This window comes from Lucilia cuprina, chromosome 3, assembly GCF_022045245.1.
Source record: "Lucilia cuprina isolate Lc7/37 chromosome 3, ASM2204524v1, whole genome shotgun sequence".
Taxonomy (NCBI): domain Eukaryota; kingdom Metazoa; phylum Arthropoda; class Insecta; order Diptera; family Calliphoridae; genus Lucilia; species Lucilia cuprina.
In genome coordinates, this window is record NC_060951.1 from 11343748 (window position 1) to 11414011 (window position 70264).

The window sequence follows — 70264 nt, forward strand, 5'->3', positions numbered from 1 at the left end:
AGTCGTTAACAAATTATCTATTAGACAGAGATATTTTAGAGATATCTTGTCCTAAAAACCTGCCATATTTGAATCACTAAAATAACGCCATAACATCTGAAAGTCTAATCTTTCGACTTTGCTATAATGAGGCATCAAAGTAGTAAAAACAAATTCGAAAACCATTGGAATTACAGTAAAAACTCAGATGTTTGCAGTGCACTGACAATATTTATTGATAATAATGTACAATATATATAAGTATATTTGGATGCTTCCCATGCCAAACCGATTAATTATATTTTCAAACATATTAAAATTAATTATATATTTTTCAATCTAAGTTAAACGCTTTGGCAAGTGAGTCATTTAATAAAAAAAATTAAAATATTAAAAAATTATGCCATAAGCATTTCAATCAAAATTGCAACATCGGTAATTTCAGATAAAGGCAATGCAATATCTTTAACGATGATTCTGGCCATTTTCAAAAATGGTTCGGCCTTAGCGATTGCATCCTTTACATGCGACTCAAACTCCTTAACAATGTGATCCTGAACGAAAACATTTTAAATTAATATTATTAATATGCTTATTTTTATAATTTTAGAAATACTAACCACATCACCACCAAACTTTTTCTGAAATTTTATAAAATTTTGAATTAATTACATTTGAATATTTCTAAATCAATAAATCTTACCATAATATGGTCTATGTCATCGGCAGCATTTTTCTGCAATAATTATTATAGGGGAAAATTAAAAAAATGTATATTTAAACACAAAATTATATATATTTAAAAAAAAAATTAATTAACTCACCACATCATGATCAAAATCATCGAAATCTTTTTTCATATCATGACCAAAAATGTCAAATCCTTTTTTAACATCATGACCGAAATCATCAAAGCCTCTTCTGACGTCATGGGCAAATTTATCAGCCACATGTTCCTGTTGGGTATATTATTGTTAAACTGTTTAATTGTTTTTTTTAACTACAACCTCAACCGAAAAAAGGACTTACAATATCATGAGCTAATTTTTTAAAAATATTTTCACCATTACTTTGATGCAAAGTGGTTGCAACCAAAGCAATAAATAAAAGTTTTACCAAGAATTGCATTTTGTTGTAAGTTTATTACTGAATGCAAAACAATGGTTCCAGTGCTATTATATAGGCCGATTTAATAATGCATTACCCTGCAGTTTGAGGTGGTGTTTCTAAAATCGTGATTTTCCTGGTACATGTTCATTGTTCATTTACTAGAAGGAGTTCTATTCACTCTACAGAAATAATTTATTTTAAATGTGTTCTCACTGGAATATCAAGGATATAAAGTGATGTTAGGATATAAAGTGATGCTGGGTACTTTTAACAGTCGCTATCAATAAACTAATAATATTTAGTATATATATTTGCATTATAAAGCTTATTTTACTTAAATATAAAAATAATTGATGTGTATAAACGATTAAATTAAGTTAGAACTTAAATTTTATGTACATATCTCTTAAATACACTTTTTTTAATTAATTCCACCTGTGTTTCTAATACCTAAGATTAAGTTAAGTTTTTTTCTATTTCTTCCAGAAAATTTAACACAAATCTCGAATTTATCATCTTAAATTCCTATTTGAATATAAACAAACTATAGTTTAGTGACTAAACTAAACTTTAGTCCATTAACTATAAACTAAGTTAAACAATAGATTCGACAATAGACTAGACTACAGTTCGTACTGTAGACTAGACCTAAGTCCAGACTATATGCTAAATTTTATTTAAAAATATAGATTAGATTACAGACTAAGTCGTATGCCACACTTAAGACTACGCTGTAGTACTGAATACAGACTATAGTACAAACTTAAGTTAGGCACGACTATATAACAAAATATGAATGTAGATTAGAAAATATGTTTATCTATATTTAACTATAGTCCAGATTATATTATTATCCTGTCTATAATCTACAATATAGACAAAACTATAATGCTGGCTTAAGACTACATTCCCAAACTATCTATAGATTAGATTATAGTTCAGGACTATCTATAGAGTAGGTTATATTCCCAACTATAGACTTGATTATAGTATAGACTAAAGACTAGGCTAGTCTATTATATTGACTATTGAAGAAACTATAATTCTAACTACAGACCACACGATTGATCTGATTATAGTCCTAGACTGTAGCCATGACTGAGCCATGAGTCTTGACTATTGCATACACTATAGTCCTTAGTATATAGATATAGATAGCACATAGACTGGCTAGAGACCAGACAAAAGTATTGTTTATTGACGAGCCTATACATAATTCAAATTATTTACCACACTTTAGTCTTGACTATTGAATTGACTGTAGTCCTGACTATAGACTATATTCTTGACTATAGAATAGACTGGCTATGGACTAGAGTACAGCCCTTTCTATAGACTAAATTATAGTCCTGAATATAGTTCTAACTAAAGTTTTAACTAAGTGCTGACAATAGACAAGGCTATAGTCCTGAACTATACAGTCCAGATTATAGACTAGACTATAGTCCAGACTGTAGATTTCATTATATTCTAAATATTTGAAAGAATTTTATTGTCTAATTTTTTGAAATTATTGACCTAATTATTGTCATATAATCATTTGGTTTATAACTTTTTTATCAAATGTGAACGGCTATTGTTTTAAATAACTAAGTTAATTAATTAAGTGATAGATTGTTTTTAAATATTTTCCAATTAAAATCACATTTTTACGTTGTTTCTATTATATGACATTTACACCATTTACTTTTTTAATACAAATTATAAACTTTAACTAGTTTTAGTTGGAGCTAACAGAATTCTTCTTTTATCTAGTTTATGTTGGAGCCAACAAAATTGATATATCAACAAACAATATTAACAGTAATAAACAGCTGTTTCCGGTGTGTTTTAAACATTGCATTGTGATCGCCTGTGAAGAAATAAATATTTTTAAATCAACCGCTTGAACATTTTTTTCTTAAACATAGGTAAACGAATGTTGTTGGTATGACATAACATAACAAAAGCACGTGCTTGTCAACAATAACAAAAAATATAAACAAAACAATACAATCAATCACAAAAATGTTGTTAGTGAAAAATAGGCAAAGTTAGCGGTTTCTGAAAACGAAAAACGATTTTCGTTAGCGAGGAACTAGTTTTATCGAAATCCGAAATTAGTAGTTTATAGGGTATTTTAATAAAATGTTAAAATTTTTTAAATTTTTGGCAAAAAGTTGTTAGTGAAAAAACAGGCTTCGATAGTAAATAAATAGTGCTATCAAAATCCGGGGACGTCACTTGCGAAAAATTAGAAGTTTTTAAGGTCTTTCAATAAAAAGTAAAACTAATTGAAATTTTCGCAAAAAGTTGTTAGTGAAAAAAGTCAGGCAGTTTCTGAAAACGAACAACAGGTTTCAATAGTAAACACCTAGTATTATTGAAATCCAAAGAATGTCACTTGCGAAAAATTAGGGTCTTTCAATACAAAGTGAAAATTTTCGAAAAATTAGATGTATACAATGAGGAAGTAACTTTGTGTAACATATGTTTTTATTTATATCTAATATATTCACAATACTTAAATATTGAGATAAGCCAATATTAAATTAAGATCCCGATTTGTTTCTTTATTCATTTGTGATTAAATTTAATTAAAAATTGAATTGCTGACAGTTTCTCGAATACGTCCAAATTATTGCATTCGTTTGTTTACCTTTTTGTTTGATAAATATTATTCACGTGCTAATACAGCGGTTGATTTACACGCACATGTAAATAATGAAAAAATGTTTATTGATGCGGTGGATAAAAGTTCACGACGATGAAAATGTCGTTAAGAAATAAGCATAAGCGTGAACAAAACAAACTTTGTCATATCCTTTTTACAGAGTTGCACAAAATGTAGCATTTTTGTTTGCATTTAGTAAAATGTAGCATTTTTGTTTGCATTTAGTAAGTGATGCTAACTTAGTGATTTTAATAGAATTTCGATAGTTTTGGAATTCACAAGAAATTTAACTTATTGTTTCTAACATTGAACACGTCGTTTTAATTGAATTAGAACTCTGATACTTTTTTATTGAAGTAAAATAATAATTACATACAAGATGTAGTAATTCTGAATTACACATTTAAGTACATACATATATCAAAATATCGTTTTTATCTAAAAAAATTTTAAAGTTCATATTACTTTTTATTTTTCATATTTTATTAGCTCGAAGTCGAAGTTTTTGCTTGCTGCATTGGCTGAAGCGGTGGTACTGTCTAAAGCAGTGGCTATGGTACTACATTGGCCACTGTTAGAGCCAAACTGGTTGCGGCCACGGCTGAGCCAACGGCTGTTGAGGCGAATATTGTTGAGCCGATTGTTGTTGATGCCACTCGAACGAAAATGTAACAAAAGATTTAAATACTTTACTTAGCTCTTCTCCGTCTACCGCCCTCTATTCCACCACTATCGTCGCCGGCACCACGTCCACCAGTACCCCGTCCACCAGCACCACGTCCTATACCCTAGTTTTTTTAAAGTTAAAAGTGGTATGATTGGACCTATCATATACCTTTGAAAAAAGTATTCTTATTTTTTTTGGCGATTTTGAAAGTTTGTTAGGGGGATAGTAAATATACCCTAGTTTTTTTTTAAATTTAGGGTGGTATTTTTTTAAAACTTACGGACGGTCCTGTCGATATCCGAATGCTTATTTTATGCTCAACAATAAATTCATGTTTATTTTTTGAAAAAAAGTATTCCCATTTTTGGCAATTTTTAAACATTTATTAGGGGGATAGTTCATATACCATAGTTTTTTCTTTCAGAAAATTTCATTAACAGAATTCTTCAAATCCTTTCGTTTTTAAACGTTTTTATACCCTACACCACTTTAGTGGGCAGTGTATATTGTACCACCTTATAGTATATCAATCGGCACAGAATCATTTTATGTGTCGATTTATTTCACCTAGCCCCAATACAACTGAACCCTCAGAATAGGGCATAATTATGTTTAATATACTCGTATCTTGACAAAAAGCTGCAAAAGAAAGTTCTATACTAGCCTTGATGATCCTCATGAACTATATAACTATAGGTCCTCATATGACCGTAGCCCCTATAAAAAGTCCCCTTCAAAATATAATACCCTACACCATGAGTATATTTTTAAAATTTTTACTTTTTATAAACAAACTTTTATGTTGAATATTATTCCAAAATATTTAAGCAATTTATTGATAAAAAACCAAAATTTCTAAATGAGACTTTATATAAGTCAAATATGGGCCGATCCTCCGTAAATTTGGGAAAAGGATATATTTTTAAATAACAGTTAGTTTTGTTGAGTTTTATTGCGATACAAATGGTTACAAGTCAATTTTAGACGTTTAAGACATTTTTTGAAGGGGGATTTGTATGGGGGCTAGGGTCAAATAAGGGCCAATCCTTACGAAAATGCAGTGCAGTATCATTTACATTTATATAAAACTTATTTGTACCAATTTTTAGAGAGATAATAGAATATTTGACGTAATTATGGCATAAAAAGTTCAAATCGGGAGGTACGGTTGTATGGGGGCTAGGTGAAATAATGGACCGATTTCAACCATTTTCAATAGGCTTCGTCCCTGTGCCAAAAAACATGCTTGGTCTAAATTTCATCAAATTATCTTGAAAATTGCGGCCTGTACCATGCGCACAAGGTTTACATGCACAGCCAGCCAGCTGGACAGACGGACGGACGGACATGTCTTAATCGAGTCAAAAAATGATTCTGAATCGATCGGTATACTTTAAGGTGGGTATTGGACCAATATTTTTGTATGTTACAAACTTCAGCACAAACGTATAATACCCTCCCCACTATTGTGGTGTAGGATATAATAAAAACTCAACAAAAAAATCACAAAATTCAAAAAAACACTTATTTAACGTTTTTGAAGATAAAAAAATCACGAAGTTGACATTAGTGGTCAAATATAAATATAAAAAGTACTTTTTATGCAACTCTGTAAAATAAACTCAGATTTTGTTTTCTTCACGGAGGTTGTTTTACACGCTCTTAATAAAATTGCTTATTAAAAATAGGCAAACAAAAATAAATTACGCGTTAAATTATTTAAAATAATATAGATAAATTGAAGTAACATCTCAAATTTTCATTAATAAATAACTAACTTAAAATTTCAAGGAAAAAAATGAAGTAGATATAAAAAGTCCTAACAAGGTGAAATTTTTCTCTATGCCAAAAGTAGCACAAGCAACAACAATTAAAATAAATAAAAAACGGGAAAGAAAACTACCACTAAAACAAGAAAGAAAAAATTGCGCGAAAAAAACGTACGAGACACAACATAAACACGACGAATATGAACATACCGCATAGTAGCTAAGGCAGACATGTCTAGTGCGAGGTGAATCCTAAAAGTTTGTATTTTCAATAAAGGAAAATAAAATCCAGACCATTGACTAGAAATCAACATTAAAAAAAGAAAATAATAAAAAATAAGTGTTACAAACAACAGGCGGTTTCAGTAATACGCACATCGTTAACGTAAAGTTTTATTTTTCCCCATGTAACAAAGTGGGTCTTGTTTGAAAGGTGAAATGTTGCATTTTATGTTGATATAAATAAATATTTATACAAAACATCCTACACTAACTACCGGGTACACATTTTTGCATAATAAACTATATTTTAGTCAATGTTTGGATTTGAAAAAAGAAAAGACACTAAAAGGAATCCTTAATGTAAACCATGGTAAGTGGTCTGTCTGTAATAAATTGTTTTCAGTTTTCTGATTTTGTTTTATTTTTGATAGTTTTCGCTATCTTTTTATTTTTATTTGTATTTACAATTTGTTCACTTTTTCTTCTGTTGTAATTTACATGTGTAACGAGGTCAAGTACAATTTTAGATTTCATTTGCCCAACAACAAATTAATTTTCTACTTCTGTTTTTGTAATATTTTTTTTATTATGTTTAGTCTTTTTCTGTTATTGTTTATTATTTCTTTTGTTTTCTCTTAAGCATTTTATTGTCATTCGTTAAGGTGTTTGTGTTAGTGTTGCTTTTTTATTTGTTTACCGTAATTAACAGCGATTCGTAAATATTGTCAATGATTCTTTTTTTCTAGGACAGTTAGAATAGGAAAAACTATAACTCCCATGGACTATAGAATAGAATATAATCCTGACTATAGTATAGACCAGAATATCAACTAATATATAGTTCAGAGTATGGACTAGGTAACAGTGCAGGTTATCGACTAGATTATAACCAAACAGTAGTAAGAATGTAAACAAGGCTATAGTCAGACTATTGACTAGATTAAAATCAACTAGTCTATTCCATACTATAGACTAGACTGTAATTCAGAATATAATCTGAACTAGATTAATGTTGGAAGTTTTTCCTTTTAAGAAAGAACATCCTATAGAGTATGAAATGGAAAGTTATTCTAGATTTTAAGCTAACCAGAAAGATAAGTCAATAATATTATTCGTATGGACTACTATGAGACTTAGTTTGTAAAGAACAACTATTTTTTACAGATAACGACTACAATGTGCCCACCATACTTTCCATACGGATTTGTTTTAAATATTAAATAATTGTAAAATTAATTTTTATAATTTTATTAAAATAATCTGTAAATAAATAAAAATACTCTGCTAGTTAAAGATTTCGAAATAATATATAATTCGAATAGAAATTTAGTTATTATATGTACATTTGTTTACAGATATTTATAAAATCTCTTATCAATAAAAAAAATTCAATTACTATATTGCAATTATTTATTTTTGTTTATATTTTTCAGACACTGCCAAAAATCTTTTCTTTGGCATCGAAAAATTTCAATAATTTTGATACTTTGTCATTTGAGACTGGCACAACTACAATTACAAATTCATTATCGCATCAAGAACAACAGCAACCAGAACAAATCCCACAACAACAACAACCACAAGGCTTAAGCTCACTAAATAATCAACACTCAATAATGTCTTCATTACCTCTCATACAGACAACAACAACTTTGGAAAATGCTACAATGTTTAATGCTAATAATACAAATTTAAATTTATCCCCCCAACAGTCGATTTCTGAAAATTCCGAATCACAATTATTGGTAGAATGTGTTATGCCTGGTATATATTTGACCAAAGATTTTATATCATGGAAAGAAGAACAATTACGCTCCCATGGATTCACTCACATAATCATAATTGATAAACATATACAGGAATTATATTATCCAAATCAACAACCCGATATTTTTAAACTCTGTTCAATGAACAACGACAAAACACAAAGTCTTACAAATGGACCGAGGCGACATGATGATAGTTCCTCTTTAAATGCATTTGACTATTATTGTCCACCAACAGCCAGTGCAGCAAATCATTTAAGTTTTGGGAAAGAATTTAAAGTGATTGATTTAAATTTTGGCGAAAAATCATATTTAACAACGGTGTTGCCAAATTGCTATAGAGCGGTAAAGTTTATCAATAAAGCTTTACAGGCTAATGGCACGATTTTGGTAATAGACTGTAATGGTGGCGAACAGAAATGTCTAACAATTATTGTTGCATATTTGATGTATAAACATAATATTAGTTTTAGGTAAGTTATAAAGATAAGTTTAGATGGATGGATATATATATAGATAGATAGATAGATAGATAGATAGATAGATAGATAGATAGATAGATAGATAGATAGATAGATAGATAGATAGATAGATAGATAGATAGATAGATAGATAGATAGATAGATAGATAGATAGATAGATAGATAGATAGATAGATAGATAGATAGATAGATAGATAGATAGATAGATAGATAGATAGATAGATAGATAGATAGATAGATAGATAGATAGATAGATAAATAGATAGACATTCACCGTGTCGATAAAATTTAGAAGAGCAAAAACATATTCCAAACTAAAATTTTTGAACGAGCGCTTTTTTAATTCTTTAAAAACTTATCTCAATATTTTTTTATAATTACACAATTTTTCAACACATCTAATCCTTTTCTCTTTCACAGTAATGCCTTTGCCCGCCTTAAAGAGTTTTATAAGAAAGCTGATTTGGATCGTTTCTATATTAGTCAACTCTACGAATACGAACCTATTTTACAAGTGCAACGTGCACAGTCACGTGGTCACAGTTGTTCTAGAGAACTACATGCTGCCATTTTAAAGCGTAAGAAAACCCATGATGATGACAGTGATGCAACATCAGATAACAGCACCACATGTACGACATCTTCTTCAACCTGCTATAATACAACCACCAGCTCATATACTAACGTAACAACTACAACAGAATTGTTAGATAATTGTAATCCTTTAAATCGTTTCGATAGCACACAAATGGAAAGACATGAAATAAAGTCATCAAATCATCATAATTCTCAAATGACACAAACCAATCGTAATCTACATACATTTACTCGTTTTATGAGTGGAACAACATTATCGTCGACAACAACAGGTGGTTGGTATAATTGGGATGATTATGCTATGGAATAGATAAATGAAAAAAAAAAAACTATTTACTTACATGTAGGTTATTAACTTACAACTACTACAACAAATTTCCATAATTTCAATAATAATGGAAATGAAATACATTTTTTATAGATATTTTTCCTTGTTATAAGAAGACGATTTACTGACATATACATACATGTATGTATGTGTGTTTATATTTTGAAATTATATCATTGCAAATAAATGATATATTTGCAAACTCTGCATAATATGTATGTTTTGTTGTAATAATTTTAAATAACACTTTTTACACTATGGATAATAATTATAAGACAAAATCAAATAGGGAAATATTTTCTAATTTGTATTTATTTTGAAATATTCTTATAATTATTTCACACATTGTTGATAAAATAAATAACTACATATGTGTGTATATACATATGTAGATAGTCTGGTAAATAATGGAAGAACTGAATTTGTTATGCTTTTAAAGAGAACATTTCATTAAAAAACAAATGATTGATTCAATATCTAAATGAAATTAATTTATTGAATGTAAATCGTATATATAATTAATATAAACTATAAACTTTTATATTTGCCTTTAAATTGGCATCATATTGCAAAAAAAAGACTTTAAATAAAAAAAAAACACATAAAATTGTAATGTAAAAAAATGTAATATTAATTCTAAAATTTTAAACATGTTAGTTTTTAGTATAAAGAACCTTAGTTTGTTGTTTAATTTTCTTTTTATACTTTGCTTGTAATGTAGTAATTTAATTATTTTTTTTTAATTGATACAATCTTTTTTTATTAAAACAAAATTAAGTTTCCCATTCATTGATTTAACATTTTTTTCTTCATCACTTTAAACTCTTTATTCTATCGTATATAAGTTGTTTTTAAAGAAATGTATCAAAATTAAAGTGTGATTCATTAAACAAAAAAAAAAAAAAACTTAAATTTAAATATAGTTAACTTTACAATATTATATTTAACTATAATATTCGAATACAAATGGAATACATACATAATTATATACATTATACATACATAAATACATACATATATGTAAAAATAAATTAAACTACATACATTTTCTATATGTTCAATATAAAAATATATTTGTTTGTTGTTTTAAAAATTAGGCGGGTTTTAGAAATTCTAAGGGCCCCATAAAGTATATATATTCTGGATCTTTATAGATAGCGGAGTCGATTTAGCCTTGTCCGTCTGTCCGTATGTATGTTTGTTAAAATCAGTTTTTAGAGGATCCCAGATATCGGCGAGATCCGAATCTTCAATAATTCTGTTAGACATGCTTTCGGGAAGATCGCGATTTAAAATCAGCAAAATCGGTCCATAAGTAACGGAGATATGAACAAAAATCCCAGACAACCTCTGAAAATTTCATCAAAAATTGAGTTTTTTTTTTATTCATGCTCAAACAGAAATTGCAAAAAACAAAAACAAAATACACAATAATACGGTAAATTTTTGTTATTGTACTCTTGTTTATAAAAAAAAGGCAGAGCGTGAGCAGCAGAGCAAGAGTAGCAGAGCGAGAACAGCACTAGTGTGTTGTTATTGGCTAGAAACATGAAATTAAGTATGTAGAGTCCGGATTAGGTGAGAACACATAAAAGGGGACTTTTAAGTACTTTTTCGTTCTACAAAAGGTACTTTTTGAAATTTCTATAATAATGAAACTAGAAACATGAAATATCAGTGTCCCTTGGTTCGATTTCCACCCGCTGCTTTTGGTTTTTTCATTTCATGTGTACTCATTCGACCTTCGCTTACAATGTCAGTAGAGTTGTACGGCCTAGGCCATCGCTGTGTAAATGTAAGTTGGAATTGAATACAGACATTGGATTATTCGCATCTACATTGTCTTTGGTCTTAGATGGTATTTGCATCTTACTTTGTTATTGTTATATACCAATCGTGTAAACACGAAAAATATAAATCAAACAACTTGTATTGTCTTTTTTTGTCATACGTATGGAATTTTATTTTACTTTTTCATTAGACTTGTCGTACGAGATATAATCATATTCAAACTGGCGCTAATCATAGTACTGATTTGTTCTAACGAATAGCTTCAGACAATGATCATCTAATTGAGATACAGTAGCCATAACGGCAAGCATTTCGTGAGGCACATCTATAATCTCATTTTCTAGAAAACTAACGTGACCAAGCTGCTATCAAATCCATGATTAGTGTATATACTACATCTAAACTAGTCCAAGAATGCCGGGCATCCTTAAACAGGATGGCAAGTAAATTTGCGGAATACGGCTAAAAGCTTGCAAGACCATAACAGATTGAAAATTCTATGAAATTTCTCAGACAAGATGGCGAAATGAACCAACTTGTATCAATACCAGGAAGATATGACCAAATTTGGACAGTAAACGCACGTCATATCTTTACGGGGCATATCTTATTTTGAAACCATGCAAGAAGACTTGGGAATTCCCCACAACGAATTCTGTAAAAGTTGTCGAGACAAAGAGGACGAAGAATCTATTGAACATCTTCTCTGTCAATGCCCTGCGCTAGCAGACACTAGATCCGTATATCTGGGAAAACGACTATTTGATGATTTGTCAGAACTATCCAGTTTAGGACTGGATAACATAAATGCCTTCATCAGACCACCAAGCCATTATTAAGGCACTCACCAGTCCACAAGGACAGACCTCTCAATCTTCTCCTCCACTTCAATTTCTCTTCTATGACTTAATCCTAAACTAATTTATACTAACCCCTACTCTCTTTTATATTTTACTACCTTTACAGGTATCACAAAGGGACCAACAGGACCCAAGTGTGCGTCTTTGCAGCCTGAATATCTAACCTAACGTGACCAGGAACATAGCGTTGTTCAACCCTTTTCAGGTTGGGCTCTTTGATAATTATTCTGTTTGAGCAGACCAAATTCAATCGCATAAAAAACGGCCATTTCGATAGCAGCTCATTTAGCCGTAATTGAGGAAAGAATCTTTTCTGTATACGAAACTGTCTCAACGCGTTTAAAAAATATTTCCGATGACTAGAGAGTTTTTCCTAAACTCAGGCCTAAATTAGCCACGCTTGCATATGAAATACCAACCCAGGCGATCCAAGACTTGCTGAACTTTGAAATCAGTGCGAGAGATGGCTGGATACTTCTTTTTTGGGGTTTAGTTAGGATGACGGTGCATTAAGCACTCATATTACCAGGTTATCACACGTTAGTCCAGAGAAAACCCCACCAAACGACCTAGGTATATCTTTATATAGGAAGTTGGAGCATCCGGACTTAATCTCATCAAAAGTATTGTTGGTCTCCACCAGAAATAAGTTTTAGAGTTTTAATAGTCTCCACCAGTATATATTTGAGTTTACATGGTCTTCACCAGTTAAAAATATAAACTCACTCGAAAGCACGCGTTTAATGAAGACAACGCATAACAGTTATACGAAGTAGTGCATTAAATTAGTGCAGAGTGAGAAGTAATTCTGTCGAAAGCCCAGCAACAAGCACAAGCCTGACCGTCCTTAAGAAATAAAAACGATGACGCGAGAGTTGTTCCCCAACTCAGACCTGAATTACAACTTCGCTAGATACCTCGAAGAACTGCGATCTGAGTTTGGATGTAAGTTGTGGTCTGCAGTTCGATCTCTCTCTCCCCAAATCGACAAATACAGATAACATGGTCATGGTCGCGATTATGTTTGCAGACATCACCATTTGCGATCTGAGTTTGGATGTAAGTTGTGGTCTACAATTCGATCTCTCTCTCCCCAAATCGACGAATACAGATAACATGGTCGCGATTATGTTTGCAGACATCGCCATTTTCGACACTGAAGGGTGCTCGTGTGCATTGAGCACTTAGAGACAGACAAGGCGAAATGTAACTTTACAACTTTTTAGTCGCGTATCTTTGCTGAAGTTAAAATGGGGAGTTGAGTACTAACATGAGAAAAGGGAGAGCGCCCCCTTTTAAAAGGAAAGACTATTATATCACCGGCCTTTCCTTGACATTGTTTTTGTGAAATTCATATGACCGCCTCAGCATTAAACGCCACTGGCATTGCACCAACGCCAGGCCGTGAGACATACGACCCGCACCTTCACTAGGAGTGAATTTGAAACATTATGCGGACAACTTTACTATTATGGCAACATGGTCACAACATTGATTTATTTTGCATTTTGGTGAATGGCTATCTCAACAAAATTCACCAGTTCTTCACTTCGCGTAACTTTTTACCACCTTGCCCAATGAAGTAAATTTAACCCTTGGCGTCGTGGCCAATGGAGTCCAAATTCCAAATTATCAGCGAAGTAGAAATAAGGTCCTTAAAGCCGCTAGCCGGCAGAATATGGGGTAGGAATAAATAACCTTATCAAACGATTGGCAATCAGTGGTTGCTTTGATTTTGTGTGTGAAAGAAAGAGATGGTTGATATTTCTCTCACACACAAAAATCAAAAGTTTCCCAAAAAAAAGTTTCCTAGTGTGAACCAGGTCTCAGTGACACCAAGTGGAGAAACATTCAAAGTGCTGCCTTATGAACTTTAACGGGCAACAAACACAATAATCGGGGATACATAAATGAGATGCATGACGAATAATTGCATCTTAAAAACGGTGAATTTTTAATTTAAATTTTTTTTCCGAAAATTCCCTTACTCAGTCTCCAGTAATCCAAGCGAAATGAGGGAATAAAATAGGAACTATGGGCATAAAATCGGCCTTGCATTTGATTTATGTGAGTTTCAAAACTTTTAAAGAAATTTTAAATTGGAAATATGGAACCATTAAGTATGTTCAATATACAATTTTTAAGGTTAATTTATGAGTTTATTTATTAAATTACAAAACTTAAATGATCTATTGATTTTTAATTAAATTGTACATTCGAATGTTATGTTTTTTTCATTTAAAATACTGAGTTATTTTAGTAGTAAAAGTTATGTATTAAAGTAAAATAAGTATTTTTGTTCTTATTGAATTTTAGCTGGTATTTCGACACAAACGATATCTTCATCATTTTGATCCTTCAATTCCCATTTAACCATAACATTAACTTTAGGATATGCTTTCAAAACGGGTAAGGTGGCGGTATATTCATAGGTTTCATCCTTTTCCAAAGGACATTTAAGACCGCTATCAACACAGGCATCGGGATTTTGCAAATGGAATGGCATTTCTACACCCAATACTTTGCCATGTACAACGGTCTTAACCGCTGTAACGTCTTCAGCTGTAAATAGAAATGAAACATTATTTTGTTGACGTATTTCTTAATTGTTTTAATAATTGTGTTAATTATTTATCTTCTTACCCAAAGAGAAATCAATTGTTATAGAGACGGATGAGTTACGCTTTAAAATGCATTCATTTTTGGTAGTATCACAATCGGAAACAACAATTTTTGTAAATTTTCCTATTTTGGAACCTAATAAAAATTAAAAGAAATTATTAAGTCATTTTTTATTATAGCAATAAAAGTAATATTTAGAATATAAATTGTTAATTATTCGTCTACTTGTCAATTTTGCAGGTTGTATGGTAATTAGTTTCATGTACTTAAAAATGTAATATAGTTTAACGTAAACCCATTGTCGTCACAACGACGATATTAACTTTAAGGGCCAATCTTTAGATAAAGGATTAGGAATTAAATTAATCCCAAAAGTTGTTTATGCCCAGCAGTTCGACAAAGAGTCAATGCATATGAAAGTAAGTAATTTCCACTAATAGTTAACCACCTGGATGATCGTAATTCGTTTGTTTCGGGTCATTCGTCACGAATGTACCCTTTGTAATCGAGAAGGAAGACAGTCGTCACTTTAGTGTCCCCTTTGTAAGCAGTCGTCTCTTTACTGTGCTCAAGTATCCTAGAGATTATACTCTTAAAAGTTGTTTTTTTATTGGAGAAATGATTATTACTTTCTACTAATATGCCACCATTAGTAGAAATTTTGGTTCCATTAATATCTTACCACCTGGCTGACTCCAATTCGTATGTTTTTGGTCTTTCGTCACAAATAAACTCTTTGTAAACGAGATTGAAGACAGTCGTCATTTTAGTGTCCCCTTTGTAAGCGAGAGCGGAGGCAATCGTCACTTTACTGTCTCTTTGTAGAGTGTAGTGTGACGATTGACTTCCTCGTACGACAAGCCTATGTTATAATGGTTGGTCACCTGGGTAGTCAGGTGGGTAGGGCCCATCACATGTGGTAAGTTAAGTGGTCAGTTCGGGACTGTCCCGTCGAACTGCTGGGTGAGTAATTAATTAGTTAATTTTGTTTGCTAGTTTAAGCGCCCAACAGAGGCGGTTTAAACTTTTTTTGGGTTTTAATTAGGATGGCGGCGCATTAAGCACTCATATTGCCAGGTTATCACACGTTTGTCCAGAGAAAACCCTACCAAACGACCTATACCTTCATATAGGAAGTTGGAGCACCGGACTTAATTTCATCAAAAGTATTAATGGTGTCCACCAGAAAAAAGTTTTAGAGTTTTAATGGTCTCCATCAGGTTATATCGTGAGTATTTTATGTTCTCCACCAGTTAAAAACATAAGCTCACTCTGAGGTAAAACGAATGCACATGTTTAGACGATCCCATCCGTGCTCTTCTACACAAACTTTTGACAGATCATATTACTTGTGTGATCGTGTAAAGCCGGCTTTAATGAAGAAGACAACAGAACAGTTATACGAAGTAGTGCATTAAATTAGTGCGGGGTGAGGAGTAATTCTGTTGAAAGGCCAGCAACAAGCACAAGCCTGATCATCCTTAAGAAATAAAAACGATGACGCGAGAGTTGTTCCCCGACTCAGACCTAAATTACAAATCTGCGAAGTTTAATCTTGTACTCAAAAACATTAAAGCCAGAATCAATTTATCTTAAGATTAACTAATCTGATTATTAATTGGAATTTGATTGCCCACTCAAAAACCAGCTCTAAACGTAAAAATATCTTATCGACTTGTAAGAAAAATACTTTTATTTTATAAATATTATGAATACGTGATAAATAGTAAATGTAATGTTTTTGTTTTTTGTTAGTACTTATTATTTCATGTTCGACAAAGAACAATTATTTATGTGGAATTCATTTAAACGATATTTCTATGTTTAATGTATAAAATTTTGACCTTAAAAAACTCTTATATACTGATAATATTTTATTTTGCAAAAACATTTTAAAAAATTTATTAGCAATATAAATAAATATATTAAAAACTTTTTATGGAAGAAAGCACTGTCATCATAAGAGAGGTTCAACATCCGCTATTGCTAGTTCAACAATTTATTCCAAAAGCTCATATGGGAATTCTAAACTTTTCTAGGTATACGAATAGGAGTTGCCAGACCTCGTATTGCTAGTCCTTAAATATTCATATGATGTCACACCATATTCCTAGATAATCGAATTTTAAAGTCGTGGGCGTGGCACCCCTCCAACTTACTATTTTAAAAATGAAAAGTTACCTATTGTTTCTTCCAGATATAGAAAAACATATAATGAAAATGTTGAAATGTCAAACGGTTTGAATTATAAATTTATGCGAGAGAATCTTATACGTCGACTTGGAATAGTAAAACTGTAGGAAGGACCACAAGAATATATATGGTAGACCAAAGAAATTGACAGTTTGTATTTGTGCAATGTTGATCACCTCTTGTTTCACATTTTTGAAAAAAAGTTTTATTAGTGTTTATAGATGAATTTTGACCTTCAAGTCATTTTCTGAAGGGAGTTTGTATGGGGACTAGGGTCAATGTCATTAAAAGTTCTATAAAACTAAGTTTTGCCGACTTTTGTTGACATAATAGAACATTTATCTTAATTATGAACCGAAAGGCTTTATTCGGGGGTACGGTTGTATGGGGGCTAGGCGAAATAATGAACCGATTTTATCCATTTTAAATAGGCTTCATCCAAATAAGGAGTTTGTGCCAAATTTCATCAAATTATCTTTAAAATAGCGACCTGTACCTTGCGCACAAGGTTTACATGGTCAGCCAAACGGACGGAAGGACATAGCTTAATCGACTAATCGAAAACGATTCTAAGCCGATTGGTATAATTAAAGACTATTCGTCCTATTAGTTTTGTGTGTTACAAACATAAGCACAAACCCAATATACCCTCCCGACTAAAGTGGTGTAGAGTATAAAAAGTGCCAGATGAATAAAGATAAGTACTTATAAATTTACTTTTAAAGATTTTCATTACCTTACAATCTTTTAGATTTTCCGTTTCTTACAAACTATGTCTGATTATATGTTTCTAGGTTCAATATTGCATAAAAACCACAAAGTACCAGTTGAAGAGAAGTACCAAAAATCTTTTCCTACAAATATCCATTCACTGAGGATCCTGAATTTTATGTTTCTAAGTTCAATATTATAGATAATTCAAAAATTATCAAAAGTCTCAATTTATAGGTTGGCATTTAGTCTGGGCTTTACATGCTTAATTTTATGTTTCTAGATTCAATATTGTAGAAAAAATCACTCTTACAAATCACTACCTTTATAAGTACTTATAAATAAGGAGTTAAAAATGTTGTTTTGTTTTAAAATGTTCACATAGAATAAGGACCGGGTTTCGCTATCCTACATAAAATAGCACTGCTTACTTATTTTATTGAGTGTCCAATAATGGTTTTCACGGAAAAGCTTTCTGTGGGTGCGGGTGTGTGAAGAACTCAAAATATATGGTGGTAGGTCCAGTTATGTGGTGAACCTCGTAAAATTTTGTGTAACGATTTCGGTTCATACAAATCTTGTTTTTTGGTGAGTTTCATCGCTATACTCGTAATTTAAAGCTAATTACACATTTTTTGAAGGAGACTTTATATGGCGGATAGGGTCAATTTTAGACCGATATTCATAAAATTTTGTAGAGAAATTTTTACTTGTACAAAACTTGTTTAAGTCGAATTTCGTCACTGTACTTTTATTTTTAAGTCAACAATTAGTGTAAAAATAATTTTTTAAAGGGGACTTTTATGGAGGTAGGATTAATTATGGCGTGATCCTCGTAAAATTTGGTAGATAGATTTAACTTTATATAAAACATGTTTATGTGGAATTTCAAAGCTATACTGGTATTTCTAAACCAGTTATGGCTGTTAAAACTGATTTTGGGTGGAGGCACTTGCATGAGAAAACGTGGACTGAAATTGCATACTGTACAAACAATCTCTTCAATTGGGTTTATTAAAAGGGACTTAAATACTATAGATCAGCTAAGCGCAGAAAGAGAAACTGTTATTGTAGTGGTGAGAAAATGCAAAAAAAAAAAACACTTAGAAAAAATATTTACTAATTACGCTTGTTATGATCAAGTTTCATAACAAGTAAAATGGTAAATTTTACAGATAAAACATATCCAAAGAAAAGAAAAATGTTAATTTCTTCACAAAGATTTGAAAAGTTTTTGGAGTGTATGAGTTTTTTGCAAGTTACTCTCTTGTTTGAAAATGATGTTGTTGTTTTTACATATTTTGTTTACAAATTCTTTATTTTTTACGCTCTTGTAATGAGTTTTATTTACGATCGGGATATGTACGTGTGAATTGCCGAAAATCTTCGTAATTAGAACAATATGAACGCGCAACGCTGCTATAGATATCTATCGATATATAAATTACAATATACAATAGCGAGCACAAAAAATGTAACGCGTGACGATATGATCTTCGATTTCGTCTGTTTCGAAATAACGGTAAAGAATCCATCTCTTCTTTTTGCTATTTTTTTCTCTTGACTCAGAGCTTTATGTGACGACGTGAGCAAATAAAATTTATTTGGCTGCGATACCATAAATTTCCTACTACATAGATGGCCTAGACAAAGACAATATATTCATCTAATAGTCACATATGTCGAAAAATCCATTTTTAGGTGATGCAAGAAGCGAGATTTTCGCAATGAAATCATTGATTATATGTCAAGTATTTACAGTACCACCTGACCAATGCCTAATACATTTCTCAAACTCAAAGCGGTACATTTTATTGACTCTACTAATCTGGGATTTCTTTGTGAATCATTTTCCAAGCAAATTACACTTTGTCAAACCTTCTGCGCACAATTTGAACTCCAACAGAGTCACTTATATTCGCAACTAGCAACGTCCACTGACATCTTTCGTGAGGCGATTTTGAACAATTTGATCATGGTTTTTAAAAGTGGTAGTTTTCCCTAGATGACCACTATCTGTTACCTTTACACGATTTTTCTCAGGTGAAATCGTAACACAGATCTATTTACCCCAAATTTTTCATTCAAAAATAAAATATTTCACTTTGCGTAATAGAAATTGAAACAAAATGTCGCTTATTCGGAAGCTCTAAGTTAAGAGAATAAACAGCAAAAAGAAGAGATGGATTGATTACCGTTGTTCCAAATCAGACAAAATCAAAGATCATATGAAAATATAAATATGCAATTATTAAGAGCAGTTTATAGTCTTATTTAAAGATTACGATTTAATAAATATCTAAACAAAATACTCTATATAATAAAAATATTTTCCGGCAAATGCTATATCATCGAAACTAATGACTTTCACAGTTGATCAACATTTTAGGATAGTTAAGCTAGTTTGATTTCTCCAGTATTTATACCCTACACCTACACTTTGGGTTTGTGCTGATGTTTGTAACGCACAATAATATTGGTCCTATACCCACCTTAAAGTATACTAAACGGCTCAGAATCATTTTCTGAGTAGATTTAGCTATGTCCGTCTGTCCGTCCATGTAAACCTTGTAATTAAACTACAGGCCGCAATTTTGAATTAAATGAAATTTGGTACATGATCTTCTATTGTTCCAGGGACGAATCCTCTTAAAAATGGTTAAGATCGGTCCATTATTTCACCTAGCCCCCATACAACTGTACCCCCGAATACGGCTTGTAAACATTGTAATCAAACTGCAGGTCACAATTTTGGAGATAATTCAATGAAATTTAGCACATGATCTTTTATTATACCGTAGACGAAGCCTATAGAAAATGATTAACATCGGTCCATTATTTCACCTAGCCCCAATACAACTGAACCGCCGAATAGAGCTTGTAAACCTTGTAATCAAACTACAGGTCATAATTTTGGAGATAATTCAATGAAATTTAGCACATGATCTTTTATTACACCATAGACGAAGCCTATTGAAAATAGTTAACATCGGTACATTATTTCACCTAGGCCCCATAGAACTGAACCGCCGAATAGAGCTTGTAACCTTGTAATCATATTACAGGTCGCAATTTTGGAGATAATTCAATGAAATTTGGCACACGATCTTTTATGGTACTGTAGACGAAGCCTATTGAAAATAGTTAACATCGGTCCATTATTTCACCTAGGCCCCATAGAACTGAACCCGCCAAATAGGGCTTTTAAGTTCATAATTATGTTTAATATACTCGTATCTCGACAAAAAGCTGCAAAACCAAGTTCTATACTAGTCTTGATGACCTCGATGGACTTTATAATTATAGGGCTTCATTTGACCCTAGCCTAGCCCCATAGAACTGAACCCGCCAAATAGGGCTTTTAAGTTCATAATTATGTTTAATATACTCGTATCTCGACAAAAAGCTGCAAAATCAAGTTCTATACTAGTCTTGATGACCTCGATGGACTTTATAATTATAGGGCTTCATTTGACCCTAGCCCCTCAAAACAGCCCCCATCAAAATGTTACTAAATATCCACAGTTTTATTAAACAGTAAATGGCTTTAGAATATCTCACATTTTATTCGTATACAGGTGTAGGGTGTTATATGGCGGCCTCGCCCGACTATAACTTCTTACTTGTTTTAAATTATATTACACAATGTCTTAGCTTTACTATGAAAAAAAAAATTATGTCAAAATTAAACATTTTATAAAAAGTATTTATGAACAGCTTCTATTCTACCCTTTCCTACTGTGCACTATGCGACCCTTTAAGGAATTCAACCGAAACCCGAAATTTTTTATACAAATTATATTATTTCACTTTATACGGAATAGAATAGTTGATGTAATAAGTAATGTGTGAACGGAAATAAAAAATAATTATAACAAATAAATTGCAATTAAGACCATAGTACCGACAAAAAAACTATATTAAATTTTATTTTAAATTCACGTACACACACATAGACAACTCAAAGTTCAATTTTAAGATCATCCTATTCAGGGAAAATTCTTAATTAAACTTAATTGGATTAAATGTGCAAAGTAAAATATTTAAAAAATATATTAAGAAGAGTTTTCTTATTTTTACAATTAAAATAAGTTTTTTTATAAAAACAAATGTTTTGTTAAAGGTTTGTTAATTGTTTATTTGAGTATTTACCGCAATCCGTAAATTGTAAGGCATAAATTGAATTTTGGAAAAAACCCGCTAACAAAGTAAATAAAATCACAAATTGTTTCATTTTTTAAATTTAAATTAAATTTGTAATTATTTTAAATTGAAAAAAAATATATATATAAGCAGCAAAATAGAACCGTACTCTAAGGTAGATAAATAACTACTAAATTTTTAAAACTCAAACATTTACAAATTGAATTTTTTTCTAAGCGACAAAGAAACACTCGGAGAATTCTCAGTTTTTATTTTTTTTTATTATTTATTTTATTGTTATTTTTTTTAATTAAATAAACGACAACACAATATATTATTGTTGTATATAGAATTGTAGATTTGTTTATATGGGTAGTAAGTAGTCTGATAAAAGTCTATCATAATCAGTGGTTGGCATAAAGAGAATATATTGCAGATATATACCTAAAAGTACACCAATCGGCTCAGAATAATTTTCTGAATCGATTTAGCTATATCCGTCCGTTTGTCCATGTAGACCTTGTAATCAAACTACAGGCCGCAATTTTGAAGATAATTGAATGAAATTTTGTACATGATCTTCTATTGTCCCAGGGACGAACCCTATTGAAAATGGTTAAGATCGGTCCATTATTTCACCTAGCCCCCATACGACTGTACCCCCGAATGGGGCTTGTAAACATTGTAATCAAATTATAGGTTGCGATTTTGGAGATTGGTCATAATCTTTTATGGTACTGTAGACGAAGCCTATTGCAAATAGTTAACATTGGTCCATTATTTCACCTAGGCCCAATAGTACTGAACCTACCAAATAGGGCTTTTAAGTTCATAATTATGTTTAATATACTGTTTCCTCAACAAAAAGCTGCAAAACCAAGTTCTATACTAGTCTTGATGACCCTGATGAACTTTATAATTATAGGGCCTCATTTGACCCCTAGCCCCTCTAAAAAGCCCACATCAAAATTTTAATTAAACAATAAATGGCTTTAGTATATCTGAGACAAGCTACAATTCAACTTAAATTATGAAAAATAAATCACATTTTATTCGTATACAGGTGTGGGGTATTATATGGAGGCCTCGCCCGATTATAACTTCTTACTTGTTTTGCTAGTATTTGTTTATTTCTATAAATTTCAATTGTCATTAATATTCTATAATTTTAGAAAACAGATTTTGTTTGATCCCTGCTAGCCATGATAGTCGGTCACTGTTTTAAACGTTACCACTCGTTTAGCTTTGAGTGAGATTTTGTATGTAGTAGGTGGATTGTAAACTATATGTTTGCATTTCCGTTTTTGATTTAATTTATTTTAAAAATATTTATTATAATATAATTAGCTATTCACAGAAATATTCACACTTACATACATATGTATATGTAAGTGTGAAGTGTATATACGTGTTTTTGCATTAAATTCTCAAATTGTATTGAGTTTTTATTTTGTTTTCTCCTACAATTTCTTATCAATTTTCTCACAGTTTTATACGCTCATGCATTTTTCTTTTCTTTTTTTTTAAGAATTCTCTACAATTTATTATTTTTTATTTATTGAAAAGTAAAAAAAGAAGTGAATCAGTGTATCATACGATAATAAAAAACAACACAACTACTATATGAATAATATTTGTTTATTACTGTTTTTTTGTTTTCTTAGTTTTCGTCGTGTTTTTGAAAAATGATGCTCTGTGTAGTCAATACACACATTGTGTTCAAACAAAAACAAAATATAAAAAATTTACTGTTATTGTTCTCTTATCAGTACAATGACGTTTAATTCTTATTTTTTGTTTTGTTCTTTTGTTTAGTTTGTTTTCTAGTTTTTTTTTTTTGCTAATAAATAGTCTTGATATTCCTGTCTATTCTAGTAATTGCGATATTACATAATATGACCTAGATATTGTTATTTCAAATACATTTTGTTCTTATGAGATAATGTCTAAATTAAGCTTAGTAAACAAATTGATCAATTTATTGTAATTTCAGATTATCCACAAATATCATTGATTCACAATAGCCCAGCAAAGATAAAACGAAGTACTTTTAAAAAAGTTATATCTATTAAAAGTACTAAGTAAATTTGTTTACCTTCTCTGTAAGTGTTGTTTATTTACTTCCAAAGAATCGAAAAAAAATCTAATTTTGTTTAAAATTTAAGGTGGGTAGGGTATATTGGGTTTGTGCTGATGTTTGTAACATACAAAAATATTCGTCTATACCCACCTTAAAATATACCTTAAAGTATATCGGCTTAGAATCATTTTCTGAGTCGATTAAGTTATGTCCGTCTGGCTGGCTGGCTGTCATTGTAAACCTTGTGCGGAAGGTACAGGCCGCAATTTTCAAGATAATTGGATGAAATTTGGCACAAGGACGAAGCCTATTAAAATGGTTAAAATAGGTACATTATTTCGACTAGCCCCCATACAACCGTACCCCCAAATAGGGCCTTTTTGGCTTATAATTAATTTAAATAATATATTATGTTAACAAAAGTCGACAAAACTTAGTTTTAAAGAACTTTAAATGACACTACCGATTTTTGTAATGATCGGGCTTCATTTGACCCCATCCCCCATACAAACTCCCCTTCAGAAAATGACTTAAAGGTCAAAATTCACTTACAAACACTAATAACACTTTAAAATTCTACATAAATAATATTGAAGAGGACTTAACTGCTCCTACCAACATTTTTAAGGATAGGACCATATTTTGCCCTACTCCCCTTTGAGCCCTCTTGTAAAAAATCTCTTTTTTTGTCAAAAAAGTAAAAATATTCCAAAATAAAGTTAAAAAACAAACCAAATGCTTTATTTTTAAAATAATCCCAATTTTTAACATACATACTGACTGGTGTAGGGTATCATATGGTCAGCTACGCCCCACTATACATTCATATTTGTTTTAATTAAACCCATTTTATTTTGGAGTTGATTGATAAATGCGTGTTATTTATTTATGTTAATATTATTTAAGTCAAAGAAGTTGTATTCTATAATATTACAATTTCACTTCCTAATAACTTCCAAAAACAGAACATAAAAATTACTACCTAAAATTGACTTGAGATGTAGTGAATTTGGAATCAAATAAAGAGAACATCCCTCCTATGACAAGCCTGTGCTAAAATCATCACTTCTTCAGGTCTTTTTCAGTACTTCCATGGAGGAAACATTTTGTTTTTTGAAACGAAGCCTAATGACTAGATAATCAGGTCTGTCACAGAATTCTATTCCGATCGAAAGTGGAATTATTTTTCCTAATAATCGGTATACTAGTCCACAAACTAACTAATAGAGTAGTCCTTAGAAAAGTTAATAGACAAGACCATGGACAAAAACTTTTAAATTGTTATGTTTATTAAAAATTGTGCAATATGGCTCATAGAATTGTATTATAAAAGTACAATTGCAACAATTTTGCCAACTCTGATGTTGACTATTTATCAAAAGCTTCTAAGTTAGACAAAGTACTGACAATGTTGTGGAAACATCGCGGAATTCTTGAGAAAAAAAAACGTATCTGAAAGATATGTATATGACAAGTGTTTAGTGGCAGGAACTTCAATTACCAAAAATATTACTTGTGAACCATATAAGAACTTTTGAAAATTATAAGCGAAAGTGGAAACTCTAACTGAAAATTATATAAAAAAAGACCTACACTCTTTCTGTTGTGAACCGTGTTTTAAAATAACTTAATTAAGAAAAGTCCTAACAGTCACAAGTTGTATGCTGGTAGTAACTTGGTAGCACTTTTCGCATAAAATATAACCTGTTTAATTTTAATGATACATAGATGGCGCTACAAGCATTAGGTAAATGTCTGATTCGAATGTTGCCACTTTGGTTATTTTTAACAAAAAGTTATTTGATTTTCGAATGTGTTGATGTGAATAATTATATTTATTTTTATTTTGTTTTTAATTCTTAAAAACGGAAAATTTTTTTTACAGTTAAATTTTCTTTTCTGTATCATTTAAAACAGTGTAAGAAAAGTATGTACATACAAACAGAAAAAAAGTTTGAGCATAAATATTATGAACTGCTTTCATTAACTAAAGTTTATAATATTTAAGAATAAGTTCCTAAATTGTATGAATTTTTTAAATTTTATATCTTTAAACAATTTATATCTTTAAACAAAATCTAGAAGCTTTGATTTAAAATATTAAAAATTTTCTTTATACTTTTTATTTCATAAAAAATGTTTGATATTTTCTTTGGAAAATGTTTTATTTCTTTATGTTTAGATTGAAAACAATGAAATATGCTAGTAATTTGCAAAATTTTCTGAAGAATGGATGTTTAGCTATATTTGCTAATGTTTTTTATTTCATATTCGCTAATATTTAATATTAGTGATAAATTTTCTATGAAAATCAAAGAAAATGAGTAAAAAAAAAACGGAAACAAATTTTCATGTTCAAATTTTATGAACTTTTAACATTCTTAATGAAAATGGTTTGGGAAAAGAGTCATCTTCAATTCATACACAGAAAAAAGTTTCAGCATAAATATTATGAATTTTATAATGTAATATATAATGAATTTTATAATTGTTATTTTTTCAAACATAATCTAGAAGCCTTGACTTAAAATATTTCAAATATATATTTATTTTCTATTTGTTAAAAAAATGTTTAAAATTTTCTTAGGAAAATTTTGTCTTTGTTTATAATTTTTAGAATAAAATCAATGAAATCTGCGCGTAATTGGCGGGATTTTATGAAGAAAAGATATTTAGGTATGTTTGCTGATGTTTTTTTATTTAAGATTTAGTTTTTCAGCATTTCAATTTATATTTATTTATTTTACAAAATACCCTAATAAAGAATTACTATCTACTAAATATGGTAACAGATTAGTAGATAATAGACTTTGTAAGTAATTTGTTCATGAATATTGCAGAAAAAAGTAAAAATTCCAAAAAATCGTCATGTACAAACTAATACATTCTATGAACTTTTAATATTTTAAATGAAAATGGTTTGGGGAAAAAAGTCATGTTCGATTCATAAAATTTATTACAAAATTTATTCCAGTTATGTATTTTTTTCTGTGTACAATTTATTACAAAATTCATTCTAGATATGAATTATTTTTTCCGTGCCTATTTTAGAAAGAAAATTTATTGTAAATTAAATCATATTTTTAATAGGAGGCTAACACTTTGGTATTTTTGTCATTTATTACTAGCGTAAACACATTTATTAGATTTATATCTTATAGGGCCAATTATGTCCTATCCTCTAGAAATTTGTTAAAGAAATCATTTTCAATTTTTTCACTGTAATACTATTTGTAAAGTAGTTATAAACGATATTGAAACATTTTTTTCTCCTCTCATACTTTAAAATTTTCTTAGAATGTAGTAAGAATCTAGTATGTATGTATGCATTTTTCTATATTCAGGGTCAATATATCCCAACATTTTTGATGTATTATTATTATTAATATTATTATAAATATTATTATTATTATTATTATTATTATTATTACTATCATTTTTATTATGCTATTGAATGGGTAAATTCAATTTGGTTACTTTTTTAATTGTGGTTACTTTTTAAAACAAAATTGGTTACAAAAAATTTAAAGCTCTGGCAACACTGTCTGCCACGTAAAATTTGTCAAAGTTTGTCAATACAACAATTTGATACTCGTCGTTCATTCGTGTTAAATTTATTGCAACGAAAAGTAGGTGCGTGGTGCATAAACTCTATAAAATAAACTATTTATAAAATTTATTAAACAAATAACATAATTTCTTAAATTAATTTAACAAATTAATCAACTTGCGAAGGTTTTAACATAACAATTCCATAAAAAAATCATTAAAATAATCAAATAACACGAAAAGTGAATCGGAAAAATAGAAAATTAGAGAGAGGAGAAATTTGCTCTAATTTAGAAAAATTATACCTTTAAAGAAGAATTAACTATTATTAAAGTGACATAAACAATACAAAAATGTAATATATTTAATAATAGTTAATATGTTGTTACAGAGAAAAGTGTGAAACATAAAGTTTCCGCTTAAAAGAAAATTAACTTTTTCTTAGAAAATTATAATTGTATTGACGTGTGACGTATGCCACGAGTGCTACATACAGTGTTAAAAGAAAACTACAACAAGTTGTCTTAACACAATTCCACTTTTCAACTCACTTTTCATTTGTTTATTTTAATGTTAAATTTTGTCGTAATTGTAACTTCTAATATTTACTTTCTTTTTATTACAGTTGAAATTACACTAACAAAAACCCGCCATGGATAAAGTTGTTAAATTCTGTGAACCTGGACGCGCTTTCGCCAAGGACTCCATCCGTTTGGTTAAACGTTGCACCAAACCCGATCGCAAAGAATTCCAAAAGATTGCTATCGCCACCGCTATCGGCTTCTGTATTATGGGATTCATTGGTTTCTTCGTTAAACTCATCCACATCCCCATTAACAACATCATTGTGGGCTCATAAATTTTGAAATGGATGTTTTTATACCTCAAGGCTGTATCAGCTTATGTTTGTATCATCATCGTCTATTTCTTTATTTTTTTGATATATGTTAATATTTTTTAAGTTCCACATCCACAAAATATAAGAAAATTTATTAATGTTTGTGTTTCTACTTCTTAAAACAACAAATGCATATTTCTTAGTAAATTTTTCTAGACTTTAAGCGATTATTTTTTGAGAATTTTCACGTCAACTGGCATTAAGGTCACTGGCTAATGAGAGTTTACGACTTTTTTTTCCATTTTTTTAATTCATGTTTAATTTATAACAATAAAATTTCTATAAAAATATAAATATACGGAAGTGTTTCTTTTATTGTTATATTGTGTTCCTTTCAGCTGTTTTCCGTAAAAATTCCAAACAGTTTTTTATAGTCTCAAAACTTAGATGATGTAACAGAGTTTAAACCTCTGTATTGGAGCCAATGTGTGGCAGTTTCCAAATCCGGGTTATACCGAAATGCTTGACTCACTTCCGAACGAATATTTTCACCTCAGAAAAGAAAAAAACTATATCTACTACAAATATGTTCCACAGTCACTCTATTACAACCAACTATCAATTAATTTATTTCCATTAACTTAAATAATAATCTTGTAATTCAAAATTGATTTTCTTTTATTTTTCCTTATAATCTCTATAAATATCAATAAAATTTAAAATAAACAATATTTTGTTTATATATTTATGTATAAACTTTCTATGTACTATGTAGTATTAATGTTTTTGTGATGCAACACAGGCTTAAAATTTATGGTATACATTTGTGTGTGTGTGTGATTTTTAGTAGTTTTTGTCAAAAAGAGCACCAGCTCCCTTCTACATTCGATATGCATAATATTATATGTAGTTAATAATAATGAAAAAAAAAATTATAATAAAATGTATAAAAAACCTAACAATTTACAATTCTTCAAAGAAAGCCACACGTGCCTTAGTAGAACCAGATTTTAATTTCTTCAAGGTGGAATATTTTGTTTCTCCGGCTTTTAATTGAGCCTCACTTAGAATATCAAGATTAGTTTGATTTTCTTCGATTTTTAAGAGCTCAATTTCGGATCTTAAGGTTTGTAGTTGGTTCTGTACTTGTTTGTGTTTTTTCAAATACTCTAGACGACTTCGTTCGATTTCGTTAGTGATTTGCTCCATTTCGCTGTCGGTTAAAATAAATTCTTTCGTTTCGAAATCATCATTCTCAGAGTCATCGTCTGCCACCTCATTAACAACTACGCCAACACTTAAACCTCCACTTACACCTTGATTCAAGTTGTTTAAATCATTTGTGGTTAGCTCAACACCTCCGGTCGATTCATTAATATCGGCCGTAGAATTGCTATTTGTCAGTGATGGTGTACTGACAGAGGCCGCAATATTATTACTGGAACTCGAGGAAGAATTGACGGTTATGTTAGGTGGCAGCATACTGTCTTGTGAGTTTTTACGATCACGATTTAGGAAATTTAGCAGACGTGCCGTGGCTTCTCGTTCTGCTAGTTTGGCACAAATAAGTTCTTTTTTAAGCTTTTCAGCTTCGGCTTCACGTTTATCCTTCTCCACTGTCAGCTGATGTACATAGAAATCGGCATCGCGTATTTTCTTTTCAAGCTCCATTTTTTCACGTTCAATTTTCATTTGACGTTCACGCAATCGATCCATTTCACTCTTAAAATGATTCGCTTTGCATTCGGTCAATTGCATTTGCTCTTCATTGACACGACTTTTTTCGAAATACAACTCTTTAGTTTCCTCAGAACGGCGCTGAATAAAAAAACAATTAAAATTTTGAATACTTTTTTTACATTTAAAATATATATTATTTACCAAAGCATCACTAGCCATGCGCATGTCTTCTTGTAAACGTTCCAAACGACTTTCCAATTCATAACGATCCTGTTCTGCCTTTTCACGCAATTTTTTCTCTCTTAAAAATTTTGTACGTTCCATTTGTCTGCGTTGTTTTTCCTCCTTGGCTTGAGCTTTCATTTGTTGTATTTCCATTGTATCAGGCTTACGACGTCTCATGTACAAATCATGATTGCCCTTACAAAGATCGAGTATCTTAAATATTTATATTTTTTATTACATCTATTTTTAGTTATATATCTTTAAAATATTTTTTTACCATTTTATTTATGTGTAAGTCCTGGGAATAAAATATAAAACTTGATACTTTTGCATCCACTAGACGTATAGTAAATTTCTTATCATCAAAACTAACATGTCGTATTTCATTCCATTGGAATGTCGTTTTCGGCGTTAATTTATTATGATAATCGTAAATATTGAGTCCTACTGCAGTTACACCCAGCCAAAGTTTGGTTTTATTTTTATTCTATAAAATAATAATAGGATTGTTTTAATAAACTTGAGAAGATCAATATAGAATGTTCTTACTGTAATGGGGAAATAATTGACACCGTACATATCTAGGTCTTGTGCAATTTTCAAGTATTCCATTTCAACTTCATCTCTTGTCATTGGTTCATGATCCATATACCTAAAAAACGGTTTAAAATCTTTTGTTAACGGTATTAGTGCAACTTAGAATACTGGTTATACAATTTTTTAATATTAGTGATATTGGCTAAAACTTTCGTCCATTAATTTGGAGAACATTTCAATACTTCCTTAATCAACCGAACTTGGATCGCCAAATCGAATAACATAGCATCTATATGCTGATATAAGGAATTAGGATTGACAGACACATACTACACTCACTATCTTGACAAGATGAATTTCTTCTGAATTCAATATTGTTTATATACAAATCATTCTAAAATACTTTTTCCGTTTTACTTAAAACTAAATAAAGCGCACAAGAGGCCTGATTGAGGCCTCCTCCTTTCGAACTAACAAACTAACTAAAACTAAATAAAATTCGACATCACAAATAGGTACATTGATTATTGTTCATACCAAGTTTTTATACGTTCCTCCCACATTTTGGGTGTCATCTGATACTGATCCGTAACACCTTTTGGCAATAAATCGACACCCTGTAGCATACCATCCTTATATGTTTCCGAATCATATGGCCCGTATTGTACGTGAACAGCATACGAAGCCAGCAGAACAGAAGCTTCCGGACGACAATAAATATCCATTGAGAGTATACTTTGTTTCACTTGTAAAAAGAATAAATGTTGTGTTATCTCTTGTATCAATTCTTCGCTAACATTTTCGGGAAAATATTTTGCATAGAAACTGAAAACATAAAAGCCATTCGGTTGCAATTGTATACGTTGATCTTTGACTTTTTTGTCCATTTTCAGCCAGGTAACATTACAACGCGTATCGACATATTGCAAACCGAAATACCAATATTCGCGCAATCCAATCGTACGGCATACCAAATCGAATAGGTCTTGACCGCTGGACCTCTGTTCCAATTCGAATTCAAGTTCCGAATCGAAGGTAATGACCTTAACAGGAAAAACCCTTGGTTTTTTGCTGCGAAATGGACTCATTTTCATTGAGACGTGTGTGCTTCTGTGTTTATTTTAAACACACTCGCATTAACATTCCCGGGGGATTTTAAGGTATTTTATGATTGATTCGATTTTATATAGATTTTTTTTATAAAAGAATTTTTTTATTGCTGGCGCAGCATAATTTTTAAGCACATTAATTTTCTGTTTATGAATAAGGCACTGAATGGTGTTTTTATTGCATAACAATTATGGAATTTACAAAATTTATACTATAATTTAATGTTTATTGTAATATGTTGTAGGAAAAAACAAAAATTTTATTATTACATTAAAAACTAAAAATAAAATTAATTAAAACAACAACAATCTTATACAATTGTCAAAATTTGTAAAAGCAACAAATGTTTGTTGTTGATGACTGGCGGTGTTCATTTATAAATTTATTTGACACAAAGAAAACAACAGTGTTGCTAACTGGTATTTATAACTAAATAAAATAAATATATAACTATTAAATTTTTAGTAATAATATATCCCGTAGTTATTTTATTGAAATATTCCCTATAAATTGTCTTTTATATAAAATATTTCTTTATACATATACGCTTTTAATATATAAATTTAAGAAATATTTAATTAAAAAATATTTTTCATGAAAGTCGCTATGTTGGTAACACTTTAACGTGCAGTTCGCGCCAAGTGCAATACCAACTACTACTGTTCGTTCAAACCTTCGAACCTATTTCATATATTTTTTGTCGTTTGTTATTTGCCTTTAGTAACGGTTCAATAGCATTTAAAAACAAGTAGGAAAGTATAGTCGGGCATGGCCGACCATATGATACCCTACACCATGAGTATATTTTTACAATTTTTACTTTTATAAAATTTTTATTTTTTGTAAAGAAACTTTTATGTTGAATATTACCATAATTCCAAAATATTTAAGCCATTTATTGATAAAAAACTAAAATTTCTAAATGAGGCTTTATATAGGTCAAATATGGGCCGATCCTCGGTAAATTTGGGAAAAGGATATATTTCTAAATAACAGTTAGTTTTGTTGAGTTTCATTGCGATACAAATGGTTACAAGTCAATTTTAGACGTTTAAGTCATTTGTTGAAGGGGGGTTTGTATGGGGGCTAGGGTCAAATATAGGCCGATCCTTACGAAAATCTGCAGTATCATTTATACTTATATAAAACTTATTTGTGCCAATTTTTAGAGAGATAGCAGAATATTTGACGTAATTATAGCATAAAAAGTTCAAATCGGGAGGTACGGTTGTATGGGGGCTAGTTGAAATAATGCACCGATTTCAACCATTTTCAATAGGCTTCGTCCTTGTGCCAAAAAACATGCTTGGTCCAAATTTCATCAAATTATCTTGAAAATTGCGGCCTGTACCTTGCGCACAAGGTTTACATGGACAGCCAGCCAGCCAGCCGGACAGACGGACGGACGGACATGTCTTAATCGACTCAAAAAATTATTCTGAATCGATCGGTATACATTAAGGTGGGTATTGGACCAATATTTTTGTATGTTACAAACGTATAATACCCTCCCCACTATAGTGGTGTAGGGTATAAATAGAACAGGCCAAGAATTTTTTAACCTAGAAACCACCGCATTTTTTCTAAATTTCTCTATCACATCAGTTTTTCGAGATATCAAGCCCTAAAGATTAAAAACCCCGTTTATGGTCATATTTGAGACGGTGAGAATACACCATTATTTTACGGTTCCACCTCTGTTATATATCTTCTTCTTCTACCAAAAAATTGGGAATTAGTAAACATTTGGACACGATATCTAAATAACCTGATGAGATGTACGTCAGATTTAGCTTAGCTCAATTGTTTTAGCTGTCTCTGGGTTTCGATTTTATATTAATTTGTGTAAACAGTGGAAGGTCTTCCCAGGGAAAAATCTTTCGGTACTGAGTTGAAATTATTTGACCGATTTTATCGCAGTTTATTTAACTCAACTTAATTCTTACATTCTAAAAATCTTTAAAGCCGCATTACTGATTATTCTAAGATTTCAAAGGGTGATAGAAATGACCATTTGAATATGTCTTTAGCGCGGTTTCATTCCTTTGATAGAGGAGACCTGTATAAGGGACCAGCGAGGGTTGCTGGCATTTAAAGGTGACGGAAGTCACAGAAAAATTAACATGGTCTAATTAAGAACATTAGTAAATGTGATAAGAACTTTCGCCTAAAAATTGGACAATTAGATGTACATTCCCCGACAGCCGGTTCTACGTACCGGAATGGCCCGAATTATTTGTCTAAGGTCTGTTAACCCCAGCAACAACAATACAATTTTCTGCTGAGGAGCAACATATTCCGGCATTGCTGCTTCTCATCATTTTGGTCTGTGCCGAAATTGAATTAAATCCCGGACCAAGGTTATGCACAGTTTGCGGAATCGACTGCACCATCCAATTAAAGAGCCACTCTTGTTTGGGCTGGTGTCATCTCAGCAACAGCTCGGAAAATTTCGCCGACCCATGCTGCTTCAACAACAATTAGATGTACCAAGTCATGAATACTATTACGAACGAAAAATTATTTGGGACAAGAAATTTTCAATTATTGTTTTTTTTTTAATAAAAACAAGAACATTTACGATTCTGGCTAAACAGAGTTTAATTAAATCAATATAATTTTAAATTGTTGTGAATTATCTACATTATTCGGAATTCGGAGAAGCTAAAACAAATTTAATCGGAATAATAATATGAAATTAAAACCATTCTAATCGACATGTGTAACGGGCCTTTGGATACTTTTTAACTCGATTCAAAAGAATTGAAAGTTAACGTGAATTAATTAAAAATAGAATTAACTTCATCTAAACTTTGTCAATATGTAATATGAAAATTTGAATAAATGCAATAATTTTATATTTTCTGATAAATTTCTTAAAATAATTACAGTCAGTGCACTTATCTATTTTATAATTTTATAGTAGTGATGACTCAGAAAAGTTTTATTTCAAATAAAATGTATTTTCATTCAATCTTTTCTTTAAATAACTAAACTAAAAATTATTTTGTAATAATAAATATATGAAAAAAAGATTTAAGTATAATATATAAAAATAACATAAATTATTCATAACATCTTATATATAAACTCCTTCAAAAACATCATTTATTAATCGACTACACTCATTAGGATTACAAAAAAAATACCATAGTGCAAAATAATATTCAATAGCTGCTTTGTTTACATTTTTACACTGAACATCTTTTCATGCGTTCCAAATGTAAATCGTGTAAGAGTTTATTTTTTACATAATAAAACGGATTCTGAGATTCATCTAATTCTGGTTCATACATATTTTTATCGGCAGTCATAGGTTTTAGAGCAGAAGATTCTGCCGTCATCATATCTTTGGTTAAGTGTTGCAAATGATTGTTGTTGTGATGAGCATTGGTGTTTTGTAGTTGTTGATTATATTGAGCCTCTTCAAAATTAGATAAGTGTAAATTATTAATACGCTTAGACAATGGTGTTGATTCACACAATACATCATCTTCACGACTGCGTTTTCTATGAAATAAAATTAAAATAGATATGATTAAATTACGACTTCAAAATTATACAAAATTTTACATGTTTAGCTCCACTGTAAAATTCTGTCTCCTCTTTTCGTTCTTTTAATTTATGTCTCTTACCTTTTATCAATTAATCCAGACATTTTTATAGCTTCCTTTTTCTGGACGAATTAAATTTTATAATCAAATACTTGTGTTTTAATGTTTATTTATTTATTAAGTTGTCCTATGTATTATTTTAACAAAAAATTATTGGCTTCTCAGCTGTCATTGTTTTTATTTGAAAAAAATCTTATTTGTTCTCAAACAATGACATTCATTGTTATTTTTGTTTTTAATAACTGTATGCACATGGTTGTATAAAAACGTACTTTTAAAACGTTAATGTTAACGTTGCCGTAATAGGACAATATTTTTATTTATTTATTTTATAACTATAACCTAACCTTTATAAGGTCATACAAATTTCTACTGAAAAATACAATATTTCCAAATGAATTATCTAAATTTTTACTTTAAATATTTGTTTTGATATATGCAAAAAGTTGCAATGTATGCGAAATTATAGAAATAAATCACAAAATATTATCAAAATATAAATTGTCATGAAAGATTGATTCGTTTTAAAATAATATGATGTTAAACTTATATCAATAGATTTTTTCAGTTATTTAATTTGATTGCCCTCTTCCATATTTGAACTGGAAAATCATTATTCTTTTCCAGATTTAATATGTGAAATCTCAACTTAAATTGGACTTTTCTGAATAAAAAATGAAAGGTTCTCATTTTCTTTCAAAAAAGCTATACAATTTTGTTAGGAAATTGTTAATAATAATTATTATTAAAATAAAATAAAAATCCAAAATTTGGTACACATGTTTTATTTCTGCGTATATAAGTAGGACGAAATATGCATATAACTTGTTTTAAGTTAAAATTCTGAAAAACATCTGGATTAATATGCGCCAATAATAATAAAAATATATAACTTAGTTTAAAATATATATCAAGCATGGCCTCGTAAGAAAACGACATTAAAGTTCATAACTGAAAAACCTCTAAAATTTTACAATATGTAAATAAAATATATTCAGCTGAACTTAAAAAAAACGTTAGACACATCTACGTTTAATACTTTTCTAAAGCAAATATATTGTGCAAAACTACCATATTACACATCTCTTCATAATTGTCTACCGCATAGCGTGGTGAATTTCATAATCAAGAAGCGTAAACAGTAACCTGTGCCGATTGTTCTTAAGTCTAACCGGCGCAAATATATAAAAGCCGACGTTGTAAAATATTTTAAGCATGATATGTAGGACCATTTTTATAAGTTATCAATAGCTAAAGTTAACTGGAAAGACCTCTTCATCATTTATGGGTAACTTGTTGCTAAAGTACTTTCATAATATACAATTTATCTAATAATAAGCATAAACAAAAAATAATAATTCAGCTAAAAACTTAGCCGGCTTACAGTCGAATTTAAGCCGTCGCTCAAGTGTTGTAGTATCTGCCGTAGACGTTTATATTTGTCGGCACAGGTCTCTCGTCTTAGAAGGAAATTTTTTGTGAATACGAGCTGATCTGCCCAACCCATAAAATTTCTTGTTAAAAATGTAAGTAAATTAAAAAATTTTTAATAAAAATATAGCAAATAAAACAAAACAATAATAAGTGCTAATGAATGAATATAAAAAACAAGTGTTAATGGTCAAATTTGTGATGCAAAATAAAGAAAATTCTAAAGTGAAAAGTTGAGACATACGAAAGAAAAAAAAAACTTTGCAACGATGACAGAGAAGTAACGACGAGATGATGAAGTCGGCGAAGCAGTGCAACAAAGAGGAATAAAAGAATAATGGTGTTTTTTGTCATACCTTTAAAAACGGAGTGTGGGGAAAATGTCGCCTACATTTTTTACAAAATAAAAAAATCATACTTATGTTCTTGCGGCAACTTTAAATATCAAAGCAGCGCAGTGGCGTCGACTGGGCAGATACTTGACTAGTTAGTTAGTCAGATTATTTGTCGTTCTGTCTATATGTCTTATGATGATGGACTAAAAATTCAGCTAAATAGCAAAAAACAAAACCCAGGCACTTTTCTGATGATAATGGGCTATGAAAAATAAACTAAACCAGTCAATTCAGCCAACGCAAGCCAGGCAGCTTAGCCATAAAAAGATTTTGTTCTGCTATTGATATTTATATGTGTTTGTTTTTTATTTTTTTGGTGTTGATATTGTGTGGTTGGTGTAGCAATTGTTTTTTAAATATTTTGCTGTTTTAGTATGTGTTTGGAATTTTCTTTATTCTTGTGCTAAATTCCTAAAAAACAAGTTTGGAAATCAATGACTTTCAGTTATACTTAGTGCAATGTTAACTTTAAAACAAGTACATTTTTTATTATAAGCAAAGCAAAAGCATTAAAAACAACCTAAAACTGTGAAGAAGTGTTTGGTGTTACTAGTTTAAAAAATAAAACTGCAAAAACCAACAAATTGGTTAGTTATTTTCTAAAATAGTAATGCGTAGTCTAGCATATGAATTTTTGTCTTTTCTTTTTTATGTTTGTACACCAGTGTATATATAAATGTTGATTGGTAGTTAATAATTCTTATCACGTTATCACATAAGTTTTTCCGTCGAAAAAATAACAACAACAACAACAAAAACAAAAATTGAGTCATATCATTATAGCAGAGATATACAACAATTGTATGTATACATGCTATATACATACTAGTTAGTATATTTGATAAAACGATCATAGTGCAAAAAATGTTCCGAGTCAAATAATTACTCCATTGCATACAATAAAAATTCGCTGTTTGCTTCTATACACTAACACCATGCAATCCAAGTCAATTGCGTCGTCAAGACTCTGCTATCACTTTTTTGTTGGTTATTTGTAGGGAGCGACTGCATTCATTAAAAACAATACAAATTTTTTTATTGTATACTACAATAAAAGTGAGATTGTGTAAGTGCATTGTGGATCAGAGTATTAAAATAATTAATTATTAAGTTTAATATTCACCAAAATGTTGATATTAACTTTAAAAATTTAGTCCAGATCTAGTTAATTTGTCATATATTTTTGACAGTCTGAAATTATTCTGAAAATCTCTTTCCGACTCAAAGACGAATGTACTATTTTACAGGCTGAAATCTTAGCTATAAAGAAGGCATCTAATTGGCTTAGGTACTATCGGATATCCAACAGGGATATCAGAATCTATACTGACAGTCAAGCCGCCATCAAATCCCTGATAGGTGTGTATTCTACATCAAAACTTGTCCAAGATTGCCGGGCGTCTCTAAATGAGATGGCGAGACATTCAAGAATTACCCTCGTTTGGGTCAAAGGACACGAAGATATAACTGGCAATACTACTGCTGACATTTTAGCAAAAGCCGGCACGAGGATGTCCATACTGGATATAGACCAGTTCTGTGGTGTCCCCTTAACGGTCATCAAGAAACAAATACTTGATTATTGCTTTAGATCAGCTCAGGGACGGTGGTCTCAGAAGCACACTTGCTCGATCGCTAGGCTACTGTGGCCTCGTATAGATTCCCACAAAACATCCTACATTATAGGACTAAACAGAATGTGTCTCAGCGCTCTATTATCGGTTCTTACCGGTCATTCAAATTTCGGAAACCATGCTAGACGTATTGGTATTCCATATAATGACTTTTTTAGGTGCTGTCATAATGAAGAAGAGGAGGAATTAATTACCCATCTTCTGTGTAACTGTCCGGCCCTGCAATCGTTCCGTCATCAGGCGCTGGGCTCGTCTCACTTTTCTGATCTATCTGATCTATCAGATGTTCAACCTGGGTGTATAATAGCATTCTTGAAATTGTCAAAGTGGGTGTGTAACTAAATACACACTACGATCTTTTGTTTTTTGAAACATAGTCTTGGCCTCATCTTTATGCGCTATTATTATTATTTTTATTATTCTATGTTCTATTCTGTATTATTTTTCCCTTCCAAATATTTTTTCCCTAATCTTCTTCTCTTTACAAACGTTACAAAGGGACCATAAAGGACCCAAGTAAAGACTCTTGTTAGTAAGCCTAACCTAATTAATTTTTTAATATATTAAAGGAATCAAATCTAGAAACTTAAAAGTGAAATGAAATGTATATAACTGTGTTAAAGTGAGAATATTCCTGTCACGATCGAAAAAAATAGACGGACAAGGTATGATCAAAACCTTGAGGCGGAAGTAGAGAAAATCTTTACAGGAACTTTGTTATAGTTAGTTGTCAGTGAATAATTACTGCTTCATTATATCTTGTCATATTTTCTTAAGTTCTTTTGCCAATTAAATCAATCGTCCCAGAAAAAAATTGTATTAGTTCTACAATTAGTTGTAGAACACATGATTTTAGCCTGAACTCGTTCTAGTTTGGCGTTGAGACCAATGATTTTTGTTTGAAATTGTTACCTTCGGAACTGTTTCTGAAGAAGTGTTATGGAGTCGATACTCGTTCTTTGGAACGCTTCTGGAACTAGTTCTATAAACAATGAATTTTGTTTGTATTTGTCAACCTCAGAACTAGTTCCATGGAAGTTTTAAATAACGTTTAAACAAATTTTTCTTTTTTAGTGTTTTTCTTTGAAATTATTAAGATTAGGAGCAATTTTGAGAAACTGTTGAGGAATTTTTACTATTGTACCAATGTTATTTAAAAACTTATATACATATCTTACGTAAAATTTAATATAATTCTTCCGCACCCCTAATCTTTTAAAATATTTTTTGTAAGGATATATGAACGTTACAAGCAGCTAAGACATGGTTCACACTAGGAAACTTTTGTTGAGAAACTTTTGATTTTGTGTATGAGAGAAAGAGATAGTTGGTATTACTTTCTCTTTCTCTCTCACATAAAAATCAAAAGTTTCCCAAAAAAAGTTTCCTAGTGTGAACCAGGTCTAACATTTCCTTCTCTCGATACCATTCAATTGGGGATCTCTTTAATATCTTGTAGTTTAGTTAAATACAAAAACATACATTTGAACGCGTTTTCTATTTCGATAAAATTAGGTTTATAAAATTTTAATTTTTTGAAATTTTTTTCAATTGTTTTCAAGTTGTTTCGGAAATAGTAAGCGTTTTATTGAACTATTATAGTAGCAATGTATAATTAGTTTCAAAGAACTAGTTCCTTGAAAACTATTTGTGGCGGTAGGTTAGTGGTCTCCGGTAGGTTAGTGTTCTAGTCTGGTAGACCGGAGGTGGTGGATTCAATTCGTACCTGAGACACTGGTTAAGGAGCGCACACCAGACCCGATAGAGGCCTAGGTGTATTTCTTCGGATTTGATGTATATACATCCTTCTTTCAAGGATGTATCCTTCTTTCAAGGATGTATATCCTTCTTTCAAGGATGTATATACATCCACAGCAGTTGTTTAAGAATCTGAAGTGGTTCTGTTTTCACTCGTTCTAGAACTAGTAGTTTTTAGAAAAAGTTCTAAATTTTTTCTTGGAGTTTAAATAATTTTTCTATTGTAAATTGGAATTATTTTTTACTCTTTTCTGAATTTTGTCTACGTTTTTACATTCAGTTATGATCAAAGAAACGTTTTTCAAACAAAAAAAGGAATCAATTGGAGCGTCACGATATTTATTAGAATAACAACTGCAGAATAGGGGAGAGTAACTTCTAAACCAAACATTTATTAATAACTACTAAAAATTCTTTGTAGTTTTTAAAATTAAAAGTAGTTTTCTTGAAATAATAACATTTAATTAATATAACAAACATTTTAAAGAATTTGTTATTTTAATGTTCTGGTTGTTTTAATGTTGCGCGACAAAAGACAATCATCATTGGAACTTTACACACAACAAAAAGTAATTTGTTGTCTACTTTTTATTGGTTTGTAACAGGCAGGAAGGAAGTAAATCTGAGTTATTTGAAGAATTTTAATATGTGCAATACTACATACTAACAAAAAATGTAAATATTTAAAAAGAGTAAAAAATTAGAAAGCTCTTTTTTTACTCCCAAGCAAGATTATGCAGGCAGCTATCAAACTTAAAATGTTCTCATTCAATAGTTTATTAAAGAAAGTTTTTAATATTAAAAAAAGTTACATTTTAGTTTAGTTAATCTATGTTTTAAAGTTTACATGTTGTAATTATTATTAAACATTGCTAAGGGTTTATTTTTAACATTAGATGAACTCCACCTAAAAAAAAACTTTTTATATGCATATTATCCATAGCAGGGTAATTAATTCTAATTCAAACATTCATCCTTTGTATAGACGCCAACAATAACATATTGTTTTTTTTTTTTAAACACAATCATAGAATAACTCTTATCGTGTTATGTGTATAAACTTGAGCCAGGCACTCCCCACAAATACTGTCAACTATAAAGAATATACAAAAAAAGTGCACCACATGAAGATAAAATCATACAAATATACATTTTAATACAAGGGAGTTTTCGGTAGCAGAGTCTAGCAGACATCCAGTGTGTTTTAAGTTATTTTGTCTTTATGCTTTTTTTATGTAAAGTTAAAATGCAATGGTGAAAAAGAGAATTTCAACAGAAACAGAATAAGGCAACACTTTAAAATGATAAAAAATCGAAACAAAACAAATATGTACATAAAAATGATTCATTAAAGTTTTCTTTTTTTTTAATTCAAAACTAAGCAGCGTACAGTAAAAATAGTAATAAATACTTTTTGTAATTTAATTAGTTAGTAATTTAATTAATAATAGTCATATTTAGTTTATTAATTGTGTCCTTATTTTTAATATATTTCCTTTCTACTTTTAGCGTAATTATAGACAATGCAGACTATTAAGTGTGTTGTTGTTGGAGACGGTGCTGTTGGTAAGACATGCTTGCTTATCTCTTATACAACTAATAAATTCCCCTCGGAATATGTGCCCACCGTATTTGATAATTATGCCGTAACGGTTATGATTGGTGGTGAGCCCTATACATTGGGTTTATTCGATACAGCTGGTCAAGAGGATTATGATCGTTTGCGTCCATTGTCGTATCCACAAACTGATGTGTTTTTGGTGTGTTTCTCAGTCGTTAGTCCTAGTTCATTTGAAAATGTTAAAGAAAAGGTAAGTAGTTGTGTTTTTTTATACGTACATAATCTTTATATGAACGAAATTTGAGAGTTATGGGAAACTGGATTTACATATTAGTTGCAAGCAGATATCTGCGATATGGAAAGCAGTAAACCTGATACGGAATCTCATTGAATAGGATTCTGTAGTAACTTTTGATATAGATAGTCAGGCTGCACTTTAAATAATAAAACTTAATTAAGTCTGTCTCTGTGGGTGGAATGGGGAGCTGGAGATACTGTGCCACCTCAGTTGGTCTTAACCATATGAAGTTCAAATTTGTAGACCTTGTGGTATGCCAAGAGAATTGGCGCTTAGATCGTCGATGTTGACACCTAATGCAATCATCTGCATACGACATGAAAAAGATATCAATGGGGGTTCTGGAAGCCTAACAACATAAATATTGAAAAGTAGGGGTAGTGTTGAATAAGTGATGTCGGTTATCAGCATCGAGTGATCGACCATATCGCAGGCCTTAGATAAATGCAGGTAGGCGATGATGGTGCGCTGACCCGGTCGTTGCTGATTGAGGCCACTGGCGATCTGGGAGGTTATCTGTGTTAAAGCTGTTATGGTAATATGCGCTTCCCTCCCCCGGGAACATGTTACCTTAGTGAGACCTCCGCCTTGGTGTAATTGCAATCCCGGGGTATAAAGAGGTGGCCAATACCTCCAGTCTGGCCGGGACTGAAAAATTGTTTACAGTCTACAGCTTGGCTTAGTCCTTGCATAGATTGAAAGAGGTCAGACCAGAGCACCGCATAATCTGGTACTACGGGTGGCCAGTTGCCCGCAGGACTATGTTCTGGCTGGGCAGTTGGTTGAGATTCCTTCGGGATCCACGTTGTGGCTGTGCTTTAAACCCAAATTCGCGGGGAGAGTAAGTGACGGTTAAAAGACTGATGCATGATAAAATCAATATTTTGGGATATGTTCGGTGCTATTGCAGAAAACAACAGACACCCCACAGAGGAGTGGCTGTGGGACTAAGCGTTCGAAATGAGTTGGTATTAATTGTATATGGTGCCGGATGAATATGAGGTTCGACGTGCCTTACTCCACCCATCTACCTAATGAAGGTGTCGTATGTTTTTCTCTTATGAATGTGTCGTATGAATGAGATGTATGCTGGGTTAAATGATAATGGATGAAAGGTATCATGTACAAATGATAACATTGAATTCTCCTTCCTTGTCCAGATATGTTCAGAGTATACTCTGTTCATATCAGAATTACCACAGTGTGTCCCTATGAGTAAGAACAATGTCTTCAGCTTATTGATGGATCGTACTTCTGTCCACCGGTTACGTCTCTAAGTGCTGTTGCCGAATCGACAGAGGCCATCCAATGGTCAGAGATTAGATAGCTCGAGTACTCCAGCAAAGTACTTGTGCATGGACCGGTCAAAGCCAGTGTACAAAAATTGCCACCTGTGTTCTTCATTGAATAATAAAGGGGCGATGGTAGACCGTTTTCAAGGCTACCCAGTGGATGAAAAAGACCACCGTGAGATAAGGCCGTCAAGGCAGGTGCTCACGTTAAAACTCTCGACATTCATGCGCTTTCCTGAAACCATGTTGGTGATTGGCGAGCGGGAAATCTCTTTTTTTGGGTTGATAGTAGTTTTGATTCTATATTTTTTTCTACAAATGATAACAAGTAGATGGGTCGGTAGGATTTAAGTAGTAGGTTGGTCTGGTTTTAAAAATTGTGATTACCCGAGCGACCTTTCAGACATCTTAAATCGTCAATTTGTGAAAGAAGAGTTCTAAAAGGTGGCTTAGATATTCCATACCTACTACACGGAGTTTTTTAGTATTAACATAGAGATGCATTCCGGACCAAGAGCTTAAGATGATTTTGATTTGGAGATTATATTCTCGACTTCACGAGGGTTGTAGTTGTTGTAGCAGTGACACGTGTAAAATCATTGTGGTGGGTTTAACAATCCTTGGTCGTTGTTACTAGTTTTCTGAACTATATTTCTTTTCATTCGGTTCTGCGTGACAGGGCCAGGAGGGTTGTTGTGTTGTAACATTTCAACTATGACCGATCTTAGTTCAGTTTTAAGTTATTTTCAAAATCAAATCTAAGTGTAAAGAAATGTAATGATAAACTTCCCTTTTCAGTGGGTGCCCGAAATAACACATCATTGTCAGAAGACACCATTCTTGTTGGTGGGCACACAGATTGATTTGCGCGATGAAACCAGCACTTTGGAAAAATTGGCCAAAAACAAACAAAAACCCATTGGCATTGAAATGGGTGAAAAATTGGCTAAAGAATTGAAAGCTGTCAAATATGTTGAATGTTCAGCTTTAACACAAGTAAGTTATGGTTTATGGCTCCTCATAAGAAAATATTTAACTTTATGTTACTAATATGTTATCAATTGTTATTTTTTTTTTGCTATTTACAGAAAGGTCTTAAAAACGTTTTCGATGAAGCAATATTAGCTGCATTGGAACCACCAGAACCCACAAAGAAAAGGAAGTGCAAATTCTTATAATTTTTATGTGTATTATAATTTATTGAAAATAACATAACAAACAAACAAAAAATACACGCAATCAACAATTTCTAAAAAAAAATAACAAATAAACATAACAACAAAATATTGGCTTATATTCAAATTTAAAACAAAGCATCAATTTTCATTATTAAACTGAAAATAAGACAAAATGAAATTAAAAAAACATTTACGGCTTAATTTAAAAACATTTATAAAAAAATGAACCAGTTATTAAGAAAAATAAAGTTTTTTTTCAAACAAAATCTTTAAATTATAAAAAAAACACCAACATTTTAAATAATGTTAAACTATTTTCTAGAAAACAAAAAATATTGAAAAACTTCAAAATAAAAACATTTAAAAACTATTCAAACAGCAGTAACAATAATTTATCTATAATTATAATGAAAATTAATACCAACAACAGAATTGAGTATTGAAAACAAAATAAAAAAATTAAAAAAGAAAACATTATTATAAACCACAAAAATATAGTTATTTAACATTAAAAGTCTACCTAAACATTATTATTTCCGTTTATTACTCTTATTTAACTTTACGTTAATTTAATTTGTTTTAACAGTTTTTCCCACTCTAAACCACAAATTTATTATTAAATAAAATAAATCAAATTCCACAAAACACAACTCTAACTATTCAAATATTTCTCTCTCTCTCTCTATCTAACTATTTCCCCCCTCATGCAAAAGCAGCACTTTGTCTTTATAAGGTGTGTTATAATTAATAATTAAAACAAAACAAAAAAAATTAAAATTAATCTAAAGTGAAACACAAAACGTGCATAAACAAGAAAAAATAGTAAGAAAAAAAAAGTAAACAAAAATGATTCTAGTTCTCTCGTCGTAATGAACTAATGCATTTTTTTAATTTAAATTAAATAAAAAAAGTATATTAAAATATATTAATCATTAATAATAAAAGCAAAAAAACATATTTTTATATATACAATTATCAATTTTTACATTATATTTTAGTTTTAGACATTGTAATTATTGATTTCAGATATTATAATAAAGAATAAAACCAAGAAATAATAAAAAAATCTACATTTTTGTTCCTTTTCTTTACTTTATACCTTTTTTTCTTTTGTTTATTATCGTTTTGTTTATCTCTGTAAAAAACAAGAATTCTAAGTGCTACATTTAATATGCATAAGCGCCAAAATTGTTTAATATTTGTTTTTACAAATTGGCCTTAGAATGAGGTCTTCATAAGGTTCCAGGACCTTTCGAAGCAAATTTATCGTGCAAACGACAACACTTCTGTTGATATAATAGCTTAAACTAAACAATTTTTAATACGTCGGTTTTGCATTTAGGACTAAGCCAAGAAATTGGGATACTCCTATATAAATCCGTTGGTAGGATTATAAACCGTGATATTAATCGGCAAGGTCTATGCGGGATAAGAAAGTGTTGAGCCTGTTGCTAAATCTCGATCTCAGTTCTAACAGAGCAACTCTTGTTTTTCAATAAAATTCAATACAAAGTCTTTTTCAGAAACCATAAATCGTAACAGGTGTAGGGTATCATACGGTTGGCTACGCCCGACAATACTTTCTTAGTTTAGTTTAAAAGGGTTGTATATTAATGTATACATCCACTCGGAGACCCAAAGGTCATTGTGGATTCCTTTAATAAAGAACAAGGAGAAATCAAAAGAAGACAAGAGAAAAAAATGAGAAGAGTGTGATTTTCCCTACAAAAAGAGAACAGAGAAAGGAAGTGGTCATGGAAGGGAAATCCTTAATTGTCTGTTATCTGAAAATCCAAAAAATTCCCCTGATGAAACCTATAATATTGCCTAGGTTGCACCCTGCGACATCTCCTAGTTCATCGTGGAATCCTTTACCTAGCCATTTCAGTCTCAGACTCTGTAATCTGCGACGGTGGCATAAAATATGCCCTACTGTCTCCAGATCCTCTTCGTCCGCACACAACCTGCAAAAATCCTGTGTGTTACCGACCCCATTACCTCTAAAGGCTCCAATTGAGCAGTGTTCGGTTATTACCCCTACTAAAATCCTTATACTCTTTCTGTCCAGTCCTAATAGCATTCTTGTTGCTTTTGGATTTAATTAGTATATAGTAATGACAAATCGGGGGTTTTACCGAACCGACCCTTCTATCGAGCTCCAAATCCGAACCCTGTCGGGCCAATTCATCTGCAATCTCATTAGTGTCCCGGTATCCAACACAGGCTTAATGTGTATAACCTGACTTACACTTCCAGGTCCCTTTTGCAGCTGTTTACCAAGCTAGAATGTAACGTTTTACACTGCAAAGCTGTAAGAGCTGCCTGACTATTAACATAAATCGTCACTTCCGACCCCCTAGTAATGTGTGTCTTAATAATATACATGGATTTCCATATAGCCAGGATTTCCGCTTGGTTCAAAGGAAATTCTCGTCCTATTTATATAGCAAGCTTGAAACCTTTGAACACTTTGCAACAAGAGTTTTTTTTGTGGTAAAATTGAGCGTTTAAATGGTCTTCACAAGGGTATAATTCTTTAAAGTATTATATGGCCTCCTCAAGAGATTAAACTGTAATTAAAACTGTTAAGTTTTAACGGTCTCGACCAGGGTAAAAAAAATTTCTTTCTGTGTAAAACATATGTTTCACAGCTGTGTTTGTTTTGGCCGTTGTCTTTTCCTTTTGATAAGTAGTGAGTGGTGAATGTGTATTTGTTGTGTTTACATTAGTAGTTTTTCTACTCTCTATTATTAATACTACTTTTATAAGTGAAAATGTTATTAAATTGTAAAAAATTATTGAATTATAAATGCTATAGAAATCTGGCGACTATTTCCAATAGAAACTTATGTGTTTTGGGTATAGAAACTTCATGCGATGACACCGGCATTGCTGTTGTTCGCCATGAAAATGGTCAGAATACAGTGTTGGCAAACGTCTTAAATTCACAACAAAGTTTTCATATAAGGTGAGTTAGTAGGTTTTATTTTAATTGTTGGTCCTTCGAATCAAAATAACAAGGAACAAAACAAGTTGGATTTCAAAACATTTTTACTAATTTATATAAATTAATTGTGTTGTTTTTTTTTCACAGATATGGCGGTATAATACCACCACGAGCACAAGATCTTCACAGGTCAAAAATTGCCAATGTATTTGAACGCTGCCTTAAAGAATCAAATCTTAAAGCTGAAGATATCGATGCTATTGCCGTTACAACTAGACCAGGTTACTATATTGAAATGGAATAAGTTATTTGAAATGAAATTTGATAACGGAATATACTTCCAGCAATACCGTTTTTAAACTGAAAAATTTTCATCATTAACATTTATTAATATTTTTACTTTTTAGGTTTACCATTAAGTCTACTAGTTGGTTTACGTTTTGCCCGTTATGTAGCGCGTTTATATAATAAACCTTTGATACCGGTACATCATATGAAAGCTCATGCTTTACAAGCACGCATGGAGTATGATATACCATATCCTTTTCTATGCCTTTTAATAAGTGGTGGTCACAGTCAATTGTGTTTTGTTAAATCTGCGGAAGAGCTTCTGTTATTAGGTGAAAGTTTAGATGATGCTCCTGGTGAAGCATTTGATAAAATTGCTCGACGTTTACGGCTGTATATAAATCCCAAATATACTAAATGGAATGGCGGTCAAATTATAGAAGATGCTGCTAAATATGCCACAAATCCTGAAGCATTTGAATTTCCTCTACCTTTGGCTCGTATGCGTGATTGTAATTTCAGTTTTGCCGGTATTAAGAATAATTCATTTAGAGCGATCAGGCGTCAGGAGTTGAAGGAAGGTTTGTTATTTTGAATTTGTCATTGCCAAGATTTACTTTTTATTTTCTCATAATTAGCATGTCCCCCAGATTCGGTTATAACAAATTATGCAGACTTTTGTGCGGGTCTTTTGAATGCTATAAGTCGTCACTTAATGAATCGTACTCAAAGAGCTTTAGAGTTTTGTATAGAACGTAACTTTTTTGGCAGTGGGTCACGTTCGCTAGTAGTATCTGGAGGTGTGGCCAACAATGATACAATTTACCATGATATTTCCCACTTAGCCGAGCAATTCGAGTGCAAAACGTATCGTCCCTCTAAACGGAATTGTTCAGATAATGGTGTCATGATTGCTTGGAATGGCATAGAACAGGTTTTGAGAGACAAAAATTGTCTTAGATGGGATTACAATGACATAGACATACAAGGTAAAGCAGAACTAGGAAAGTCTTTAATAAATGAAGTCACAAACGCCAGTATAAAATGTAAATGGATACATCAAAACAGAAGTTGATAGCAATTAAGTGTAGAAATTAAAAATCAATAAAACATTTGTATAATACGAATTACTTTAATTTTTGTTGATCTTAAAATGTTTGTTATTTTAAACATAAAAGTTAGATACATTAATAAATATTATTAAATAATACATTTAGGGGATAAATAAAAATAAAAAATATGCATATGAATGTGCTGTAGATTAAACTTAACGCTCGTAATAAACTCGATAGTAAAGGGTTTTTGAACGCCATATACTGTAGCTATTGTCAAATTTCAAAAGATAAACACCTTCACCCGGATAGATGTGTGAGCCCACATAGACCTCATTGAAGCATTCTCGTCGATAAATCGGCACAATTATAGAAATTGGTGGCTTTATGGAGGAATTACTTGTCAAACTACTGCGATCATTTGCTAATGAACCACATTCAAGATCTTCATTGGTGGACAAATAATCTTCATCTAAAAATTCGTCATCATCATCGCTGTCGCTAACATGTACGGTGACTTCTTGTGTAACCGGTTTACTCCACTCGAAGTAAATACCAAAACCAATATCGTAATTATCCGTAGCAAATTCCCAGAATATAGATTTACCATTAATATTAGTGGGTACTCGTACCTTTAATTTTGTTGCAATAAAAGTAAATTATTTGAGTTTTTTCTAACAATAAAATCGTATATAAACAACTTACTGTCACCGTATCGCCATGTCCTATAGTTATGACACCGTCCCCGTCACCAGCCGATACTTCAGCTTTAAATTCTTCTATATCCGGTCTTGTCCATATTTTTGCCGGTTGTATTAGTACGTAATCTTCATCATCGTCATTGTTATGCAATTGTAATTGTTGCTGTTCATCATAATGTTGCTGCTGTTGATTATCTATAGATAATTGAGATAATTCTTTATTTAAATCATCCTCAATGTTCCGATGTTTCGCAATTGTGGTAGTGGAAACGTTGCTATCGTTACCATCACCCAAAGTGTTTGTAGTTGTATTATTATTAGTTAAGTTTTCAGTGGGATTATTTTGATTTTGCATGTGTAATTGCTGCATATATTGATGATAGTGTTCTTGTTGCAGCTGATGTATGAGAACAGCTTGTTGTTCAGGATTACCGGGAAATTGTTTTTCAGCATAGGTCTAAAATTTAGAAGAGAATTTTAAATATCTTAATCTAATCAAAATAGAACTCGTAATTTGTTAATAAAACATCTTTGTTGTTGTATTGTTGTTGCTGGGGTTGACAGCCTTTGACCGAATAATTCGGGTCATTCCGGTACGTAGAACCGGCTGTCGAGAATGACAAATTAAACATTAATAGGCAATAGAAAATCGTATTTACACACAAATTAATAATGAAATCGTTATAAAATTCGATTCAAATGTGTTTTGTAAACATATGCAAAACTAATACTGTGGAAGATTTACCAGATAGGCCTATAATTGTTCACATTTAAAGCCCTTTTCTCTCTCTAACTTATTACTTAATAATGATATTTCATTGTATGACATTTTTCGGATTGGTCCATTTCTTGTAATGTTCAAAATTTATAAAATGTATATCTTAATACATATTCGGCCTGTCATAAAAACCTACCTCATAAGTAAAGAGTATAGCCGAATATTATTACTTCATATTAAAATCCGTCTATTCTTGCCCAAGACAACATTTTACAAACAAATTAAATGTAATAGTAAGAAATAGGATATTTATAAATAATTAATCAACAGAAAAAAAATACTTTGTCTGCTGACACTATTATTTGTATATTGACCCAAATAAAAAAATGATTGATTTGTTGTTGTCTCTATTGTTTTTTTCCACCTACCTTGAACTGTTGATATGTTTGCTTGTTAAGCGCATCTTGTAGTTGACGTCTTTGCATTTCTTCTTTATAACCCTCCTCTAATAATTCCTGTTGTTCTCTTTCCTTTTTCTCCTTCTCTAATTTTTCTTGTTCCATACGTCTTAATTCTTCCTTTAAAGTTTCATCACGATTTTTTCTTACTGCTTCGACATAGGGACGAAAAGCACTACACATGGTATCCAAGAGATCAATGAAACCCTCCATAGCCTGTTCACGGCTAATATTGCCCAGCATTTGCCAATGTAAACGTCGATCTTTGCCAATTACATCTAGTACACCCAAAGCGGGTGCATCTTTGGGATCGAAAGGTCCACATGATGCCTGTTGTTTAAATGCAATTAATTTTAAATTATCCTCATATGAAAGATGTATAGCTTTTCCAGAATTTTCTGTTTATTTAAACGGGAAGAGTTAATTAAAATTAATAAAAGTTATGCTGTTGTGTATAGAATATTTATTTCTTTTCGTTTTTTTTTTTGCCTACGTTTGTAAAACTGCAGAGCCATTCGGTAAAGTTCCTGCAATGGAAAACCCCATTTCTCCAACTCAGCTACATTTTTATCCATTATATATTGGTATTAACGTTGGTTTTCTTTAATATAAATGTGTTCTTTTTTATTAAAAAAATATAAAATTCGTTTATTGAAAAAAATTATAAACAAATAGTGAAAGAATTTTTTTCTTATCTACTATAAAGACCTGCGTCGTCAAAAATTATCAGTGGCAGTCGTCACTAAATTTTCGACGGCGGCTTAACAACGGTAGTAATACTTTGTTCACACGCAATTATTTTCCATTTACTCCCATTTTTACCCAGCAAACAGTTACATGACAAAGATGTTGTTTAATCAGAGGTGCAAGTGAGGACGAAGTGGTTCGATGAAACATGCACGATTTTAACATTAGCGTGTCATTAGAGATCATGTGTTTATGCGAGAATTTTGAATAATCAAGCAATGCAATGCTGGGTTATTATATGTGGCAATTTGAGAACACTTAGTTTTTTTAAGCCGTATTAAAAGAACGCATTCTGCATAACACTTATGTTAGGTTAAGAAGGGTTATACACTTTAAAATCGGTACAAATCCACTCGGACACATTAAGGTACATTGTAATTCCCTTCAAGAAGTAAGGAACATTGAGAAAACAAAAGTAATACACTACAAGTAAAAACCAGAAGGAAGAAGTTTAAAGGATATATACTATGTTTATAATTAACAAGTCAGTACCTCAAATGAGAGATGATTTGTGTCCCCCTATTAAGCCCAGCCGAAGAAGTGACTAATGCCTTGACAAAACTTAGTTCCCACTACAATCGATTCTTAGCACTTTAACGACTGGGTGATCAACGAACAACGACTGGGTGTTCAACGAACATCGAACAGGGACACCGACTTTACACGTGTCGCAGCTACAACAAAACTTAGTAAACTGCGAGGGTTAAGTCGTGGATCCTATTTTCCAGGCATTTCAACCTGAGACTCTGTATTCTAGGACAGTTGCAAATTATATGCTCGATCGACTACACTTCCTCCTCATCCTCGCATTACTTACAATAGTCCGGCGTATTTTTGTCCCACTTACTGTTAGCATCCCTATCATAATTCTTAGATTGCATCTATTCAGCCTTATAAGTAATTTGGAAACTCCTACATCAAGTTTTTGCCTAAGGTCTTTGCAATACAAACTACTATTCCAAAACTAGTTTGTGATGTCACGGATTCTTTCGAAATCAGCCTGTAATAGTCATAAATGGGTGGTTTTACTTTCCTTTCTCTGTCGTCTACATCCAGGCTCGAACCTGATCTAGCTAGTTCGTCCGCAACCTCATCTGAAGACAAACAGTCTGATGACAAACATACTCAATGACCCTGCATAAACATTTAAATCCCTCTAATTTCAAAATTTAACTTGTTACTTGTTTTTGTGTCATAAGGTATTTACTAGGTTGAACCTTTTCAAAATTTTTCAAAACCCCGTGTAATAATACATACATACATACTTTATTAATAAAAACGGTTGCCATTTTAGAATTTCGCAAAAAAGAGTGAAAGTAAGTAATGTTATGTAAATAGTTGTTAGATCTTACAACGTCAGCAGTAAAATATGCAGACAATGTTTAATAACAGTGTCAACTTACAAACTTTGTTTGACAATATTGTCAGTAATGCTTTTCCTGACAACATTGCAAATGAAAAATTTTATGTTCAGACGATTGTTAAAGCCGTGATACACGGTTTTCAGATCTTACAACGTTGTCAAAAATGTTCAGAAAATGTCAAATAATCATCTGAACTTGCAATCTTTCTTTTGCAACGTTGTCAGAAAAACCATTATCGAAAATATTGCAAGACAAAATTTGTAAGGTGACACTATTATTATACATTTTCTGTGCATTTTACTGCCAACGTTGTAAGATCTAACAACTGTATACATAGCATTACTTACTTTCGCTATTTTTTGCGAACTTTTAAATGGTAACTAACAACCGTATATACATAGCGTTAGATATTTTCTGAACATTTTACTGACAACGTTGTAAGATCTGACAATCGTGTATCACGGCTTTAAGTAAGAATAATAACAAATGTTTTATTTGGTTAAATATTTATTTTATATTATGCATAATTATGCGTTCGAATAACATGTAATTTTTTGTTTTGGAATAACATACTTATTTAATTTTAATTTCAAATTCATGCACTTACACCCACATTATTTGTTTACAAATTTGTGAGTATGTAATTTTATGCATCTAATCAAACATACATTTACAATAAATATTAATAGTGTTTGTGTTTTATTTGTAATCCAAAGGAATGTTGCTGATTTTTTTCATTCATTTAATTGAAAGATAAAGCCATTTTGGAAAGGTTTTGTAAATTGTAAATTTAGTAGTTCTTGTAACACAATTGATCGTTCAAAATATAGACAAATTATAAAAATATAGATAATAGATAAAAAAACAAATACTTTTAAGGGTACGATACGTGTCAAAATTTTGTTTGTAAAGAGATAAAGATAATTATACTTATATTATTTATATATGATTAATTAAATTCAAATATATTATTGGAGCATCATATATGTATAAATAGTTTATAATTTTATACTTTTAGTAATTTGATTTTAAAGAATTTAAGGTGAACGTATGATGGCTTCGTAGGCAGCAAAGATCATTGGTGCCACCTCTACTGAACGTGATTTCAAGCTAAGTGTGGCATCTGGATTGCCAGGCTGTAATTTCAATTCGAGCAGTACCCAAATGTTATTGGTCAGCTTAAGAGATTGATAGAGCATATCCTGACCCTCAACATTGCGTTTGGCAATGGTAAAAACATTATTAGTGGTCATTTTTGAGGCTATGCCATCAGTGGTACCAACCACACCACTCAACGAATACTGAACTTCATTAGCAGCTGGTATTTCCTTCCAGGTATTAAGGAACACACGCTTATCCAGCTGACCATCTTCGGCAAACAAGACATTACCGTGTATCAAGCAGGCGAAATAGAAAATATCAATATTATTTTTCACCGCAACTTGAAGGTTATTCAATGGTTCCATACGCTGCACTGGACCATGGGTGGCTAGGGACAAACTGGCTTCTGTTGATTGGTTGGGAGGTAAAGGTGCGACTTGCAAAGGTTGTCCGGGTACCAAACCGAAACTGTTCTTATTAAGCTGTATGGCAAAACCGCTCATTGGTTGCATGGCTTTGTTGGTGAATTTCATATCCATGAACACTTCACCATTGCGGCGGGAGAAACTACCTTGAATTTCCAGGCCTTTGCCCTTTTCAGCAGGTAGCCAAACAATTTTGGGAATTTGTAGGCCAACATTGAGTGCTGCTCCACCCAAACCGAAGATATCGCCCAATAAACTAGTTGCACCTCCAGTGGTAGCTTCAGCAGGAGGACCACCAAGCTAGAAGAAAAGACTGTTTTATTTGTATTCAAAATTATAATAAAAATAACCTACCAAAATATCTAAACCGCCACCCAACAAATCTACATTAGTGGGAGCGGCCGCTGGCATTGATGGTGTATTAATGTCCATTGACAATAGATCGCCAATAAGTGATTCTTGATTAGGTATAACCATAGCTTCACCACCAGCAGCTGGAGCGGCACTTGTCTCACCATCTCCAGAGGCAGCAGCGCGATTTGGCAAAGATTTACGTACACCAGCACCGCGTCCTTCAACGAAAGCAGTTGGCGGCTTGTGATAAACACTGGCCAAAGAACTGATGTGGCAAATCAATTCATCTAATAAAGTAGGCTCCAACAAATCAGTTTCTTCCGAAATTAAAGGTTTATCAGCTAAAACCACCTCCTTGGCAGCAGCTGGATCGGTAGACAACAAACGCCAATAGATAAAACCACGATCACGTAAATCAGGATTGTCAGAGTCCTGGGTGGCCAATGAGAGAACATGTTGTACCAACTCCTGGGTATCGGAGGGACGTTTCAAGAAAAGTTTAACAACAGCGGTCAACAACTGCAATTGGACTTGGGCATTTTCATCTTGGAAACCTTCCAGGAAACTATCCAACAACTCATCAGCGTTATCAATGCGCTCAGCATATTCACCAATAATCCATACCATTGAAGCTCTGGCTTCAGGTTCATCTAAAGTGTCAAGATTTTCACATAAAGTGCTGATAATACTTTCATATTTATTGGGATATTTGCGGAAAATATCCTTAATGACCACAATAGCTTCTTGTACCACATAGTTGACTTTAGTTTGGATCAATTCGAGCAAAGTAGAAACACAACGTTCAGCAGAAGTTTCCACCTATTTTAATAAGAACAATAAAGAATTTATTAAGCAGAGATATGTTTATATATTTGCATAACCCACCTTAATAGCACAACGACCAATGGCACGCACAGCTTTGCGCACAAAATCTACGTCTACCTCAGTGGCGTATTCTTTCAATTCACTCAAAACTTGAGCAATATTACTTTGATTAGCCAAACGTATCATAATATCTAGTTTTTCCAATTTCACATAAATAGGATCGTTGTATTTGACAAAGAATACTTTCATTTCATGTTTAAGAATATCGGGACGCTTTTGCACAATTAAATTAATGTTACGCAAAGCCACATATTGAACTTCAGGTTCCGACGACAACAGAGTAACCAAGGGAGGTGCCAATTTTTTCGTGAGAGTTGCACAAAAGTCACCATCATTGGACAACATTTCCAAAAGTTTCATTAAGACTTTTACAGCACTTAGTACCACAGCAGCATTGGCATGAGCCAAACGTGGTGTAATACGTTCACATATCGATTGGGCTTCACGTTCATCCTTAGGACTATAGTTAGCCAAGGAGTCCAGAATGAATACCTGACCCCATTCGGTACATTCATTGAGAGCTGTAAGCAATTTGTTAATAGTGGCCGAATTCATTTCCACCAAAGGTTGGCCCGATTGACTGGATTCATTAATTTCACTTAAAGCAGCTACAGCGTTAGCCACTACCATAGGATTGGAATCGGATAACAAATCCTTAAGTTGATCCAAAAAACCTTGATCCTCAACCATTGAGGCGGAAATGTCATACAACTTGGCTACACAAACAGCAGCCGTTTTGCGTACATAGGGATCTTCATCTTTGAGACATTTGCGTAGGGGCTCGCATAAATATTCGGTAATTTTATCCACACGTATACAACCCATAGTACGTACAGCCAAGGCTCTTATCAAAGGATTGGAATCCTCACAATCCTTAACAAATGTATTGACTGCCATGATGGCGGCATCCGGCTGTGACTTGGCATAGTTCATTAAGTATAAATATACCAACTTTTTCAATTCGAGATTATCGGTTTGCATGCAATTTACAACATCGGGAAAAAGCACGGACACATCTTTGCCCACAGTCATACTGGCAATAACCTAAAAATATAATTTAATTCAATTAATATAAATACTGTACTAAGTGTGTGATAAACTAAATGCATATTATAAACACACAAACAATTGTTCAAGTATGCACACAAATTAAAAAAAAAATACTTGCCTTCTTGACAGCTTCCTTCTTTTTTTCTTTCTTATCATTGTTCAATTCAGATTTGAGTTCGAAAATTTCACCTTTTTTGGTGGTTGAAAAATATTTGGAATCGGTCATTTTCCTATGTTTTTATATCTAGAATATAAAAATTTATTGTAAATTATGCTAGTTGTCAATTATTATTATTGAAAAATCATTTTTTATTATCAATAAAAATGCCAGCGCAGTCACGAATATATTTTTTCCGGGGCGTATACATTCAATCAATTTTTTCACATCTAATTGTGAAAAATTTAAAACAGTTTTTTCTCCAACAATTTTATATAAATTAACATTTTGTTAGCAATTTTTTGAAAAATGTTTGATAAATTTTAATATTTCATATAATTAATTAAAGATTTACCTTATTTTATTGTTAAAATTATAAATTTTCTTTTAGCTGACGAATAACTTTTCACTTGTTTTTTTTCATATAATAAAAAATCCAATATGTCAATACACAGTTGCAAAAATTTAGTATTAAATCATTTTTAGGAAGCGTTTGTAAATAATAATTTTCTTAGACAGAGTTTGAGAATAATTATAAGTTTGAAATTAAACTAAAACTTAAAATATGCTCTTAAAAAATATTGCCTATTAATAATAACTCTGCAAAATTTTGTTCTTGGAAGTAAAATATGCGCCTTGTACCATATTGGAAATTAATTATTTGAAATATAAAAGTAAATATATGTAATAAATGATATAGGAAGGTACTAACTTTATTTAATACAGCCCAATATCTTCTGAATTCTAGTAATTTGTTTGAAATTTATAGTCTCTCGAATGTGGATCAACAAAAAAATATGACAAATGTTGAAAATTTAAGTGGGAAATTTGAATTTAAACTCTACCAATCTGATAAACCTAAGTTAAAAGAAAACAAGTAAGAAATTATAGTCGGGCGAGGCAGACCATATAATACCCTACACCTTTTACAAAAATATAATGTGATATAGTTGCCATAATAAAGCATTTAAGTTGCATTGTACCTTGCCCCAGATATACATACCTAAGCCGTTTATTGTTGAATAAAATTGTGGACATTAAAGTGAAATTTTGATGGGAGCTTTTCATAGGGGCTATTATGGAATTGAGTGAGAATCATCAAGTCTAGTATAGATAGAACTTGGCTTTTGCAGCTTTTTGTCGAAATATTAGTATATTAAACATAATTATTAACTTAAAAGCCCTATTCGGCGAGTTCAGTTGTATGGGGGCTAGATGAAATAATGGATCGATGTTAACCATTTTCAATAGGCTTTGTCTACGGTACCATAAAATATCACTTGCCAATTTTTATTGAATTGAATTGCGAACTGTACTGTAGTTTGATTAAAAGCTTTACAAGCCCTATTAGGGGTTCAGTTGTATAGGAGCTAGGTGAAATAATGGACCGATCTTAATCATTTTTAGTAGGCCCTGGCACAATAGAAGATCATGTACCAAAATTCATTGAATTATCTTCAAAATTGCGACCTGTAGTTTGATTACAGGTTTACATGGACAGTCGGTCAGACATAGCTAAATCGACTCAGAAAATGATTCTGATCCAGAAAATTTTAAATGGCTTCTGGGCACAGATTGGATTTCGACTGACTTCTGGACTGACAAAAGTCAATGATTTTGGTTTTATAAATAACGGAAACAGTTAGTGTGCTGCAAAAGACTAATTACATTATACCCTCCGAACCAATATAATTATTTTACCCAACCAATATTAGAGGAGTTAGACTTATCCATTCTTTGCTTACAATATCGGATCAAATTTGACTCATATGACAGTCTGCGTTTGTGAGTATAACTTTTTAAATTACTTTTTTTAAATCTGCTATACATATATAGCGCCAGAAGCATTTCAATATATATGAGAAAATAATTTCGAAATGTGATATGAAAATTCGTGTTCGTATTATTATTTTTATCTTAAACGTTTTAAAGCTTTAAATACATGAATGTATTAAAAAACTACTCAATATTATTTTCGAAATACGTGATAATAAAGTGGCTCAGATATGGTTTTTCAAATGAATTTCTTATATTGACAGTATTGATATTTGACTATACAAGTTGTCAGTAAATTATGTTACGATGATCACATCTGATTCGCACTTATCAGATACTATTGTTCACACGATTGTGTGTCCTTCTTTACATTTTTCTAACAATATTGTAAGATCTGACAACCATGTATATATAGCTTAATACGTTTTTAACTTTGTGACTTGAGAAATAAACATATAACACATGTCAACCTTAATTTTGAAGCCATATGACTTTAAACTTTTGTCAGCCTGTGTTGTTGATATATATTTTAAGAAAAAAGTAAAAAATGTTTTGAATACCCCTAGTCAGAATAGTCTCATAGTATTTTTTCCATGACAATGCACTTCAAAAAGTTCTTGACTAAAAATTCTTATAAATAAAGATAAAACTTAAATTTAACTTAGCAGATTTATTTTAAATTCTCGTTTTATTAACGATTCAATTTTCTTTAAAATTTTTAAATATATTTTTTATAATAAAGAATTGATTAAACTGGATGGACAATGTAGTGAAGAATTTTCAGGATGTTACGATCTATTTGAATAATTATAAGAATTCATAGTTATTGTAAATAAAAATATGAAATGTAAGAAATTAATAAAGCTTAACGTACATTACACATTAATGTAAAAAGTTCATTTTAAAAGCGCAATTAGTTTCTACCAGCCGTTTCCTAACGGATCAAATGATGATGACACAAAAACTCAAGTTAAACTAACGACTGACACAGATTTCCGTAAGCCAAAAACGAAACGTTGAAACTTAGTCTTTAGCCTTACGAAAGAATTTAATGTCAACAAATGTGAAGAGTCAGTGGAGACGAAGAAGTAGCAAATTATGGAGAGGAATAATGTAACGGTTGTAGGCAAAGTCAGGGTAAGTCCAATTCTAATGTATCATTCAATGTGAATACAAGCGATTCGATGACTACTGCGAACAAAAAGTCCAACGAAACCGGAACACATGAAAACCTATGTATCAAAGGGCATGTGACGCACTCATGGCATCTAAAATTGGATGCAAGTTATCTTCAAGAACTACTTTGGTGGTAATGGTCTTACGGCGAAGATTTTTAAACATTTTATATCGGAGATTGCGATTATTTTCGATATCTCTACGGAGCCTTCGGAGGAATAATTACAGGATGGATAGGTGTAATTCGTTGCTTCCGTGTGACAAGGCATCTGAATGATGTGGAGAGTCCCCACAATGAACAGATTACTTTCAAAGAGAATAAGAATCCGAGAGAAATTACGTATGGCTATTTCAATACTCCAGTACGCCACTACATTTCTTCCTCCCAATGCTACAGGTGATTCCGGTTCAATCATTTCGCGGAACTCTGCAAGCAAACGTATGAATTTTGCCGTTCCTGTTAAAAACAACATGAAGGGGCCACATGCACTGTATTAAGTGCCGGTTCACACTGGGAAACTTTTTTGGGAAACTTTTGATTTTGTATGTCAGAAAAAGATGGTTAATAATTCTATAATATAATAAATAAAAAAATAGCAAATTAATGAGAACAAAAATAATGAGAAGGTGTCTGAAAGAATTCAGAAGATTTAAAATGGCTTCTGGACACAGATTGGACTTCGACTATCTTCTGGACTGACAAAGGTCAGTGATTTTTCCTTTCATTGTAAAGAACTTGCAGACTTATGCATTCTTCTCTTACAATATCGGATCGAATTTGACTTATATGACAGTCTAGACTGTCTGATAAAAGCTACACATGTCTGAAAAGTATTCTGCTGTTTTTGTGAATTATAACTATTCATGTTACTTGTTTTAGAAATGCTATATGTATATAGGGCCAGAATATGAGAAAGTGCATGCGAGTTTGGTTTCTTGGCTAGTAAGACCTGGTTCACACTGGGAAACTTTTATGGAGAAACTTTTGATTTTGTGTGTGAGAGAAAGAGATGGTTGATATTTCTTTCACTCACACACAAAAATCAAAAGTTTCCACATTATGAAACTTTTTTTTGGGAAACTTTTGATTTTGCGTGAGAGATAAAGAGAAATAATATTATCCCTCTCTCTCGCGGTGCGGAGTTTCTCGTACTCGGAAACTTGTTTTGTTAGACTCGTTTCACACTAGGAAACTTTTGTTGAGAAACTTTTGATTTTGTATGTGAGAGAAAGAAATGGTTGATATTTCTTTCTCTTTCTCTCACACACAAAAAAGTTTCCTAGTGTGGACCGGCACTTAGACCTGGTTCACACTAGGAAACTTTTCATTTTTGTGTGTGGGAGAAAGAGAAACATATGTCAACCATTTCTTTCTCAACAAAAGTTTCCTAGTGTGAACCAGGTCTTATTCTTCTCATTCAACAAATCAATGCAATTAACACGTAGTTTCTGAAACAAAGATTTCTATGTGTGGACATTAAGAAAACTTCAAAAGAGAATTAAGAAAAAGTTTCTCAACAAAAGTTTCCTAGTGCGGACCAGGTCTATTATATTGTCTAGTCTATGGACTAGCGACCAGTATATCTACTACAAAAAATGTAAGATTAAGGATTCAATTAAAACAAAAATTTTTATATTTAATCATATTTTAACAAACAAATGTTTATCAATCAATTTTTATTATTTCTTTGTTAATATCATGTTAAAGTAATTCAATTTATTTTTTTATATAAAAACCAATGAAAACAATATTTATAATAATAATAATTATAATTATATAGTACATAGTAAAATGTTTAAATAACAATTTAATAAAGTTTTAAAGGTTTCATTTATTTACTTTTACTTTGTTTACAATAAATAAATTATTAATAACTATTTAAATATGTTATAATAATGTGAGTAAGTAGGTACATATATTTATGTTATTTTTAAATTTAGAAAAAAAAAATATTATTTCAAAAATATTTAATTTAAAACAATAAAAATGTTTATTTTTTTGTAATTTATTTAAAAAAGAGTGACATTCAAAATGTATACATATTTAATATAAACAATTAAAATTTGTTTGTATGAATTATAGCTTTATTATTAATCTAAATTCAAATCCTGACAAATTTTATAAAAAATAGATATATTGGAAATAAAAAAATCAAATTACTTACAAAAATTAAAAAGATAATTATAATATGAAAAAATTCAGTCTTTTGAAAATAATTTTAAAACTTAGGTAGTTTGTATGTAGTAGATAACATTGGTTCTATTTGCAATCAGTTGTTTTATTTCTGATATTTTAGTGAATTACATTTATTTCAAAAAAACCTTAAGGTCTTAATCATAATACAAAAACAGCTGTTAACCTTTTCAGCTGAAAGTAAACAGCTGGATTTTTATTATGAATAACTCCATTAATGTTATTGATTATGCAAGTACATATTATGTACATTTCTATTTTCCTTTTTTAGTTACTTTTTTTAAATATTATTTTACAAATTCAGCAATGTTTTGTTTTTTAATATTTGTTAATTTATCAAGTACACAGAGTTGTATTTCTAAAAAGTTTAGTATTTTTTTTATCTGTTAGTTTCTATATTTATTTATTTCTTAAGGTGGTTTCGTAATGTGCTTTAATATTTTAATTTAATATGTTTTTTTGACTGTTATTCTTAAGGTGGAAGGGTTTGTTTTTTTTTTGTATTTATCATTAATAATTTTATTATTTTTAATATAGTTATCTAAAATATTGCCCATTTTTGGTTTGAGAGATATGTTCATTGCCTGTCTTTTTCAGTATTTTATTGAAAATATTTAAGTAATTAAATACGGCGAGTAAATTTTATATTTTTATAAAAATGTTAATAAATATGTCAGGATTTATTAGTGATATTAAATTATAAAAAATATAATATTTTATATACACAGACTTTATATAATATAAATATAAAAATGATGAACTTGATTGGTGAAGAAAATGAAGAATTATTTGATCTGTTGAATGTTAATCTTGGAGAATTACGCGATTTCAACAAAGCTCAAAATCAGCCGATATCATCGATAAAGTCATAATCAAAACTTTTCACCACCATATTTGCATTGTAGCCGATGGGGCCCAAAAATTCTATTTCTCAGATCATGCCTCTTAAATCGCGCATAAATTACAAAGTAGTAACAAATTCCTCAAAGCCAAAGCTGCCACATCTTGGGATATGGATAAAGAAACATGTCTATAAAACGATTGCTCGCTTAGACCTGGTTCACACTAGGAAACTTTTTGCTAGAAACTTTTGATTTTTGTGTGTGGGAGAAAGAAATACAAACCATCTCTTTCTCTCACACACAAAATCAAAAGATTCTCAATAAAAGTCTCCCAGTGGTACCGCTAGAGAGATGAATGATATTTCCTTCTCTTTCTCTCACGCAAAATCAAAAGTTTCCTAGTGTGGACCAGCACAAACATGTATTTTTTAAAAACAAAGTGGCGGTCCACACTAGGAAACTTTTGATTTTGCGTGTGAGAGAAAGAATATCATTAATCTCTCTAGCGGTATACAGTTTCTTGTACTCGAAAACTTCAAAAGTGAATTAAGAAAAAGTTTCTCAACAAAAGGTGTCCTAGTGTGGACCAGGTCAAATAGTGACATTTTGTATGGCAATACTGCGAAGTTTAATCTCCAGATTATATTAACAAAGACCTGGTTCACACTAGGAAACTTTTTTGTGAAGCTTTTTATTTTTGTGTGTGAGAGAAAGACAAAGAAATATCAACCATCTTTTTCTCTCTCACACAATATCAAACGTTTCTCAACAATAGTTTTCCAATGTGAACCAGGTCTAATTAACAATTAGCACTTGATTGTCGACTCAAAACCTGATCTAATAGTTAGACCTGGTTCACACTAGGAAACTTTGATTTTTGTGTGTGAGAGAAAGAAATATCAACCATCTCTTACTCTTACACACAAAATTAAAAGTTTCTCAACGAAAGTTTCCTAGTGAGAACCAGGTCTAACAAAACTTTTATCACACAGGCCGGAAAATTTTTAAAAAATCAAAAATTGGTCAGTGTTGGAAATTTTTTCCATCAAATCAGGGATTGGAGATATCATGTCCTGAAGAATATCGTCATTTTTGTCCCTTTTTAAAATAAATAAAAGCGTCAATAGAACTATTTCAATAAAATGTTGTACGTCCATTCTGTCAGCTTTAAAATAAACCCTTAAATCTGATATATCTCCTTTCATTTTCAAGATATCTGCACGAAAAGTCATTGGTTCTTGGTATATCCACGGAATATATAACCTATTGTTATAAATATTGTTTATAACAATATCAAATATTGGAGTAATACCTTATCTATGGATATTCTAAACGTCTCAAAATCTCTTTCTGATTCAACGTAATAATGTCTGTCCGTGTGTCAAGATATGGACAACATTTCCTAACAATTTAGAAATCTTTTGTCACAGTTAACGGCTAAAATCATAGATGAAAATACTATATAAATGAAATTAATTTTAAATGAAAATAAACTAAATGTAAATTAAAAAAGTTTTATTAAAAACATAATAATAACAAATTAATTAAATAAAAACATCTTTATATTAACACCCTTATTATAATGGGAAATAAAAAAAAATATTAAAATGTCAAATATTATAACAATTATTTGGTTATATATATATTCTATGGTTTTGACATAATAATAATAATTTAAAAAATATTAATTATTATTTCTATTTTATAACTGTTTCATCATTTTATGGTTTGGTTTCTTTGGTATAAGTTGCTTAAGTTTTATTAATTCCATTTTGTTTTCTTTTTTAAATTTGTTAGTTTAGCATAAAATAGTTTTGTTTTGTATTTTCTTTTAATATAAATTTTATTATGTAAAATATTTATTTATTTATTTTTTTTTGTTTTTGTTTAGTTTTAATTAAATTTTGTATAATAAATAACAGCAAATGGATAAAGTTTTCTTTGGTTTATTTGTTTAAAATTTAATACATAGAAAAAATATACAAATAGTATTTATAATAAAAAGTAGAAGAAAAAATTAACTTAAATATTAGTTTTTATTTTAATATTAGTTTATACTTATTAAATATATATATTTGAAAAAATTTACAGTTAGACAAGTTTAAATAAAATGTTAAGAAAATTAAAATTAATTTGTTTTTATATACAAATATATAAGGAAAGTTCACAGTTTGCAATAGTTTTTTAAATGTTTAACAATTTGATTACAATTACAACCACAACCGCTGTTAACAATGATTTTTCATAGAACTGGTTCACAGTGGGAAACTTCCTTTGAGAAACTTTTGAATTTTGTGAGTAAGAGAAAGAAATATCAACCATCACTTTTTCTCACACACAAAATAAAAAGTTTTTCAATAAAAGTTTCCCAGTGTAAATAAGGTTAGACCTGGTTCACACTAGGAAACTTTTGTTGAGAAGCTTTTGATTTTGTGTGTGAAGAAAGAGATGGTTGATAACAAAAGTTTCCTAGTGTGAAACAGGTCTTACATTTTGTATTTGCCCCTCTGCCTGGTACACACTAGAAAACTTTTGTTGAGAAACTTGTTTCAATTCTCTTTTGATTTTGCGTGAGAGAGAAAGAATTTCATACATCTCTCCCTCTCTGGTCCACATTGGGAAACTTTTGTTGAGAAACATTTTCGTAATTCTCTTTTGAAGTTTTCTTAATGTCTACACATACTTAGTGCCCGTCTACATCAGGAAACTTTTGATTTAACGTTTCTCATTCGTCTCTTTCGCTGAAACTGACGGTCCACACTAGCAAACTTTTGATTTTGCGTAAGAGAGAAAGTATATCATCCATCTCTCTCGCGGTGCAGAGTTTCTCGTACTCGGAAACTTGTTTTGTTAGACCTGGTTCACACTAGGAAACTTTTTTTGGGAAAAATTTGATTTTTGTGTGTGAGAGAAAGAGAAATAAATATCAACCATCTCTTTCTCTCACACACAAAATCAACAGTTTCTCAACAAAAGTTTCCCAGTGTGAACCAGGTCTTATTCTTCTCATTCGCACAACAACAAATCAATGCAATTGATACGTAGTTTCAAAACAAAAGTTTCTATGTGTGGACATTAAGGAAACTTTAAAAGAGAATTAAGAAAAAGTTTCTCAACTAAAGTTTCCTAGTGTGGACCAGGTCAAACTTGTTTTGTTATTCTTCTCATTCGTACAAAAACGAATCAATGCAATGAACACATAGTTTCTGAAACAAAAGTTTCTATGTGTACACATTAAGACCTGGTTCACACTGGGAATCTTTTGTACGGAAACTTTTGATTTTTGTGTGTGAGAGAACGAGATGGTTGTTATTTCCTTCTCTTTCTCTCACACACAAAAATCGAAAGTTTCCCAAAAAAGTTTCCTAGTGTGAACCAGGTCCTTGTGCAATTGGCAGTGGAAATTTTGTATGGAAAATCATCTCATTCAGTTCGTAATTAGGGGTTGAATGATGAAAGAGATCGCGAATTACGAATAATTGCACCGTATGAAAGGGGTATAATTCGCAGCTGAAATTTTGTATGGCGAATAATGTAATTCAGTTCGTAATTGGGCGTTGAATGATGAATGAGAGCGTAAATGAAGGGAACAGGGTATAATTCTTTTTGTGTGATTTGTGGTCAGCGGTTTTGACTTTAATAAATCTGTAAAAATAGTGAAAAAAAACAGTGGCTAACAAAAGTGTGTCACCACTATTTTAATATAAAATTTATTTGACATTGCATTCTGATATTTGAACAAACTGTGAGTCTCCCAGTTATTTGTGCTGGATTTTGCAATTAGTTTAGTGTATTTGTTGTTGTTGTTTTAATATATTACAATTCTTTTAAAATGTAGTGAATAAATGTTAATATTTATATGTATTTTTCTTTTGTTAATATATTGCATGTAAGAACGTATAATAATCATAATTATAAGAATAATAACTTTAACAAATGGTAAGATGTTTGATTTATTAATAATTTTTTTTGGTTAATTTTTTTTGTATTTTTATAATAAGAAGTTAGAAGAAAAAAATTTTAATCGCTTTAATTTGTTATGCGTATTTTGTTGTATATATATATATATAATTTTTATATTTTTTTATTTATATTATAAGTAATATTAAATTTGTTTTTAACATTTTCTTTTTAAACAATATGTTTTTTAGTAGAATTCTTTTTTTTCGTATTTTACAGTCCCCATTATAATTTAATTATAATACATTTAAACTAATTGTTATTTACTAATATTTTGTTATCTTTTTGTAAAACGTTAGTTCATTTAAATAGTGTTTAAATAATTCTTCATATGGAAATTCTTTATAAAAAATTTCTTAAATTTAAGATTTTTGCAAAATTATTTAGTTTTATTTTTTAAATATAATTACTCTTTAGATTACTGGTTGACAGTAAAGTGACGACTGAATTAGAGACAACCTGATGCTTAGACGTTGGAGGATTAGGTGTTAACTAGTGATAAGTTTAACCTAATTTTTAACTTCAATAGTTCCAGAGATTTCTAAGTACAGATTTCTAAAACTTAAAGTTTCTAAACCACTGAACAAAGGCAGCAAAACTTTCAATCAAATGTAGTAACAGTCTAGAAAGGAAATTATTTAGGCTTTATCACACAATTTGCCAATCAAAACAGTTAAAAATGTTCTGATCTCTAATTTACCAGAATGCTAAGAGATTCATAAATATTTTTAGGGTTTTGGATCGTTGCAGTGTCACCAATAAGAGTGATAGTCTGGTATTGAGTGATTTGTGGATCTTTTTGATGGTAGCACAGCGAACACAGCCCAGATTGACTTAGAAATCTTAACTAAAGACGTGGTCTTGAAAATACTCAAGAACATTTCCATAGAGTTATCGGTAAAATTACTCAGATTCATGTTCTTTAGTATGTTAGCCTTATGATCAAGCATGGGAAAGTCAGTACGATTGTTCTTTTTCACATTACGGTATTTTTATTCTTAATAGTCAGCAAACTAGTCAATATACTAATCGATATATTACTTCCTAGATTTGACCCTTGTAGACCCTGCTTAGTTAGTTGGTTAGTGTTCTAGTGATCTGAAAGCCGTAAGATCAATTTCCACCTGAGGCACTGGTAAAGAAGTGCACAACCACAGTCCTGGGAGTATTTCTTCGGATTTGATGTACAACTAGTCTAGATCATGGATTTGTCAATAGAGTGGACCCTGAATAAGTCACTTGTTATGGTAAAACTTTGTACTGTTTTTAAATCCAGGCTAAACACTATTATAGAACGCCCAATGTTGTTGCAATTTTATAGACTATTAATCAGACAAATTTATCCCCTAATAACTGGAATCACAACTGTGCAGTTTACTTGGTTCAGTTCAGCAAAATTACAGATTAGTAATCAGACAATTTTTTGCCTAATAACTGGGAATTTCCAGCAGTTCGGCCGAACAATCCTGAACTATCTATTAAGACTATCATTTAGGGTTAGCCCTAACCACTGAGTGTCCAGTGTAATTTTTTAAAGTTAATGTTAACGGTATAATCTTTGTTAGCAATGCTGTTTGACAGCTGTTTAAACTACAGAGCTGTAACAAATTGTAACGCCTGTATTATGTTACTTTTTGGCTTTTTGCAAAACAAACAAAGTAGCATTGACTTTTATCAGAATGATCTTTGCTATATATGGAACGTTTCTGAACAACTCACAAACAATTTTAAAATGCCACTAAAACATTAATAACGGTTCACACTGTGAAACTTATTTTGAGAAACTTTTGATTTTTGTGTGTGAGAGAAAGAAATATCAACCAGCTCTTTCTCTCACACACAAAATAAAAAGTTTCCCAGTGTAAACCAGGTCTTACTTAACTTGATATCGCAGAGATCTTTTGAAGCACAGTCTCGAAAAAAAATAAAGAAATATTGAAATATTCAAAATTTTATATCATTTCCATATAAAGAATTCTAAAACACTTTGCTCCGGGGGACTTAATACAGACATAACTTTAAGTCATAATTTTAATGTATATTAAAAATTTTATATAATATATAACTATTAAATTTATCATTTTTTTTGGTTTAAATTTGTATAATTTTGAGTCAATTGAAAAATTACTAATTTTGCGTTTTGTTTTTCTGCGAATTTCTTGTAATTCTCTATAAGTATGTATGTATGTACGCAATTTTTTGTTTTTTTATTATTAAATAAATAATATGTAGTACATACCTATTTATATAATATATATTATATGTATGTATTTATGTGTATATATAGATAATATTTAAATAATATTATATGTTTTAAAGTGTATGTGTGTATGTATATATATATTCTAAATATAAATATGTATAAATAAATAGATAAATAAAGACTAATTACGATTATTTACATATTAGCTTTAAATTAGAAAATAAATTTAATTTCTCAGAGAAAACATATTCATAAAGCACAACATGAATGTTATATGTAGCTGCAGTTAACAGAAAATGTTATGACACCAACTACAAATCATGTACACAGTGCTTATTTATAATAAATCTGTGTTTTCTCTGAGTGTATTGTTTTAGTTGTTTTGAACTGATTTTTGTTTTAACTAAAAAATTAAAATGTGATTATTTTAAAAGAAATTTTATAATAATATAAATCAGTAGTGTAAATATGTATGTAAATCTAAGCATTGCTCTCACATTTGCGTTTTGTTTAGTTAGTTAGTTGGTTTGTTTGTATGGGGTTCCACTCCAAACTGTGTTATAAACTAAAATCTTATAAACTAATTAAATATATCATCTGTTTTAATCATCCCACGTTGGAAATTGTGTTTCATCGATAAACATACTAAATGTACCCGTATTTCCGCTGGTTTGACCAATTGCAGGATTTCTTGCACTTGTTGTATTGTGTGTATTTGTTGAATTGGAGTTATCTTGTGGTTTATTGGAATGATTGGCGCGAGGTTCTGTAAAGAAGTTTTATAGAAAATAGT

At 30.9% G+C, this 70264-nt stretch overlaps 11 protein-coding genes across 15 annotated transcripts in view; 4 read left to right on the top strand and 7 right to left on the bottom strand.

Moving 5' to 3' along the window:
- Positions 1 to 290: 290 nt before the first annotated feature.
- Positions 291 to 1154, bottom strand: LOC111687624. Its single transcript, XM_023450078.2, has 5 exons — positions 1009 to 1154; positions 804 to 935; positions 683 to 715; positions 600 to 620; positions 291 to 533 (listed from the first exon to the last, which is right to left on the bottom strand). Exons 1-5 carry the CDS (start codon positions 1105 to 1107, stop codon positions 378 to 380), a joined length of 441 nt encoding a protein of 146 aa, XP_023305846.2. The 5' UTR covers positions 1108 to 1154; the 3' UTR covers positions 291 to 377.
- A 4871-nt stretch (positions 1155 to 6025) lies between these two features.
- Positions 6026 to 10141, top strand: LOC111687620. Its single transcript, XM_023450072.2, has 3 exons — positions 6026 to 6770; positions 7834 to 8639; positions 9069 to 10141. The coding sequence occupies exons 1-3, from the start codon at positions 6768 to 6770 to the stop codon at positions 9553 to 9555; spliced, it is 1296 nt and encodes a 431-aa protein (XP_023305840.2). The 5' UTR covers positions 6026 to 6767; the 3' UTR covers positions 9556 to 10141.
- Positions 10142 to 14336: 4195 nt separating this feature from the next.
- LOC111687622 (NPC intracellular cholesterol transporter 2 homolog a) lies at positions 14337 to 22080 on the bottom strand. Its single transcript, XM_023450076.2, has 3 exons — positions 21903 to 22080; positions 14868 to 14981; positions 14337 to 14786 (listed from the first exon to the last, which is right to left on the bottom strand). The coding sequence occupies exons 1-3, from the start codon at positions 21982 to 21984 to the stop codon at positions 14527 to 14529; spliced, it is 456 nt and encodes a 151-aa protein (XP_023305844.2). The 5' UTR covers positions 21985 to 22080; the 3' UTR covers positions 14337 to 14526.
- A 5429-nt stretch (positions 22081 to 27509) lies between these two features.
- Positions 27510 to 28714, top strand: LOC111687621 (protein transport protein Sec61 gamma-2 subunit). 3 transcript variants are annotated; one of them, XM_023450074.2, is made up of 2 exons: positions 27510 to 27602; positions 28148 to 28714. In XM_023450074.2, exon 2 carries the CDS (start codon positions 28175 to 28177, stop codon positions 28379 to 28381), a length of 207 nt encoding a protein of 68 aa, XP_023305842.1. In that variant the 5' UTR covers positions 27510 to 27602; positions 28148 to 28174; the 3' UTR covers positions 28382 to 28714. The 3 variants fall into 3 exon arrangements, with proteins under 3 accessions (XP_023305842.1, XP_023305841.1, XP_023305843.1); XM_023450073.2 differs by having other exon boundaries at positions 27513 to 27606; XM_023450075.2 differs by lacking the exon at positions 27510 to 27602 and adding an exon at positions 27685 to 27708.
- Positions 28715 to 29014: 300 nt separating this feature from the next.
- LOC111687619 (moesin/ezrin/radixin homolog 2) lies at positions 29015 to 32212 on the bottom strand. Its single transcript, XM_023450071.2, has 5 exons — positions 31340 to 32212; positions 30815 to 30917; positions 30543 to 30752; positions 30242 to 30478; positions 29015 to 30178 (listed from the first exon to the last, which is right to left on the bottom strand). Exons 1-5 carry the CDS (start codon positions 31894 to 31896, stop codon positions 29324 to 29326), a joined length of 1962 nt encoding a protein of 653 aa, XP_023305839.2. The 5' UTR covers positions 31897 to 32212; the 3' UTR covers positions 29015 to 29323.
- Positions 32213 to 34977: 2765 nt separating this feature from the next.
- On the bottom strand, positions 34978 to 35715 carry LOC111687623. The gene is made up of 2 exons (XM_023450077.2): positions 35548 to 35715; positions 34978 to 35422 (listed from the first exon to the last, which is right to left on the bottom strand). Exons 1-2 carry the CDS (start codon positions 35568 to 35570, stop codon positions 35104 to 35106), a joined length of 342 nt encoding a protein of 113 aa, XP_023305845.1. The 5' UTR covers positions 35571 to 35715; the 3' UTR covers positions 34978 to 35103.
- Positions 35716 to 36905: 1190 nt separating this feature from the next.
- On the top strand, positions 36906 to 45168 carry LOC111680243 (cdc42 homolog). 3 transcript variants are annotated; one of them, XM_046946754.1, is made up of 4 exons: positions 36906 to 37052; positions 42254 to 42555; positions 44694 to 44891; positions 44984 to 45168. In XM_046946754.1, the coding sequence occupies exons 2-4, from the start codon at positions 42268 to 42270 to the stop codon at positions 45071 to 45073; spliced, it is 576 nt and encodes a 191-aa protein (XP_046802710.1). In that variant the 5' UTR covers positions 36906 to 37052; positions 42254 to 42267; the 3' UTR covers positions 45074 to 45168. The 3 variants fall into 3 exon arrangements, with proteins under 3 accessions (XP_046802710.1, XP_046802712.1, XP_046802711.1); XM_046946756.1 differs by lacking the exon at positions 36906 to 37052 and adding an exon at positions 37787 to 37939; XM_046946755.1 differs by lacking the exon at positions 36906 to 37052 and adding an exon at positions 42129 to 42144.
- A 291-nt stretch (positions 45169 to 45459) lies between these two features.
- On the top strand, positions 45460 to 49435 carry LOC111680251 (probable tRNA N6-adenosine threonylcarbamoyltransferase, mitochondrial). The gene is made up of 4 exons (XM_023441879.2): positions 45460 to 48041; positions 48168 to 48301; positions 48428 to 48889; positions 48947 to 49435. Exons 1-4 carry the CDS (start codon positions 47848 to 47850, stop codon positions 49381 to 49383), a joined length of 1227 nt encoding a protein of 408 aa, XP_023297647.2. The 5' UTR covers positions 45460 to 47847; the 3' UTR covers positions 49384 to 49435.
- On the bottom strand, positions 49409 to 51954 carry LOC111680247 (Golgi resident protein GCP60). The gene is made up of 4 exons (XM_023441873.2): positions 51731 to 51954; positions 51208 to 51635; positions 50066 to 50518; positions 49409 to 49992 (listed from the first exon to the last, which is right to left on the bottom strand). The coding sequence occupies exons 1-4, from the start codon at positions 51810 to 51812 to the stop codon at positions 49576 to 49578; spliced, it is 1380 nt and encodes a 459-aa protein (XP_023297641.2). The 5' UTR covers positions 51813 to 51954; the 3' UTR covers positions 49409 to 49575.
- Positions 51955 to 53837: 1883 nt separating this feature from the next.
- Positions 53838 to 57778, bottom strand: LOC111680244 (AP-1 complex subunit beta-1). Its single transcript, XM_023441870.2, has 5 exons — positions 57676 to 57778; positions 57282 to 57407; positions 56114 to 57157; positions 55229 to 56047; positions 53838 to 55174 (listed from the first exon to the last, which is right to left on the bottom strand). Exons 2-5 carry the CDS (start codon positions 57387 to 57389, stop codon positions 54386 to 54388), a joined length of 2760 nt encoding a protein of 919 aa, XP_023297638.2. The 5' UTR covers positions 57390 to 57407; positions 57676 to 57778; the 3' UTR covers positions 53838 to 54385.
- A 9695-nt stretch (positions 57779 to 67473) lies between these two features.
- Positions 67474 to 70264, bottom strand: part of LOC111680252 (high affinity cationic amino acid transporter 1) — a 38619-nt gene continuing 35828 nt past the window's right edge. Inside the window, exon 12 of the mRNA XM_046947203.1 lies at positions 67474 to 70237. Within this exon, the coding sequence (XP_046803159.1) occupies positions 70074 to 70237 (164 nt within the window). The 3' untranslated portion in view covers positions 67474 to 70073. The remainder of the gene's footprint in view (positions 70238 to 70264) is intronic.

Excerpts from the sequence above, each read along its gene's own strand:
- LOC111680244 (XM_023441870.2), bottom strand. The coding sequence starts at position 57,389 with ATGACCGATTCCAAATATTTTTCAACCACCAAAAAAGGTGAAATTTTC. Across the intron at positions 56,048-56,113 it reads TTGGTCGTTGTGCTATTAAG|GTGGAAACTTCTGCTGAACG; the intron begins GTGGGTTATGCA and ends TTATTAAAATAG. Across the intron at positions 55,175-55,228 it reads GTGGCGGTTTAGATATTTTG|CTTGGTGGTCCTCCTGCTGA; the intron begins GTAGGTTATTTT and ends CTTTTCTTCTAG.
- LOC111680251 (XM_023441879.2), top strand. The coding sequence starts at position 47,848 with ATGTTATTAAATTGTAAAAAATTATTGAATTATAAATGCTATAGAAAT. Across the intron at positions 48,042-48,167 it reads CAACAAAGTTTTCATATAAG|ATATGGCGGTATAATACCAC; the intron begins GTGAGTTAGTAG and ends TTTTTTTCACAG. Across the intron at positions 48,890-48,946 it reads GCGTCAGGAGTTGAAGGAAG|CATGTCCCCCAGATTCGGTT; the intron begins GTTTGTTATTTT and ends TCTCATAATTAG.
- LOC111687621 (XM_023450074.2), top strand. The coding sequence starts at position 28,175 with ATGGATAAAGTTGTTAAATTCTGTGAACCTGGACGCGCTTTCGCCAAG.
- LOC111687623 (XM_023450077.2), bottom strand. The coding sequence starts at position 35,570 with ATGTCTGGATTAATTGATAAAAG. Across the intron at positions 35,423-35,547 it reads TCTGGATTAATTGATAAAAG|AAAACGCAGTCGTGAAGATG; the intron begins GTAAGAGACATA and ends TTTATTTCATAG.
- LOC111680247 (XM_023441873.2), bottom strand. The coding sequence starts at position 51,812 with ATGGATAAAAATGTAGCTGAGTTGGAGAAATGGGGTTTTCCATTGCAG. Across the intron at positions 50,519-51,207 it reads AAACATATCAACAGTTCAAG|ACCTATGCTGAAAAACAATT; the intron begins GTAGGTGGAAAA and ends TCTAAATTTTAG. Across the intron at positions 49,993-50,065 it reads GACATGGCGATACGGTGACA|GTACGAGTACCCACTAATAT; the intron begins GTAAGTTGTTTA and ends ACAAAATTAAAG.
- LOC111687624 (XM_023450078.2), bottom strand. The coding sequence starts at position 1,107 with ATGCAATTCTTGGTAAAACTTTTATTTATTGCTTTGGTTGCAACCACT. Across the intron at positions 936-1,008 it reads AAAAATTAGCTCATGATATT|GAACATGTGGCTGATAAATT; the intron begins GTAAGTCCTTTT and ends TATACCCAACAG. Across the intron at positions 621-682 it reads ATGACATAGACCATATTATG|AAAAAGTTTGGTGGTGATGT; the intron begins GTAAGATTTATT and ends ATAAAATTTCAG.
- LOC111687622 (XM_023450076.2), bottom strand. The coding sequence starts at position 21,984 with ATGAAACAATTTGTGATTTTATTTACTTTGTTAGCGGGTTTTTTCCAA. Across the intron at positions 14,982-21,902 it reads CTTACAATTTACGGATTGCG|GTTCCAAAATAGGAAAATTT; the intron begins GTAAATACTCAA and ends AATTTTTATTAG. Across the intron at positions 14,787-14,867 it reads AACAATTGATTTCTCTTTGG|CTGAAGACGTTACAGCGGTT; the intron begins GTAAGAAGATAA and ends TTCTATTTACAG.
- LOC111687620 (XM_023450072.2), top strand. Across the intron at positions 8,640-9,068 it reads AAACATAATATTAGTTTTAG|TAATGCCTTTGCCCGCCTTA; the intron begins GTAAGTTATAAA and ends TCTCTTTCACAG.
- LOC111687619 (XM_023450071.2), bottom strand. The coding sequence starts at position 31,896 with ATGAAAATGAGTCCATTTCGCAGCAAAAAACCAAGGGTTTTTCCTGTT. Across the intron at positions 30,753-30,814 it reads TCAATTATTTCCCCATTACA|AATAAAAATAAAACCAAACT; the intron begins GTAAGAACATTC and ends ATTATTTTATAG. Across the intron at positions 30,179-30,241 it reads GCATGGCTAGTGATGCTTTG|CGCCGTTCTGAGGAAACTAA; the intron begins GTAAATAATATA and ends TTTTTTATTCAG.
- LOC111680243 (XM_046946754.1), top strand. The coding sequence starts at position 42,268 with ATGCAGACTATTAAGTGTGTTGTTGTTGGAGACGGTGCTGTTGGTAAG. Across the intron at positions 42,556-44,693 it reads TTGAAAATGTTAAAGAAAAG|TGGGTGCCCGAAATAACACA; the intron begins GTAAGTAGTTGT and ends TTCCCTTTTCAG. Across the intron at positions 44,892-44,983 it reads AATGTTCAGCTTTAACACAA|AAAGGTCTTAAAAACGTTTT; the intron begins GTAAGTTATGGT and ends TGCTATTTACAG.